This window comes from Hibiscus syriacus, unplaced genomic scaffold, assembly GCF_006381635.1.
Source record: "Hibiscus syriacus cultivar Baekdansim isolate YM2019G1 unplaced genomic scaffold, ASM638163v2 tig00005939_pilon, whole genome shotgun sequence".
In the NCBI taxonomy this organism is placed as follows: domain Eukaryota; kingdom Viridiplantae; phylum Streptophyta; class Magnoliopsida; order Malvales; family Malvaceae; genus Hibiscus; species Hibiscus syriacus.
Window position 1 is genome coordinate 3759 of NW_024062073.1, and position 72089 is coordinate 75847.

Below are 72089 nucleotides of genomic sequence, written 5' to 3' on the forward strand. Positions count from 1 at the left end.
TTATGAAGGCTTACAACTAGGGTAGCGGAGTAGTGCTGCCTTAGTTAGGTTTTTAACCGATTTGACTTTATTCCTTCTAGTAGCTTGTTATCGCTGACTTCTGGTTATCCTTCTCTTATATTTCCTCTTTTTAAATTTAGCTGGGACTTACGTTTCTGTCTATATGTAGAGATTTTTACGCAGGAATTTTTTGCAGGGATTACTTCCCAGTACAGACGCGCATAGAACTGCATATGAAGACTGTTCATTATGTATTTATTTATTTATTTATTTATGAATTGCATTTTATCTTTATTTTTAATTTTCTTAGTGCTGGAGGTCTTCCACGGAAGCTGCTCTCAACTTGGCGTTGGGGGCAGCCTACTACCCTACCTCCCCCTTACCCTATTGTATATGGGAATAGGGTTTTGTTGTTGTTGTTGTTATTGTTTTTGTTGTTTCTATTATAGTTGTTAACATGTAATACATTTTGATGTTGCTTAAAATAGGTTCAAAGAGATATCTAAACTTTTGAGTAATTCTTAGTTTGAAATCGGTGGGAAGATCAGTATCTCCATGCTTTCACCATTAACGCTGTACAAGGCTTACCTTGTTTACAAAGTGCATGACGCTTACGGGTTCAAAATCTATCTTGTACAGCTTAGTGTTGGATTTACTGGCGGTCAACGGAGTAAGACAACTACGTATTTAGACCCACAAAGAAGACGAAAACTACAGTGTTGGCAGATTAAAGTATACAAACTACCTACCCAGCGACGATGATCGGCTCCCAAATGCCAGAATAGACGGGTGGTTAGAGGTGGAGTTAGGGAGTTCTTCCATGAGGGATGCCTTGGATTTGGAAATGAGAGCTTTGGAGAATGACGACATTATCCGGAAAAGTGGTCTTATTCTCCAAGGGATCGAGATCAGGGCCATCACGCCTAATCTATATTAGACCGGACTCATGACCATAAATTTAAATTGCAGTCATGATTTTAATTGCATTATGTTTATTGCAATTTGCATACATAATGAGTGTTATTATGTGTATCGCAATCATGCCATAATTGCTTCGGATGACACCAAACCGTTATATAATGACCATGGGCATATTTAAGCCTAGGTCTACCTAGGCCATGGCCCAACCCATGCCCAATAAAATGGTAAATTACTTATTTAATCACCCACTTCTTAATTAGTTTTTTTTCAGTCACTCATTTATTATTTATTTTAAATCACACTTAATGTTATGTATTAGTCACTTGTTTTAAAAAATTAGCAGTGATGTTGACGTGCTATCATAAGATATTGGCATATAAAGATTGAAAAATAATTAGAAAAATGACATTGCTCACCTTATAAAATTCCACTCACTAGAATTTTTAAGGAACCTATATCTTCCGCCATAAGTCTTCAAACCAATTATGATGTATAGGTAAAACCTTTAACGGATCCACGTAACCCACCAGAGTGAAATCTAAGATTTGATTATCATATTTGTTCAACCTATGAACTTACGAATAACCATTATTATCTTATATCTAATATCACCGGCTAGGATCACTATAAGTGGCTCAACCACAAATTGAGAGAGAACTTTTTTTTAAAATGTTAGTAGACCCCAATTTAACATAATTAATAATAACAAATAAATAAATTTCAGAGAATGCACATGTCTAATTTTAAGATTTACTCCTAACTGTTAACATAATTATTAATAATAAATGAATAAATGACTAACTTGGAGTGTTCCATGTGACAATAACAAAAGAAATTGAAGAAGTTAGGAAAAGTTAAAGAGTACCATCTTTGCACGTGCATGTGCACGTTCTCCTATTTATTATCCACTAAAACCAAATTTCAGATCGAGAAAATGTCAAATTTTTTCAAAAATATGTTGCAAAAATTATATGCATTTTATACATATAAATTAATGATTAAATTGATTTCATGAATCAATTTAATTAAAAATATTTAAAATAATTTTATTTTAAAGGGTAACTAGTATTATTATAAAATTATTTTTATCTTTTATCTTTTTATATTTTTTAAATAAAATAATTTAAAATTATTATTTAAGAATTGAGTTGAAAACCAATGTGTTTATATAAAATCTCCTGCTACTTAATAATAATTATTTGTTAAAATGTTTTTAAATGTGTTTTTAACATAATATATATCCATAGTAACAAAATTTAGCATAAAAATGATAATTACTATGAAATAACTTCATATAGTCGATCACATTAAATACTTTCAGTGGTAAAAGAAATATTGTCTTTTCTAGATGTCCTAGTTCGAGTAACTGCATCCACATAGTATATGTGTATTGTCAATTGATTAAGAAAATTCTAAATAGATACTATCTTATAATCACCCTAGATTATTAAAAAAAACTCCATAAAGTTCTAATTCAAATCCTGTAAAAAAATAAAGTAATTTTTTGAGTGGGGGAAAACTTCGAATCCTAGATGTTATGAGTTCGAGTAATTGCATCTATATATATATATATATATATATATATATATATATATATATTGTCAGTTAATTAATAAAATTTTAAATAAATATTACCTCGTAGTCCACTCGATTATAAAAAAAACTTCATATAGTTCAAATTCAATTCCTCTATAAAAGAAAGCCTTTCGGCTGTCAACAGGGCATGAGCTTCAATTCTTCCCACCAAAATCTCGCGATTCCAACCCCATTGTTCAGCCTCCTCCAGAAGTTTTTGAAGCTGGAATTGTCGAATGGAGGACGTCACTTGTGGGTCAATTCCTTGGGGTTGCACCCAATTTCACTACTATGCAGAGGATGATAGAGAATCTGTGGAATAACCCAACAAAGGGGATTCGTGTCCAGGTGAGTTTTGCAGGTAGTAACTTATATCTATACACTTTTAATTTTGATTCTGCAAGAAACTGGGTTATAGAAAATGGTCCTGACACATTTTAAACAAGTCTCTAATCTTTCTCGTATTCCCTTATGGGTTCATCTGTATAATGTCCCGCTTGAATTATTTTCAAGAGAGGGTTTAAGTTATATTACTAGTGCAATAGGAATCCCTCTGTCGATGGATTCAATCACAGCCTCAAAGACACTATTAGAATTTGCTAAAATCTGTGTGGAGGTAGGAGTAAGGGGTGAAATTCCTAAAACTATTGATGTGATCCTTGCTAATGGCCAATCTACTAGTGTTTACGTTGAAGTACCTTGGTTTCCTTACAATTGTAAAAGATGCAATACTTTTGATCACAATGATAAATGATGCTTGGTTAAAGCTTCTGGTGTTTCTAATCCTTCTCAAGTTTGGAGAAATAAAGGAGATTCTCTTCCTGTAGCTCTTAACAACCTTCCTGCTACTAATGGTTCTTCTCAAAACACTTTTCAAACTGATCCTACAAAAGATTATGATTCTTCTAAGGAACCATTTAATCTCATTCCTCTTAATGAATCTTCAGCCACTGAAGATCCCTCTTCATCCTCCTCGGTTCTAGTAGGGGTTCTCACTACTCAAATTATTTATGACTCTTGTAAAGAACCACCATGTCTTTCTTTGTGCCACTCGGACACTATTGTTGTGAATGATCATTCTACATCCTTACTTGCACATCAGAGGTACCTTTACCTATCAATGATAATGGCTCTCCTGATGTAGGTCTTCTTTCTCATTCACCTTCTGTAATAGGTATGAAATCTGTTTCACTTCCTAAAAGAGGCAGAGAAAGACCTGTTAAGATTAAACCAAAGAATGCTCTCAAAGGATCCTCTAACAGATTTGAGGTCCTAAGTACTGTTGATGAAACCTTTTCCTCCATGGAGGATCTCAATAAAAAAAACCAAGGTTTGCTTCTCTGGGTGTAGCTTTACTGATCAAAGACCTCAAAAACAAAAAGAAAAAACATCTTATTAAAGCTAAAAGTCTTTCAGAAAGTGTAAATGGGGGTGATTTGGGCTCCTCTTCCCAATGATCATCAGTTTCTGGAATGTCAGAGGATTTAACAATCCTCAAAAACAAAATAAAGTTCTGCAAAAAGCTATTCTTTATAAAATTGATGTTCTATGTCTGATTGAGACTAGAGTTAAATCTGATAAGTTTGAAGACTTATTTAATTCTAAGTTTAGCAACTGGAATTGCTTCACTATATATGATTATGCATCCAATGGAAGAATTTGGTTTCTTTGGACTAAAGGCCTTAATATATATTTCTGCCATGCTACTGCCCAAAGTATCTATGTCAAAGGTCTTTCTCAGGGTCAACTTTTTTATATTATTGTAATCTATGGTAGCAATGATGGTTCCCAAAGAAGGCTTTTATGGCAACACTTAAAAGACCTTGATTCTAATTTTGGTTATTTTCCCTGGATCCTTGGAGGTGATTTTAACATTATCCTTCACTCTTCAGAAAGCTCTGACCATGACATTATTGGTTCATTTGTTTCCACTGATATGAAAGATTTCCAAGATACAATCCATGCCCTTCTCTTTTAGGATCACCATTTCTTTGGACCTACCTTCACTTGGAGCAATAAACAAAAAGAATCATTTCTTTAAAAACTCTTTTGTGGAATTTGTTAATTGTTAATTGTAATTGTAATTGGATCACAACTTTAAAATCTCTTTTGTGGAATTTGTAGCCCCTGGGCCCTTTGATCATTGCATGACCATTGTATGGCTTTACAAGGATTCTCCTGCTAATCACCCTAAACCCTTCAAATTTTTTAATTTCTGGACCAAACATCCAAATTTTCTTAATGAAGTTCATAACTCTTGGCAGCAACCTATCCATGGTAACCTTATGTTGTCTCTGTTTCTCAAGCTTAAAAGACTGAAAACTAGTTTGAAGACTTTAAACAAAGAATGTTTTAATAATATCTCCACAAGGGTCAAGCAAAAGAAAGTTGAACTTGAACAATTTCAACTCTCTACTCCACACAGAACTAGTTCCATTGACACTGAACTTAAAATTTGGATTGAATTGCCAGCCCTTGAAGCAGCAGAAAATCAGTTTTTAAAATAGAAAGCCAAAGTTCAATGGCTTAAGGAGGGTGATAAATGCACTAAATTCTTTCATTTTGTCATTGCTTCCAAGAACAAAAGAGATACAATAAGAGTCTTAAAGAATGAACAAGCCAGTAGACTTGAGTCTTTTGATGATAGTTCCTCTGAAATCATTCTTTACTTCAAAAATCTTTTAGGGAATGATGACCCTCAAGTCAGAGACAGTGGCCTTCAATCTTTTAAAAACCTTCTTCAGTATAATCTGCCTCCTGAAAATTCTGCAGAATTGGATAAAGACATCACTTCTAAGGAAATTAAAGAATCTATTTTTAGTCAAGGTAATAACTAGGCACCTGGTCCAGACAATTTTACCCCTTTCTTCTTTAAATTTTGTTGGCAAGTGGTTGGTGAGGATGTCATTAAAGCAGTTAAATATTCTTTGCCAATTCCTCTATTCTTCCAGCCTTTAACTCAACCATTATTGCCTTGGTCCCAAATATTTCCAATCCTAGAAAGGTTAAAGATTATAGACCAATATCTTACTGCACTATCATTTATAAATCTATTACCAAGATTTTGGTTAAAAGATTGACCACTATTCTGCCTAGAATCATTACTCTTGACCAAACTGCCTTTTTCAAAGGTAGAAATATCATTGACGACACTCTTCTTGCTCAAGAACTTGTCAAGGGCTATGGAAAGAAAAACATTTCTCCAAGATATGCCATTAAAATTGATCTCCAAAAAAGCTTTTGATTCTATTCATTGGGGTTCATTTCTCTATTCTTGAAGTCATAAATATGCCTTCTAAATTCTATGCTTGGATTAAAGTTTGTTTCACTCAAGCTAGATACTCTATCTCTCTTAATGGTTCTTTGATAGGTTATTTCAAAGGTGAAAGAGGCCTAAGACAAAGTGATCCCCTATCACCTATCCTCTTTGTTTTTGCTATGAACATCCTTTCTAATCTCTTTAACCCTGCTGCTGCCAAAGGCTTATTTGGATATCATCCAAAATGAAAAAAACTTGGACTCACTCATTTAACCTTTGCAGATGACCTCCTCATTTTCTGTAAAGGAAACTTAGAATCAGTCATTGGAGTTACCTCTGTCCTTAACAAATTCTATGAAATGTTAGGACTTCAGCTTAATGCAGCCAAATCTGATCTCTTTGCTGCTGGAATTTCCCCAAGGAACCTTCATAATATCATTAATTCTACTGGATTCAAGAATGGTCTTCTTCCAATGAGATACATTGGGGTTCCACTTGTCACCAAAAAACTAACTGCTAAAGATTGTACTCCTCTTATTGACAAAATCAGATTAAGAATTCATCAATGGTCTGGGAAACATCTTAGTTATGCAGGAAGACTTGAACTTGTCAAAACTGACCTCCAAAGTATAACTAATTTCTGGTGCAGACAATTTCTGCTTCCTTAAGCTGTTATCAACAAAATTAACCAGCTATGTTCTAGATTCTTATGGAAAGGCACCAACTCTGCTGCTAATGGTTCAAGAGTAAGTTGGGGCAACATTTGTTGTCCCAAATCTGAAGATGGGCTGGGACTTAAAGATTCAAAAACCTGGAATAAAGTCTGCATATCTCAGCTTATTCGTAACATTCTTACTGGTGAATGATCCTTATGGATTGCTTGGATTTATAACTATGTTATTAAATCAAGGGATTTCTTTCAGCTGCCTACCAATGCTACTTACAATTATTGTTTTAACAGGCTGTTAAACATGAAAGTTGAGGCCATCCCTATTCTCAATGCAGGAGCTACTAAAAGCAACGATATATGGGATGAGATTCGTACCAAAAAGGAAAAAGTTCCTTGGCATAAACTTATCTAGTTTCCCCTCCATGTTCCAAAATTCAGTATCATCACTTGGATGACAATTCTTCATAGACTTCCCACTCGGGAAAGACTCATTCGAATGGGGATAACCACTGAAGGTTCTTGTACCTTATACAACGAGGGCCTTGAAATAAGAAACCACATATTTGTTGATTGTGCTATGGTTTATTCTCTTTGGAATAGAATTCTGCATCTTTCACTCTTAACCAAGCCTCATATGCCTTGGGATATCAAGCTTGCTTGGGCTATTTCTTGTTGGAAAGGTAAATCTCTTCTTTCATCTATTTTGAAGATTGCTTGGAGCTCTTTCATCTATTTTGTTTGGGAAGAAAGAAATGGACGCCTATTCCAAGTAAGAGCTAGAACTATGGATGACTTGCTCATTGCTATTAAGGAGATTGTTGGTTCTCAACTTAGGAATAGAGAACTAAATAGGCTTGATTTTGTTAATATGCAACTTTGTACCAATTGGGGTATAGGCTAACCATTCTTTTGTTGTAATTAGCTTTCTTTGATCCTTGATTGTGTTGTAATGTACTTTCTCTTATTTGGATAATGAAAATTTTACTTATCCAAAAAAAAAAAGATTAAAAGGGTAGAGTTTGTGTGAGCACGAGTAGACCGACCACGTTGGTGAGTCACCTTCTCAATAAATTTTAGGGTAAATTACAAAATTAATAACTAACTTTATTATCTCTCCTATTTCACTCACTATACTTTGAATCATTTCAATTTCCTCACTTAATACATTAGGTTTTTTGTCTCGACCGTTAAATAGTTAACGGCTTTAAAATGGTCAGTTATATAGATGCAAAACGATGTCGTTTTGGTTAAAATTTTAGTTTTTTTAAAAATGATGTCGATTTTAACGTCATTAACTGTTTAATGTTGGAGTGATTAAAATAGGAGAAATATAGAGTAAAGTTCAGTGATAAAAACTCAATATATTAAGTTTAGTGAGTAAATTGAAAACTTTTAAAGTTCAGTGAGTAAAATAGGAGAGAGTAAAATTTGATGATGAAATTTGTAATTTGCTCAAAAATTTAACGACCATTTATATATTTAATTAGGGTTTTCAACCCAAGTTTTATCTATTTTCTTTGTATCGTTGCTAGTTAATTTTCTTTTTTATCGTTGTGATTGATGGCGACGCCGATGCTAACTTTAGTATTTGTCATCGACAATCGGTCTCATTATTTTCTTTTATTTTATAATATTGTATCTTTATTTTTTTAATAACTTTACCTTATCTCTATCTTTTTGCATGTTTGCGATAGTTTAACTGTTGTTTTCGTTTATTATTATTTTCAGGGGTGAAATACACATCGCCACGTCTGATTAAAATGTTTCTTATTTGTTATCATGTTGATCACCTTGCTTTAGTCCCTCGGATTAGATTTAGATATGCGATTTGTGTTCATGGATAATTTTCTCACGTTATTTGGTTTTGGTTTACGGTTTGTTGGTGGTCTTTCAATAACTTGATACATTTTGTGGTTTGTCTGTTGATGTAGTCAAATATGTTAGTGTCTACATTTTATTCGAATTTATTTAGTTAAATTTTTTAACATTTTCTTTGTATGGTCTTAAGTGATTAATTTATTGTGTTAATGATTGTAAGAAAATATTTTTATTATGCGTTTAGTTTACGATTATCTAACCTTCACTAAAATTTCTTTCAATATTTTTATTTTTAATAAAAGTAGTGATTTTTATTTTATAAAAGATAAATAAATTGAATGATCATTTATAATTTTTAAAAATTTAATAACTAAAATAATCATTTAAATACAATTAAGTGATTTAGGATATATTTTATCCTAATAAACAAAAGCTCCTTTTAGGGATTGATTGCCACGCCTCATCTTTCAATTTGTAATTAATTTATAAAAAAAAAAGTCAATGACTTAACCGCTAAGTTTAGCGCTTCCCCCTACCCTGTTTTCCTATGTTATATATATATATATAATTTACATATTCCAATCAATCCGTGGTTTCTGAAATGGAAGGAGAAGGGAAGGGAGAGGTTGGGTGTTGCAGTTTCAATCTGAATGCTCTCCCGCAAGATTGTATCGCCGTCATCATTTCCTTTACTTCGCCTCGAGATGCCTGTAGATTGTCACTTGTTTCAACCACCTTTAAATCGGTCGCCGATTCCGATGCTGTTTGGGAATCCTTCTTTCCGTCCAGATACCATGATTTGATCCCCTCGCCGCTCTCTTTCCCTTCCAAGAAACAGCTTTGTCTCAGCCTCTGTGAAAACCCTGTACTCATCCATGGTGGACGAATGGTAGTTTCATCCTTTCACTATCTACGCTTAATTCTTTTTAATTGTAACTAAGAATTCCGTTGCGTTGTTATGTGATTTAACTTCCTTTTGGGATGTACAAGTTAAAAATTTGGAGATTTGAAGGTTGAAATTTGGATGCATCATATTCGGAAAGCAAAATCATTGTGATTTTGATTTTTGCCTTCTAATTCTGATATCTGAAAGTGTATTGGGATAAAACATTATCAAATTTAAGTGATTGAATTAACAAGATATGAGATTTCAATTTGTATGTAAACTTATGTCTCATGCTTGTTCTTATTTCATCAAATTGGATTTAGTTTTTGATGAAGTCTTAGAAGAAATTTTGAGTGAATAATAATAAAATATGCCATGGCTTTGCTGCTTGAATATTTTTCTTAACAATGGTGGTTTGGATGAAACAGAGTTTGTCGCTGGAAAGATCGAGTGGGAAGAAATGTTACATGGTGTCTCCCAGGGAGCTCCACATCGTATGGAGCGACACACCATCTTATTGGACATGGATTTCTATACCCGAGTCCAGGTATCACTCCAATGCTTCTAGGAATGTTAATTTGGATACTTCATGTTTCTTCAATTGGACTCAGATATGCATGATTATATTTGGATTTAATACAAAAACTATATGAATTCGAATTCAAATATTACAAAAGTTACAAATATTTTATCCATTTGGTTGTTTCCTAGGATTCAAAGTTTCTAACATAACTTCAATTAGAGGTGTCAAACAAGTTGTTTGAATCGGGTTTGGGTTGAATTATTTCGGGTTGTATTAGTTCTTTGGTTCAGGTTGATTCAGGCCAAGATCCAATCTGGTTTGGATTTAGTTTGGGTCTATGGTAAGTCGGGTCGGGTCATTTTTTGGGTGTCAATTTGAATTGGATTACTTTTGATTTGTGTTATTTTCGATTTGGATTACTTTCAATTCGGATTATTTTCAGTTGGATCTGTATCGGTCCAATTAAAATTCGGGCCAGTTTCGGGTTAGGTAAAACGATTCAAATAATCGGATTCAAATCAAGTTTGTCATATCTAACTTTAATGGATGAGAGTTGCAGTACACTTTTACTCTTTCTAGCAATTCTTCTCTATTGTTGTTGTCAACATGTAAAACATTTTGATGTTAAAATAGGTTCAAAGAGATACCGGAGCTTCTGAGTGTTTGTTGGTTTGAGATCCGTGGGAAGATCAGTATCTCCATGCTTTCACCCTTGACGTTGTACAAGGCTTACCTTGTGTACAAAATGCACGACATTTACGGATTCGAATTCTACCCTGCACAACTTAGTGTTGGATTTGCCGGCGGTGAAGTTAGAGAGAGAGCTTCTTATTTGGACCCTGAAAGAGGACCGAGACTACATGATTGGCAGATTGAAGAAGACCAACTGCCTACACCCAGGTATGATGATCAACTCCCAAAGACTAGACCAGACGGGTGGCTGGAGGTGGAGCTGGGGGAGCTCTTCAATGAGGGATGCATTGATGAGGGGAATCTGGAAATGAGTGTTTTGGAGATCAAGGGAGGTCATTGGAAGGGTGGTCTCATTATCCAAGGGATTGAGATCAGGGCCATCACTCCTAATCTACCACTATGAGCTCTACCATTTGGACCAGGTTGCGGTTACGTTTTTAGTTGCAGGTTAAGAATTATGATTGAGACCCTTAATAACGATTTCAGAAGGCATCAAACCCGCTATACAACGACCACTATTCCGATAACATTATTTAAATCCATTCTCCTAAGTGGTAATTTTAAATTGGTCTTGGAAAGTCTTACTTTTGATCTTCTGATTAATGGGTGTTTACTGTTTAGTGTACGTTCCTTCTTTTTATTTCATTTTTCAAACAATGTCGTGTGTATTTTTTTGGAGGGTTAGAAAGCGAAAGCCCTATCCTGGGTCTCAGATAATTGTATTAAAGTTTGGCATGATAAAATTAGGGTGTTCAATCGGTCGGTTCCGTTAATCGACTAAACCAAATAAAATTTCGTTAACTGATTTTTTTAACCGTTAGTTGAATTGAATTTTTTTCGAAAATAATTAATCGAATTAAATAAAGTTCTGTTAATCGATCGGTTTAACTGAATTAACAGAAATTTGAAATAATATATATTATATATTAATTATTTAATATTTTTGGTTAATTTGGTCGATTAACTTGGTTAATTCAATCGATTAATTCGGTTAAAACTAAAATTTAAACACTTTTAAAGCTATAAATAATATATTAAATATTTAAAAGTTTTGGTTAATTAATCGAATTCGAACCAAATTAATTGATAACCAAATTTATTAATCGTGAACTGGTCAAATTTAAATTAACCGATCGATTAACTGAAAAAAATTTGGTTCGATCGATTTAATCGATTACTTGAAATGTTAATTAAGGTATTATTTAAAAATGTTGTCGATTTAAACAATGTAATACGCACATATATGTGTGTTTAGATCTAGATTACTATATTTTTATTCTCTTTTAATTTTCTTCTATTAAAATTTTAATAAAATTATTGACGTAATCATTTTTAAATAATACGATAACAATGTCGTTTTTAATATTTACATAATTAGCTAATTTAATCAGATTTTTTTTATAATTTAACAAGTTCAGAAATCGACTAATTTGGTAATTTTTGAAAAAGTACGATGAAAATATGATTTTGAAAATTACTTTTAGACTATCAGGCATAAGAATCTTAATTTTTACCAATGCTTTAAAACAAATGGTAAATTATACATTTAATATTTTAATTATCTTTTTTTTGTTTTATTTAGTCATTTAATTATTTTTTAAAATCATATTTATTGTTATAATTTAGTTATAATTTAGTTATTCATCACTACAAAATTAATAATGATATTGATGTGTCACCATAAGATAAAATCACATCATTATTGAGTTCTTTTAAAAAATATATATATCACTTCAATAGTTTTGTTAATTTTTCAAAGCTATAACAAATAACGCTTAAAGTATAATATCTTTTCTATTCAAGTATCTAAAGTAATTTTTTATCAAAATGAGTACTTAAAATTATCTTTTTGGTCAAAATAGGTAATTAAAATATTTTTTTTCTCAAAATAGAAATCTAAAATATTCAATTTTTTCATCCTAGTACCTAAAATATTTTTTAATCAATGTTACATGTCAGTTTTTTTACAACTTAGATGAAAAAGTTTAAATAATTTAGGTATCTATTTTGATATAGAATATTTTAGGTATCTATTTTGACTAAAAAGATAATTTTAAGTATTTATTTTGAAAAAAAAATATTTTAAGTATTTAAATAAAAAATAAAATATACTATAAGTATTTATTTATGATATAAGCGATCTTTTAACGATATATGACAAAATAAAATTATAATATTAAATATGATTTAAAAAATAATAATTAGATGATTGAAATTAAACAAAAATAATAATTTAAATACTAAAGAAAAGAATTTGGAGTCGAAAACAATTAAAGGGGTAAAGGGCGAGAAAAATTGAAAAATCACCATTTCAGAGTCTGAGTTATGGCCACAGCTCTGCCATCTACGACATGGCACGCAATAAAGCTTCAACCGCAGCCTCGTCTCCTTCACCGTCGGCGCCCCTTATTTGTCCGATCCTTTAGGAGGAGCGACTTCGACGCCTTCACTCGCCGCATGGCCTCCGGTGAGGCCTTGAAGGACGCCTGGAGAACCGCCAACGACGGCTTCGAGCAATTCGTTTTCGAAACTAAAAAGAACGCTGAACGCTTAGACCGCCAGTACTCCTTTTCCCGCCAACTATCCTCCGCCGTCCAATCTGCTACGGACCGTGCTCGTGAGATTGACCGGGAGTTCGAGATAAGACTACGTTGGCGGACATTTTCTATGGATTTTAGCAGAAATTGGCCTAGGGTTGGTGTTTTTTTAAATTTAATTTACTTTTTCTCTTGGAATTTATATACTTGCAATACTTATTGGGGGTTTTATTGATATGTTTGCAGTACAGGAAGCAGCTGAATGATTTGTTGGATACTCCGTTGGGAAGAAGTTCTGCTGTAAGCAACATTTGGCCTAGTTTCAGTTACATTGCGTTTCTAATTCTGAAATAATTTTTTCATACAGTAAAAGAAGTAAATTGCGATATGTTCTAACTGATTAAATGCTTAATTTTCTACGATGCGAAGTAAAATCTTGTATTTTACTATCTATGAAAGTTGAATCTTAGAGTTTTAGTTTTTCAAAAATATTACAATTTAGACTTCTAAATGCTCAATTGGGTTTTGAAAGAAGGAAACCAAAGAAGAAGAATAAAGAATTAGACAAAGCTAGCAAATGTTTTATATATATATATATGTATGTTGGTTGGACTCTTAATTTTTGTTGAAGTACCCATTTCTGATACATAGATAAGGGAATATAACCTTCAAGAATTCTCCAAATACATGAAAAACTTAAAAAATCTGACTGTACCCGCATGAGACACATGCCTGTCTTTGACATGCACCCTGGAGTCCTAGTAACATAGATGCTGACATAACTTATGTTCATGCATCCCCTGTTCCATGTCTGTTATGTTTATCTGGTTTAAAAACAATTATATTGTGAAAGAAGCTATTAACATTGGTAGCTGCAGGTGGTGGTTGTTAAATGTTAAATAATTGGTGAAGTTCAAAACTCTTGAGATGTGTAGTTAAATTGCAAATATCCAATCTTGTCTGTAACTAATTAAAAAGGATGGGACATTTACGTTGGTTAAGTAGCAGATATTCGACATCACTAGTCTTTGGTGTTTATAGCTGCCTGCACAGCAGTTAAGCTTCAACACCTATTTCAAGTTGCCTGTGATAGAAAATTTCATATGCCAAAGATGTTTGTTGCTTTCATTTTGGGGGTTCATGAGATAAGCCTATTATTTTATGTTGGGCCTATGTTTAAGGGTGAGTGTCATGTTATCTTTCTTGTCATGTCATGTCAGCTCTCTATCTGTTTGTGTAGTGGTCTTATATTAAAGTAATTGGCTATAGTCCCGATGCTTATGACTCTCATTCATCAATATCTTCTGCATTGGAATTAATCTTTCCAAGGTGTTTTCTTCAATGCAGAGAAAATTAGTCAAAATCCTTTGGATTATTTTTATTTTTATGGGAAGTTCTAAAATCTAAATACTTTTTTGCTTGGGTTTGCTAGCTTATTTCTTTCAGGATAATAGAAGTTCTTTTATCTGTTTGCAGACAATTTTCTTCCTTTGGTTTGCATTATCTGGTTGGATGTTTCGATGCATAATATTTGCCACATGGATTCTGCCGTTTGCTGGACCGCTTCTCATTGGGACTGTTGCCAATAATCTTGTTATAAAGGTATCACTTATTTCTGTAAGATGACTCATGTAATGCAGGACAAAGGGAGGACTTGTGTAGCTTGTTTAGTTTTGATTACCTTTTTTTTTTTACGTGTAAAGGTGATGCTAGGTGAGTTCTTTAACATGTGGATCTTTAGGATCCAAATTAAAGTTTTTCTTGGTTGTGATTCTTTAGGCTACTTTGTCTGTTACTCTGTAGCTGAACAAATATTTTACTTGCCATTCTGAATAACTGATGATTACAGTTGAAGCTGCTGTAATATGGTCCTTTAGTTGCAGAATGGTGATGATGAATGCTCGTGACTTCTTATGTCTCTTTCATTCTTGTTAACTATGAATTATAGACTACAATTTAGAAAAACTAGAAATTATAATTTTAAATGGAATAGTTAATGAAACAATGGTACTATGATAGAGTCCATCAAACATTGATATGTGTATAATAATTAAGCACATCCTTAATAGGCAGATCTTTATTCTATTAGCACATATTTATGTTGGTTTGGTTTCAGGGGGAGAAATAATTTGAAAAAAAAAAGAAAATGTAGATGGTAATTAGCCACTCTTTTACTCAGGATTCTAGATTCTTTAACCCTTTTATTAATCAAGTACTTTATAAAACTTTCTTTGCTGTCCTCATCTTTCTATTTGTTTGCTTTCTTTTCAGTGGATTAGATTGAAAAGTTCTTGAATGTTGTTTTTCAAGGTTTTGAATGTATTCATGTAGAAATATGGAGCTTTTAGGGTATAAGATTGTGTTTTGTTTAGCAGAATGTAGCATTATCTTAAAGAACTTTTGACTTGTATATGGTTTTGTAAGGAAATAAAAAGTATTACCTTCTATGTTGACGTGCTTTGGAAGGGCTTGTGTTCTGAAATTATTTTATTACCTTCTATTAACTTGTAAAACATTATTAAAATGGCTTACCAACCATTCCATGTTAAATTTGGACAGGGTGCTTGTCCAGCTTGTAAGAGAGAGTTTGTTGGCTATAAAAACCAAATAATCCGATGTGCGAGCTGCGGAAACATTGTATGGCAATCCGAAGGAGGCTTCTTTCGCAGGGATAGCAAGGGCTCCAATTCAAGAAAGTCGGAGCCAGAAATTATCGATGTCGAGTTTGAGGATAAGTGACAAGATGTTGTCAAATTATACAAGTGATGTTTCACTTTTTTATGGAGTCGAACGAGACTGGAATGCAGTTCTTGCTCATTTCGTCTGAGGTTTGGTTTCTTGAAAATCTCATGTAGCCATTAGCACCTGTACTGTATAGCATCTTTCTGGGTTGTAGTGTCTTTGTTTACAAGGAAACTTAGAGGATGGTAATAATTTGGTCATGGAAAATGTTCCATTTCATAAGCTATATAGGTTGTAGTTTTAAGTGTGAAATCCTAAGCTTATATTGGTTTGAAGTACGGGTGTTCATTTCCGGAGACAGGATATTATCCAATCCAAAATTTGGATATCCAAAATTTCAATTACTAAAATTATGATCCGTATCTGATCTTAAGAAATCGGTTATCTGGATTCGAACTTAATACGTGATATAACAAAATTTTCATATTTAAATTTTATATTTTGTGATTTTATAAAAATAGACATTTAGGGTCGTTTGATTTTAGAAAATATAAGTTAGTTTCATTTCCATTTTCTTAAAATTTAAAAAATAGAAAATGTTGAATAAAACTTGTTTGGCTGTAAATTTGAAAAGAGAAAATAACCTCAGTGACCAAAAATTCCATATAATATACGATTTTAACCAACTTTTTTCGGATTTGCCAAAATGACCAACAAAATCGCAATGCGATCGCTAATTCGCAACGCGATCTCCATTATCGCAAATTCGCGTTGCATTTTCGCAATGCGATAGTTGAAAATCGCGTTGCGATGGTCTACAGTATCGTTGCGATTTTCCCAATTCGCAATGCGAATAAGTAAATCGCAACGCGAATTGGGAAATTCGCAATGCGAATAAGTAAATCGCAACGCGAATTGGGAAAATCGCAATGCGATACTGACTATCGCAATGCGATAATAAAAAATCGCAACGAGATACTTACTTTCGCAACACGATACTGACTTTCGCAACGCGATTTACTTAGCGCCATTCGTATTAACGCGTATTTTTTTTTTCAAATTCCAAACACGTATTTTTTCTTAATAAATCGGAAAATGAACCGTCCACAGTAATCGCAACTCATAACCTCAAACCCAAAAACACAACACTCAGTCCCATCTCCATCTCTCACTCTCTACGGCGAAATCCGTCCCCATCTCCGAAGATTTCCGTCCCCATCGCCGGCGAAATCCCTCACAACCATTCACAGTCAAAAATCCCTCACAATCATTCAGAAATGGAAAATCAACCTCCGAAGGTTAGTTTTTTTATTTTTATTTTGAAATTTTTGCATTATTTTAGGTTTTTCATATTGAGATTGATGATAAGTTTACTGGTAATTTCAATAATAGATTAACTATTTCACTTAGATTTCTTATTAAATTCATTCGATTGCTGCCGATACTGCTAAACTGTTTAGCCTGTGAAGTTAGTATTTTTCTTTGCTTTGTCTTTTGGTTGAAGTAATGCAGAAGAAGAATAGTTTCGAGAATGAGAATCGCAACGCGGAAATGACTATCGCAACGAGATAATCGCAACGCGAAATAAAAATCGCAACGCGAAACCAAAATCGCATTGCGATTTTCATTTCGCGTTGCGATTTTCATTTCGAGTTGGGATTTTAATTTCGCGGTTGCGATTTTCATTTCGCGTTGCGATTGTCTGGTCGCGATAGTCATTTCGCGTTGCGATTCTCTCGTTGCGATAGTCATTTCCGCGTTGCGATTCTCATTATCTCGTTGCGATTTTCATTTCAACCAAAAGACAGAAACAGTGTTGCAAATTTTAGTTTCAAGAATAAACTACTATTTATGTTTATTGTTTTGTTTTTGGTATATCTTGACAGTGTAATTTTTGGTATATCTAACTTGGTATGTTTATTGTTTTTTTGTAGAAATTTTTTTCGGCTTCATTGACATTAAGGAATAAAGTTAGCCTAGCCACTACAATTGCTTCGAAGCTTTCACCTGCACAAAGAAAATTGTTTGAAGAAACCTGCTTCGGGCCATGGCTGAGAGTACAGCATCCGGGTGGAGATACTAGTTTGACCCATTTGTGGCTTCAGACCATGACTAGCGATCTACCCGACAGTATACAACGTGGTGAGGAAGAGATATGGTTTCATTTTCCACCGGCGTATACTTGTTTTGGGCGGAAGGAGTTCTGCTTAATCACTGGTCTACGATTCGGACACGATGATGTAGGCCGGTACACTCGTCATATCACCCGCCCATCATGGTTATCCAGGGTTTTTCCTGATGAGTCAATAGAGAAGCCGAACTTACACGTCGACGACATGAAGAAATTGTTTAATAAGAAAGATGGTTTTACTCGGATGAATGACGTCGATGTTGTCCGAGTATGCCTTCTACTACTTTTGTATGCCGGCTTTCTAGGCAGAGAGGCCAGACAACCTATTCCTCAGGAGCTAATATTATTGGTAGATGACCTAAATGCATGGAATCTGTTTCCGTGGGGTTCGTATATATGGAAAGCTACCTGGACTAAGTTGTCGTCTGCCTTTGATGACCGCAAAAGTTTGCGGGGCGATGGGTCGAAATACACTTTGTCAGGCTTTGTTTGGGCCTTTAAGGTAAGAATTTCTATATAATGTTTTCAAAATTATAATTAATTATTTAACAATTACTAATGTTTGTTATTATATTGTTTGTAGATTTGGATATTCGAGGCTTTCCCCAGCATGCGGACATATGCATTAAAATCCTCAGATGATATTCCTAGGGCTATTTCCTGGAAGAGGAAACGTATGTTGGATTGGGAAGACTTAATACCATATGCGACAATAAATAATGTAAGTTAACACAAATACTATCATATATAAACAAGTTATTAATAGTAGACGTTTAATTTTGTTTTAGTTTTTATATTATTAGGAGGCCAACACTCCATTAATGAGACTGACACCCACGGAGGCTGAGCTTGCCACTGATTGGTGGCAAGCTAGTCAGCGTTTTTTGATGGCACGAATGATGAGCAGCCTCCACTTCCTCCACTTCGAGAGCCATCACCTCACCCAGAGCCATCACCTGATCGACCCGACTATACACCTCTACAACGAGAGCCATCACCTATCCCGTCACATTATCGAGTCTCTTCTCCACCATCACCTCATGATAGGCGACCGACAAAGATGCCACGACTTCTATCTCCCTGTTCTCCACCTCCACGGGATGAGTCAAGGGAGTTACGTGATGAGGTCAATGCCTTGCGTGAGGAGATCGGTACTCTACGCGATAACGATGGTGCATGGCGTGTGGAGGTGTCTACTTTACGTGGTGAGGTTGCCGCTCTACGTGAGATGGTAGTATCGTTGCAGAATGAGGTTCATACTCTACGCAACGAGGTAAGTTTAAGATTTTCCATATTTAACTTGATGATAAATTTACTCGTAATTTCACTTAAATTAACCATTTCACTTAGATTGCTTAGTAAATTTATTCGGTTGCTGCCAAAACTGCTAAACTTTTTACTTTAACACTGTGAAGTTAGTATTTGTCTTTGTTTTGTCTTTTGGTTGAAAGTTTGAAATATATTTATCTTTGTTTTCACTGTTTAAATATCATGTCTGTTTATTTACTGATATTTGTATTTTTATTTAGCGGACCGATAAGGTGGATGCTTTACGTCAGGTTTTTCTTGCACGACAGAGTTCACGCATCAGACGGCGTGCACGTGCTATTAAGTCTCCGTATACCCCAATAGTGCGAAGACACCGCAAGAAGAAGCCCGACTCGCCTATCATCCCTCAAGAGTCCACTCCTATCGTTGAATAGGCCCCTATCATTCCTCGAGAGTCCCCTCCCACCGTTCAAGAGGCCACTGTCATCGTTGAAGAGGTTCCTCCCACCATTCAAGAGCCCGATTCACATGGCGTCATATGTAGGATTCTTGAGAAACCCTCTGACGTGCCGGACATGATGGATTCAAGTTGGCTCTCGTATGAGTTACCGGCCAGTACCATACCGGTATCTGAAGAGGAGAGGAAACAACTACCGGACACAATTCTGGATAACACCCTTTGGGCTAAGACTGCAGTTGATTTTTATCTACACGAGCGAAGCCAGGGGTGTTTCACTGACATATGCAATCTCAATGATGATATCTATTTGTTGCTTGATCGGTCTTGGTGGGGCGTATTATTAGGGGTCGAAGACAATGGCTATTTCGATGGAGGGGTAAGTCTTATATTTTTCTTATATTTTCATTTGATTAATTTGTTTAAAAATTAATGTAATTCACTAATATATGTATTTTTTTGTAAAACAGCATATCGATGCGTGGGTGTCACGTCTACTAATAATTAGGAAACTTAAGGAAAATAAAAGAAATACACGGTATACAATAATGCCGACGGCTTTTAACGCAGTTCACTTGAAGAATCAACGAGATGAATCATTTGCGTTGGGCAATGGACAAGCTAAACTTTATCCTGCATGGTGGGAGGTCGATAAGGTTAGTGTTTATTTTTTAAATTTTTTAAAGGTGTTCATAAATAAGTGCGCAAATAAATGAATTATTACTTATGATTGCAGGTGTTTATCCCTGTTTTGGAACGTAACCATTGGCTTCTCGTCGAGCTTCAGATCCCATCCCTTAAGGCAATAGTATATGACAGCATGATAAATTACATATCATTGGCTGATTTAAGAGATATTATTAAGGGATGGAGCTCTTATTTGGCTAAATACTTGGATGCGATAAATTATTGGACTCGTTCTGGAAACAAGAAGCCAAAGAAGCTCAATATTACAGTTAGCAGAGACGAGACCGCACCACAACAAACGAAAGGACCCAGAGGGGATTGTGGTCCTCTCGTATGCTTGGCGTTGGACCGTTTGATCACAGGAAGTATAAAGTATCTACCTCCCACCGATATAGATAGAGCTGCAGTAGGCTTGTGGTTTCGACATTATATGGCTAGATCGATATATACGAGACGCTGCCTACCTGCATCCGCGTTATAAAAATGTCCATAAACAATTGGTATGTTTATAGGCTTGTGGTTTGAAAATGTTTGGTTAAGTACCTAGAATTCAATAATTTGCTGTTTGTAGGTTTTAGATGTGTAGAAAGTGTTGTTTGAGCAAATGTTTGGTTTATGCAGGTTAATCTCAGAAGTGAGCTGCGTGAAAATGATGTATGGCTGCAAAAGTTGATTCAATAGTAGAAGTGTTATTTTCTCTAATAATTATTGCTTATTTTTTGATTGTTTAATTGATTTGTAAAAGGTGATTTGTAAAAGTTGATTTGTTTAATTGATGTTAACATAATTCTTATTTGTGCTTGTTTAATTGATTGAAATGTAATGGTTGATTTTGTTGATTTCAATATGCATTATGTTGAAGGCAAAAAGTACTATCGCAATGCGAAATGAAAATCGCAACGAGAGAATCGCAACGCGAAAATGAAAATCGCAACGCGAAATTAAATTCGCGTTGCGATTTTCATTTCGCATTGCGATTCCCTCGTTGCGATTTTCATTTCGCATTGCGATTCTCTCGTTGCGATTTTCATTTCGCATTGCGATAGTAATTTCCGCGTTGCGATGGACATTAAGATGATTGCCTATTAAGTGATAACAACTGGAACAGATCATAGCAATTTTCAAACTCAAGTTACTAATACATGCCTAACTGAAAATGTTAAAAGTTCACACATAAAATCTACATAATACAACGTTTGCATTTAAAAATCACCTAAGTTAACAGACCCAAAAGGTGAAGCCAGTTGTGATTGGGATTTTAAAGATGATTGCGATTTTGATTGCCTTTTTCTTGACACCATATGAGCTTTGGATTTTGATGATGATCCATATTTTGGTAGAGGAAAAGATGATTGTGATGGCACTGGTGATCCACATGTCAACCTTGTATGACCAATTTCCTTGCACCGACTACATGTCGATCTCTTCTTCTCTTCACCCTTAGACGGTATACGATCGTGACTTTTTGGTCGGCCAGGTAGCCTTCTGTCCATGGTTGGTGGCAAAACTGTTTGTAAGTCATCTGGTATGTCCCACTCAGAAGGATGTGAAATAGGGTAGACAATCTCGGCATAAGTCTGTCGATATACTTCTGTAGTGTAGCAATCCATAGCGTATGTGCTTGAATCATCTTGGTTTAGATGAAGAGCAACTTTTATAACATGGCCACATGGATAACCAGATGTTTGCCATTTCATACAACTACACGTCCTTGCATTTAGATCGACAAGCCCATTTAAGTTATTATCCAGTACTTCAAACAAAGTGTTTGAACATGGTTCAACTCTCCATGACGTTGACTTCACAACACGTTTCGTTATCTTTTTTTCAGTCCATGGTGTAACACGATGTTCCAATGTTCCTGTAAATTTAAATAAATAATACTTAGTAAAATATATCCCAATGTTCCTGTAAATTCAAAGAAATAATACCAGCATGGTTTCTTTTCTTGTAGTACCACTGTTGAATAGAGGCTCGAAAAAACTCCATTAACATAGTAATGGGTAATTTTCGGGAATGACGACTTAGAGCGTTAATTGATTCTGCACTATTAGACGTCATGAAACCATATCTTGCTCCAAGTTGATGTACTCTTGACCATCTTTCAAACCCGACATCTTCTAGTGTTTGAGCACACTGAGGCAAAACACGTCTTAAACAGTTTATATGCTTATTGAAATCCACTTCCCGATAAGCCTTTACAGTCTTCCAGTATGTCCATTTGTGCTTTTTTATACCAGCAGACCTTGATTTTAGATTTCTATACAAATGAACACCACAAAGTCCATGAAAAGCATCTGGGAAACACCTTCTAACAGCGTTGTCAATTGAGTTTGCCCTATCGGATATGATTGTCAGATTGCTAATAGGACCTATGCAATCCCTAAGATGCCCCATAAACCATGTCCATGAATCAGAGGTTTCAGATTTGCCAACCCCGTAAGCTATTGGCAATATCCCATTGTTAGCATCCATGGCTACTGCTAATAAGTTTACTCCAAGGTATCGACCTTTCAAATGTGCTCCGTCAACTATAATAACTGGGCGCATGCAAGTAATAAACGAACGAATCTACAAAATAATATACACAAGAAATATAATCATTTAAATTTTAAATGCATGTAACTAACAGAAATGAGTCAACAGAATTATATTGATTTACTAACCGCAGCACCAATGGCGATAAACAGCAACTCAAAGCGTCCATCTCTATCTGTTTTGATATGAGTTACCGACCCAGGATTTCTCAGCTTTAAATTATGACAATAAGCCGGCAGTTGGGCAAACGATGCTTCTGGCGACCCCCTCAACAATTCCAAGGCATAACATTTGGCTCTCCAAGCTTGAGAATATGATATACTAATCTTGAACCGAGCATTCATGTCAGTCATAATTTCATGTCCCCGATATACCCTGCCATTCAAAAACATTAACTCAGCCAGAAAACCACCCAACACTTTTTTGTTTGCCTGTCTATGGTGAGGAAAAACTTGGGTTCTTGAACATGTATGTTTATCAATAAAGGTCCTAACTTGAAACATTGCACAATCTTTTATCCTCTTTGCAATCATACGCCACGTACAGTTTTTTTCAATCGTACACCTTGTTTCGAAACGATCTTTGCTTGATTTGTTAACTTTTAGTTGATAGCCATCTTCCACACATTTCGTATACAAAGCTATCTTCAAGTCTTCCTTTGTATCAAAACAATCATCTTTCTTGATACGAATAACTTTTGTGTAACAATCAACTGCTTTCTTTGCCAACTCTTCTTCCGGTAACTGAAGTAATTCTGGCATATTCCAGTTATACTCCCGTGGCATTTTCTTTTCTTCGGGGACTTTTTCTTCTTCTTTTTCTTCTTCAGGATTATATGAATTACAGAATGGATGTTCAACATGTTCATTCACAGTCGTAACTTCCTCCTCATTATCATCAACAACATCTTCCTCGACAACGGGTGTTTCATCATCAAAATTCGGGTATTGACCAATATCAAAATCATTACACACAGGGTCTGTTTCTTCTTCTGAAACATCATCAAAATTCGTGTATTGACCAATATCAAAGTCTGGGTATTGACCAAGATCAAATTTCGAATATTGACTAGTACTCACAATTTTTTCTCTTGGCTCATCATCGTCTAATTGGTCAATACAAAAACCGGAATTTGGTGCTGAAAGTTGATTTGGATTTGGATTAGAGAAAGGCTATGGGTTTTGAGACCCACTTAGTTGATTACTACCCGCTACTGACCCAACAATACTACTTCTAGGTTCAACAACATACAATGTAACATCATCACTTGAAACATTAATGTAAGCAATGAATCGTTCAACATCTTCATTGTCGGTTAACAAATAAACTTTACCATTTCTCTGATAAGATAGCCTAAATCCACTTAGGGGCTCTAAATTCAATTTTTTTGAAACACGTAACATTAGGGTTTCATAAGTTAACTTCTTTAATGACAGTTTTAGTTGAAGATTCATGGGTAAAGGCATATATTGTAAAACACCATGAACATTCTCCCATGACCCTCCAAAACACAAATCTATCCAAACATGATCAACATTAGATGATTTCATGGTTGTAACTAAACAAACGAGATGCGAAACTAAGACCTGTTGCCGGATGGGGAAGGATGTCGTTGGATATTGGAACGGATGTCGCCGGAGAGAGTGATAGATGGAGATGGAATGAGTTGCGATTTAGGGATTTAGGTTATGAGTTGTTGCTGCTGCGTATATATACATACACAAAAAATTTGGCTTGCGAAACTAAAACCTGTTGCGAACTTTGAAACTCGCACTGCGATTCTGTATTATCTCGTTGCGAAAGGCAATCATTTGACCATCGCAATGCGAACTGCAAATCGCAACGATAGAATCGCAATGCGAAATGAAAAAGGCAACGAGGATTAACATGCATAAACTTTTAACAATTATTATTGAATTCTAGGTACTTAACCAAACATTTTCAAACCAAAAGGAGTATATATGCTAACAAAACTTGCATTATGTGTATTTTATGTGTGCACTTTTAACATTTTCAGTTAGGCATGTATTAGTAACTTGAGTTTGAACATTGCTATGATCTGTTCAGTTGTCATCACTTTTTAGACATTCATTTGACTATCGCAACGCGAAAATGGTTATCGCAACGAGAAAATCGCAATGCGAAATGAAAATCGCATTGCGATTTTCTCGTTGCGATAACCATTTCGCGTTGCGATAGTCTGTTTTGCCTTCAACATAAAGCAGATTGAAAATCAACAAATCAACTATTACATTTCAACACAAATTATGTACACATCAATTAAACAAATCAACATTTACAAATCATCTTTTACAAATCAATTAAACAATCAAAAAATAATAATAATTCTTATTTCTTCATCAATTATTGAATCAAGAATCAACAACTTTGTGACCCCGTACATCCATTTCACGCAGCTCACTTAAGGATTAACCTGCAGAAACCAAACATTTGCTCAAACAAGACTTCCTACACATCTAAAACCTACAAACAGCAAATTATTGAATTCTAGGTACTTAACCAAACATTTTCAAACCAAAAGGAGTATATATGTTAACAAAACTTGCATTATGTGTATTTTATGTGTGCACTTTTAACATTTTCAGTTAGGCATGTATTAGTAACTTGAGTTTGAACATTGCTATGATCTGTTCAGTTGTCATCACTTATTAGACATTCATTTGACTATCGCAACGTGAAAATGGCTATCGCAACGTGAAAATGGTTATCGCAACGAGAATATCGCAACGCGAAATGAAAATCGCATTGCGATTTTCTCGTTGCGATTTTCATTTCGCATTGCGATTTCATTTCGCATTGCGATTTTCTCGTTGCGATAGCCATTTCGCGTTGCGATAGTCTGTTTTGCCTTCAACATAAAGCAGATTGAAAATCAACAAATCAACTATTACATTTCAACACAAATTATGTACACATCAATTAAACAAATCAACATTTACAAATCATCTTTTACAAATCAATTAAACAATCAAAAATAATAATAATTCTTATTTCTTCATCAATTATTGAATCAATGAATCAACAACTTTGTGACCCCGTACATCCATTTCACGCAGCTCACTTAAGGATTAACCTGCAGAAACCAAACATTTGCTCAAACAAGACTTCCTACACATCTAAAACCTACAAACAGCAAATTATTGAATTCTAGGTACTTAACCAAACATTTTCAAACCAAAAGGAGTATATTTGTTAACAAAACTTGCATTTGACTTACCAATTAACAATGGACACTTTCATAACGCGGATGCAGGTAGGCAGCGTCTCGAATATATTGCTCTAGCCATATAATGCCGAAACCACAAGCCTACTGCAGCTCTATCTCTATCGGTGGGAGGTAAAAACTCTGTGCTTCCCGTCGTCAAACGCGCCAAGCAAAGGCATACGAGAGGACCACAATCCCCTCTGGCTCCCGGTGATTGCTGTGGCGCGGTCTCGTCTCTGACAACTGTGACATTGAACTTCTTTGGCTTCTTGTGTCCAGAATGACTCCAATACTTAATCCCATCCAAGAATTTAGCCAAATGAGAGCTCCATTCCTTGAAAATATCTCTCAAATCAGACAGTGATATGTAATTGATCATGCTGTCATACACTATTATCTTCAGGGATGGGAGCTGAAGTTGGACGAGAAGCCAGTGACGACGTTCCAAAACAGGGATAAACACCTGCGATCATAAGTAATAATTCATTTATTTGCGCACTTATTTATTAACACCTTTAAAAAATTTAAAAAATTAACACTAACCTTATCGACCTCCCACCATGCAGGATAAAGTTTAGCTTGTCCATTGCCCAACAAAAATGATTCATCTCGTTGATTCTTCAAGTGAACTGCGTGAAAAGCCGTCGGCATTATTGTATATAGCGAATTTTTTTATTTTTCCTAAGCTTCCTTATTATTAGTAGACGTAACACCCATGCATCGATATGCTGTTTTACAAAAAAATACATATATTAGTGAATTACATTAATTTTTAAACAAATTAATCAAAATCATATATAAGACAAATATAGTCTTACCTCCCCATCCAAATAGCCACTGTCTTCAACCCCTAATAGCACACCCCACCAAGACCGATCAAGCAACAAAAACATTTCATCGTTGAGTTTGCTGATGTCAGTGTAACACCCTTGGCTCCGCTCATGTAGATAAAAATCAACTGCGGTCTTAGCCCAAAGGGTATTATCCACAATTGTTTCCGGTAGTTGTCTCCTCTCCACTTCAGATACCGGAAGGGTACTAGCCGGTAACTCATACGAGAGCCAACTCTCATCCATCATGTCCGGAACCGGTGGGGGTTTCTCAATACTTCGATATATTACCCCATGTGAATCGGGCTCTGGAATGGTGGGAGGGACCTCTTCAACGATGACAGTGGCCTCTTGAACGGTGGGGGGGGGAATCTTGAGGGAGAATAGGGGCCTCTTGAACGATTGGAGGGGACTCTTGAGGGATGACCGGTGAGTCGGGCTTCTTCTTGCGGAGTCTTCGCACCATTGGGGTGAACGGAGACGTAATAGCACGTCCACGCCGTCTGATGCGTGAACTCCGTCGTGCAAGGAAAACCCGACGTAAAGCATCCACCTTATCGGGCCGCTAAAAAAATTAATACATAAATCAGTAAATAAACAGACATGATATTAAACAAAGACAAATATGTTTCAAACTAGCATTGTATTCACCCAAATCATTATTCTATCATAGTTCACAAAATGCTCAGATAACATTCCAGAAGTAAGCACTTATATAAACATTTAAAAGGACAACATATATAAACATTCCAGAAGAAGAATAGTTTACTTTCGCAACACGAAACTTAAAATCGCAACGCGAAATGACTATCGCAACGCGGAAATGGCTATCGCAATGCGAAATGAAAATCGCAACGACAAAATCGCAACGCGAAATGAAATCGCAACGACAAAATCGCAACGCGAAACACAAATCGCATTGCGATTTTCTTTTCGCGTTGCGATTTCATTTCGCGTTGCGATTTTGTCGTTGCGATTTTCATTTCGCATTGCGATAGCCATTTCCGCGTTGCGATAGTCATTTTCGTGTTGCGAAAGTAAACTATTCTTCTTCTGCAAATTGAAACTTGAATGGATTGCATTACTTCAACCAAAAGACAAAAACAAAACCAAAAACAAATACTAACAAAAACAGATTGGCAGCAACCGAATGAATTACGAGTATGAAAAATCTTAAACTTACCTCGTTGCGTAGAGTATGAACCTCATTCTACAACGATGCTACCATCTCACGTAGAGCGGCTACCTCACCGCGTAATGTAGACACCTCAACACGCCATGCACCATCGTCTTTGCGTAAAGTACCGACCTCCTCACGCAAGGCATTGACCTCATCACGTAACTCCCCTAACTCATCCCGTTGAGGTGGAGGTGGAGAACAGGGAGATAAACGTCGTGACATCTTTGCCGGTCGCCTATCTTGCGGTGATGGTGGAGAAGAGGCTCGATGATGTGAAAGAATAGGTGATGGCTGTCGTTGTGGAGGTGTATAGCCGGGTTGATCAGATGATGGCTCTAGGTGAGGTGATAGCTCTGGGCGAGGTGATGGCTCCCGAAGTGGAGGATGCTCATCAACCGTTCCATCAAAAAAACGCTTACTAGCTTGCCACCAATCAGTGGCAAGCTCAGCTTCCGTGGGTGTCAGCCTCTGTAGAGGAGTGTTGGCCTCCTAACAATATAAAAGCTTAAACAAAGTTAAATGTGTACTAGTAATAACTTGTTTATAAACATATGGTAGTATTTATGTTAACTTACATTATTTATTGTCGTATACCGTAGTAAATCTTCCCATTGCAAGGTTCGTTTCCTCTTCCAGGAAATAGCCCTGGGAATATTATTTGAAGTTTTTATTGCATATGTCTTCATGGCGGGAAAGGCCTCAAATATCCAAATCTACAAACAATATAATAACAAACATTAGTAATTGTTAAATAATTACTTATAATTTTGGAAACATTATATAAAAATTCTTACCTTAAAGGCCCAAATAAAGCCTATCAAAGTGTATTTGGAACCATCGCCATGCAAACTTTTTCGATCATCCAAGGCAGACGATAACTTATTCCATGTAGCTTTCCATAAATACGAGCCCCACGGAAACAGGTTCCACGCATTTAGGTCTTCTACCAATTTGATTAGATCATTTGGAATAGGTTGTCTGGCCTCTCTGCCTAAAAAGCCGGCATGCAAAAGAATTAGAAGGCATACTCGGACAACGTCGACGTCATCCATCCGAGTAAAACCATCTTTATTATTCAAAAATCTTGTCAGGTCTTCTACGTGTAGACTCGGCCTCTCCAGCTCAGGAAAAACCCGGGATAGCCATGATGGGCGGGTAATGTGTCTAGTGTACCGACCTATATCATCGTGTCCGAAGCGTAGACCGGTGATTAAGCAAAACTCCTCCCGCCCAAAACACGTATACGCCGGTGGAAAATCAAACCATATCTCTTCATCACGACGTTGTATAGTCTCTGGTAGATCTCTAGTCATGGTTTGAAGAAACAGGTGTGTCAACATCGCATCTCCACCGGGATGTTGTACTTTCAGCCATGGCCCGAAGCATGTATCCTCAAACATTTTCTTTGTGCAGGTGAAAGCTTCGACGCAATTGTTTTGGCCAGGCTGACTTTATTTCTCAAGGTCAATTGAGCCGAATAAAAGTTCTACAAAAACAATAAACATACTAAATTAGATATACCAAAAACTACACTGTGAAGATATACCAAAACATTAATAAACATAAATAGTAGTAGTTTATTCTTCAAACTTAAATATGCAACACTGTGAATTTCGTATTTGTCTTTGTTTTTGGTTGAAGTAATGCAATTCATTCAAGTTTCAATTTGCAGAAGAAGAATAGTTTCTGAAAATGAAAATCGCAACACGAAAATGACTATCGCAACGAGAGAATCGCAACGCGAAACTAAAATCGCGTTGCGATTTGCATTTCGCGTTGCGATTCTTGGTTGATTTAATAAGCAATCTAAGTGAAATGGTTAATCTATTATTGAAATTACCAGTAAACCTATCATCAATTTCAATATGAAAAACCTAATAATAATGCAAAAATTTCAAAAAGAAAATAATTAAAAAAACTAACCCTCGTTGGTTGATTTGGTTGATTTTCCATTTCTGATTGTGAGGGTGGCTCTGAGAGATTTAGATAGACGGATTTCGCCGGAGATGGGGACGGATTTCGTCGGAGATGGGTGAGAGAGTGAGAGATGGAGATGGGACTGAGTTGTGATTTTAGGTTTTAGGTTATGAGTTGCGATTACGGGATATACTGTGGACAGTTCAGTGTTCCAATATATTTATATTCATGTTTGGAATTTAAAAATAAAATACTTGGCCAGGATACTAATGGCGCTTTGAAAATCGCATTGCGATTATGTATTATCGCGTTGCGAAAGTCAGTATCGCGTTGCGAAAGTAAGTATCTCGTTGCGATTTTTTATTATCGCATTGCGATAGTCAGTATCGCATTGCGATTTTCCCAATTCGCGTTGCGATTTACTTATTCGCATTGCGAATTTCCCAATTCGCGTTGCGATTTACTTATTCGCATTGCGAATTGGGAAAATCGCAACGATACTGTAGACCATCGCAATGCGATTTTCAACTATCGCATTGCGAAAATGCAACGCGAATTTGCGATAATGGAGATCGCGTTGCGAATTAGCGATCGCATTGCGATTTTGTTGGTCATTTTGGCAAATCCGGAAAAAGTTGGTTAAAATCGTATATTATATGGGATTTTTGGTCACTGAGGTTATTTTCTCATTTGAAAATGATTTTTGGAAAATGAAAATATAAATAAGTAAAAAATATAAATATAAAAAAGATGTTTTCAGTAATTTCATTAAAATTGTTTTGAAAATTTGAAAAATAAGGAAATATGATATCTATAATTTTAACTTCACAAGTTTAAGTCATTCTAACAATATTTTTTTTGATTTAATGATATTTGAAACCCCCAAACTCTTTAAAAAATCAATATGGTCCTTAAACTTTTTTTTACACACAATGTAGTCCTTAAATTATTTTTAATAGTTTAATTTTATAGTATTTTTATATTTAATGTATTGAATGTCTTAATAATTGTTTATATTTTTTTATCTAAATATTTTTTATTTTTTTAAAAATTAAATAATTTCTCAAACTTTCTAAAATAATCAATTAAGTCCAACTACTATATCATCCTCTATTGAGTACTATCACAACAGTATTGTGAACTATCACAACAGTATTGTGAACTATCACATTAATATTGTAGATTGTCATAAAAGTTTGTGAACTGTCATATAACCATCGTGACAGTCAACGTTTGATTTTGCTATTTAAAGGGTTAGATTAATTTTTTTTTCTAAGTTTAAGGATCATATTTGGTACAAAAAATGTTTAGGGACTACAATAATTATTGTTTTCTCAAACGTTTGATGGTCTCAATCACCACTAAACATATTTTTTTTATGTTAATGATAGTTTTGTGTGCTTTTGCTTATAACAATATTTTTTGTATTTTTAAATTTAATTAATTACCAATATGCACTAATATCATATTTCTTATTATAAACTAAAATAAATTTTGTGTTATGGAATTTCTTATCAATTCTATTGCTTTATATTCACATAACTCACATGTTAAATTTATGTAATGAATTTTTTAATAATTATAGTTTAATTTAATTATTTAATAACTTTTTGTTTATTTCTATTTAAAAAAATTAGATACCACATACATTTTTACTATTTTAGTTTTGAATTCAAGTTTTTATTTATATTTAACCAAATATGTTTTATAATTTTCTAAAAATTGAAAATGAAAACTATTTTCTGAAAAGAATAGAAAATGAAAATAAAAAAATATTTTATAGAACCAAACGGACCCTTATGTTTTATATTTGAATGTGGATTAACAAGGAAATTACGTACCAAATATCATAGGAATTAAATAAAATAAAAAAAAAACAGGTATCAATATGAGAAAAATGTAAAAGTTCAAGGTCTAAAATGTGACTTATCTCATATTTTAGTACCCAAATTTAAACAAAAATAAAAATTGACACGTCTAATATGTCTCAAAATCTTAGATAATTTTTTAATTATATTAATTTTTAGGGCAAAGTACACAAATGGTCTCCTGATTATAGGATATTGCTTTAATAGTCCTCTAACTATAGAATGTTATTTTATTAAGTCCTTCGACTATTAAAAATTACAAAATGATCACTTGACTATTCAATATGTTCCAAACTCGTCGCTTTTCGTTAAAAAAATTGGATGTTGTCTAAGTTGGATATTAACATGATGATTGAGATATAACAATCGTTTGAGATTCTGTGATCAAATTTTATCATACCACAGTTAGTAGGTTAATGTTCAGCTGAGAATAGCGTCAATTTTTTTAAACAGAAAATGATGAGTCTGGAACATATAAATAGTCAGGTGATCACTTTGTAACTTTTAATAGTCGAGAGACTTAATAAGTAGTACCCTACAATCAAGAGACCATTTGTATACCAAACCCTAATTTTTATAAAATAAAATAGATATTATAAAATCTCAATAAAGTGAAATGTTTAAAATGATCAGTTCCATTGCAAATAGCCTGATGGTAAGCAGGAAAATGATTAAAATTCCAGGAGGATAAAGGCACCGACCAGCTAAAGAATGATTGAATTCAGATTTCTCTAATATGCAGTAATCATTATATACACAGATTCATTTGCTTTCTTAAAGGATGAATTGGAGCAATGTCCACATACACATATAATCTACTTGTACAATGCAAAGTAATTTTAGTTTTACACAAATATATATATATATATATATATATATATATATGCTTTGATCCCACCATCAACTTCAAGATTGGTACTCAAAAGAATGGAAGGAGGTTATTTGGTTGGAGCACTTATCCTGTTGGGTTTGGCCTCGGCCACGGATCCCAGCCCTCTTCAGGACTTTTGTGTGGCAATTAATGACGCCAAGAATGGTGGTAAATCCCTCTCTTCTCATTTCGAAATATGGCAAATCAAAGTGTTTTATTTCATCCCATTTATGCAGTTTTCGTTAACGGCAAGTTGTGCAAGGACCCGAAGCTTGCAACTCCCGAAGATTTCTTCTTCTCGGGCCTCAACATTCCAGGTAACACATCAAACCAAGTAGGATCAACCGTCACTCCGGCCGTTGTTCCGGGTCTCAACACTCTCGGTATATCTCTTGTTCGGATCGACTACGCGCCGTACCATGGCCTGAACCCCCCTCACACTCACCCCCGAGCCAGCGAGATCCTAGTCGTGGTCGAAGGCACACTCTACGCCGGGTTTGTCACGTCGAACCCCGATAATCGTCTCTTCGCCAAAGTGTTGTACCCCGGAGACGTGTTCGTGTTTCCGGTGGGTATGATTCACTTCCAGTTGAACGTGGGGAGTGGCAATGCTGTTGCATTTGCTGCCCTGAGTAGCCAAGACCCGGGGGTTATCACCATTGCTAATGCAGTGTTCGGGTCGGACCCGGGCATCAACCCTGATGCTGTTGCCAAGGCCTTTCAGCTGGATAAGAATATGGTTAGGCAACTTCAGTCCCGATTTTGGTCGGGTAACAACTGCAGGGTTTAATGTTAATTTCTACTTAATTATGTTTTAGGGTAAAGTACATAAATGGTCCCCAACTAAAAGATACTGTTTTATTAAGTCCGTCGCTATTAAAAGTTACAAAATTGTCCTCTGACTATAGAGTGTTGCTTTGTTGAGTCCATCGACTATTAAAAGTTACAAAATGACCGTCCGACTATTCATTATATTCCAAACTCGTCATTTTCTGTTAAAAATTTGATGGCATTTTTAGTTAAGCGTTAATATACTGATTGCGATACAATAAAATATGAATGATTATCATATCTCAATCATCATGTTAACGTCCAGCTCAGACGACCGTCAATTTTTTAATGCAAAAGGGAAAGTTTGAAGCATAATGAATAGTCAAGTGATCATTTTGTAACTTTCAATAGTCGATGAACTCAACAAAGTAATACACTGTAGTCAGGGGATATTTTTGTAACTTTCAATAGTCACTAGACTTAATAAAGCAATATTTTATAGTATGGAGACCATTTGTATAATTTACCCTAATCGTGTATTTGATTTCGACTGCTGATTCTTGTTTCTAAATTTAAAAGTCAACGATCTGGTTAAAACTTCGTATTGGTACCTTAAGGTTTGAGTTTGACCATAATATCCTCTCCCCAAATTTGTATCATAAATATTTTAGAGCATAATTTCGTTGACTTTTAAATTTTATAATATTAATATATTATGATAAATAAATTAAAAAACCATTTTTTTATAAATAATGAAATGATTCCAAAATGTTTTCTATTTTTTAAAATGAAAAAACTCTTAATTTTGAGTTCTCATTGATTTTTCGGTCATGATGTATCTTCTTTCGAATTTCAAAAGTGGGGAGGTAGATAAGGAGGAAGCGAGCTTTATATCTTGATTTTACATTGATCGAATGGTGAATATTATAGATTAGTGTGATCTGTGGTTTTATGATTTTTGGATTTAAAGTTGAGTTCTATAAGTTTTAAAGTGATTTTGGTGAAATCTAAATTGATATATTGGTAGGAGACAATAAGACGAGTTTGTCGATATCAAGAGTGATCAGAGAAGATGTCAAAGAATAGTAATTGTAGCACCAACATGACACAAAAATTAAACTGTAAAACTCTCATCATTGGAGGAAGAATATAAAATAAAAAAAGAGGAAAATAACGTGGATGACGCATAAATTTCATGTCAATAAAAAAAAGTCCACATCATAACATTTGTTTGTCATGTTACCATTCCATTTACTATTTAACACGAGTGACATTTACATTTTAATGACTAAAATAGGAGTAAAAAGAAAGATTACTCATTTTGATAAGAACACATTTAAAATCAATTTATGTTAATAATAAAATGGTAAATAATCAAAACTCTGCCGATAAATAATTACTTGTATTATAATGTTTAAGTATGTTGGTTAAGATAATTAGTATATAATAATACTTAAAATATTTTTAAAGAAAAATATAGGATAAACTACGAGATTGATAACTTTCATTTAAGTTTTATAATTTTTTCTTCAATGAATTAAAAAAATATAATATTTAGTCACTTTTATTTTTATTTAATTAAGATTTAATCATATTTAAATAATAATTAAGATTTAGTTACTTTTATTTTTATTTAATTAAGACTTAGTCATTTAGGGTTATCTGTCATTAGAACTTTAACATAACAATGATTAATGATATGGCATAGTGAGTATATAAAATTAAAAAGGATAAACTACACAAATGATCATTAATGTTTGGGTAAGTTTTCATATTTTTTATTGAAGTTTCAAAAATAACAAGTTGGTCCTTGAATAATGATTTTATATATAATTTATTCCAAAAGCTTTCTAAATTTTTTATCATTCGAAATATCATATTACTTCATGTCCAATAAAATTTACTATATATATATATATAATTGGAAAAAAATTTAAAAAAATGGAAAGTTTTATTTATTAGTATGGGGACCATTTGTATAATTTACCCTAAATTTTAATGACCTTGTCGTGTAATTGATTTCGATTGCTGATTCTTGTTTCTAAATTCAAAAGTCAACGATCTGGTTAAAATTTAGTATTGGTTCCTTAAGATTTAAGGTCTGAGTTTGACCATAATATCCTCTCCCCAAATTTGTATCATAAATATTTTAGAGCATAAAATTTAAAAAATATAATAATATTATAAATCTTAATCTTAATATTTTTTTAAAAAATTTGTATCATAATATATTAATATCATAAAATTTAAAAGTCAACGAAATTATGACTTAATATTTTTTATAAGGCTTAAATATACAAAAGGTGCCCAACATATGTCTGTTTTTCAGTTTAATGCCTAACGTTTATTTTGTTCTAATTTTGTGCCTAACATTTCATTCTGTGACTCAAAATGGGTCCAGTCGCAACGGACTGTTAAGTTTGACCGTTAACCTATTAAAAATGTCACCTGACATATTTTTTAATATTAAAAAATAATTTTTAAAAATAACAAATTATTTCGTTCCAGTTTGGTGCCTAACGTTTATTTCCCTCTCTTTCGCTTCTCCACCCAAGAACCCTAAATTGAATTCAAGAACCCATTGGTTTTTTTCCTTTGTTCCACTCCTTTGATCTTAACTCAACAATGATGACCCAACACTCAAAACCATGCACAATTTCTCCTAAATTTCTTCTTCTTCGTCTTCTGGGTTTTTGCCAACGAAATTATTCTTCAGCTTTTAATATTGTTGCAAAGAAATAAGGAAATGAAACCAAAGAAAAAAGAGTTGATAATCTTCAATCTTGTCTTTTACAACTGTTTCAAACTCATCCTAGTTCTCACATAACTAATTCATTCCACTTATTATCAAACCTTAGAATCCCGCCAATGAAATTAACAAACAAATGAAGAAGAGGGAAAGAATGGAAAGAAGAAATGAAGAAGAAATGGAAAGAAGAGATGCTATTAAAATGAAGAAGATGACATTTTTAATGTGTTAACGGAAATACATAACGATTGATCACAGCTGGACCCATTTTGAGTCACGGAATGAAACGTTAGGCATCAAACTGGAACGAAATAAATATTAGGCAGTAAACTGGAAAAATGGGCATAGGTTGGGCACCTTTTGTATATTTAAGCCTTTTTATAAATAATGAAATGACTCCAAAATGTTTTCTATTTTTCTAATGAAAAAACTCTTAATTTTGAATTCTAATTGATTTCTCGGTCATAAAGCATATTCTTTCAAATTTCAAAGGTAGGTAGGTGGATAAGGAGGAAACGAGTTTTATATTTTGATTTCACATTGATCAAATGGTGGATATTATAAATTAGAGTGATTTGTAGTTTTATGAGTTTTGAGCTTAACATGGAGTTCTATAAGTTTTAAAGTGATTTAGGTAAAATCTAAATTGATAGGTTGGTAGGAGACAATGAGACGAATTTATCGATATCTTGAGTAATCAGAGAAGATGCCGAAGAATAGTAATTATAGCATCAACGTGACATAATAATGAAACTGTGCCATTTTATCAATAATACAAATAGTAATTATTGAAAGAAGATTAAATTAAAAAAACAGTCCGGATGACTCGTAGATTTCATATCAATAAAAAACAGTCCACATTAGTGCATGTGACTGTCATGTCACCGTATTTCATTTATAATTTAACACTAGAGTAACCAAGTCGAAAGTTTAAAGAATAAATTGAAACATTTTACACTTTAATGATCAAAATAGGATTAAGAAGAAAATTGATCGATAAAATTTATAATTTACCCTTTTTTATTAGAACACATTTAAAATCAATTTATGTTAATAATAAAATGGTAAATAATTAAAACTCTGCTAATAATTAATTAATTGTGTTATAATGTTTAAGTATGTTGGTTGAGATAATTAGTATATAATGACTTTAAATATTTTTTTTAAATAAAAATATAGGATAAACTACAAGATTGATCACTTCGTTTAAGTTTTATAAATTTTCCCCCTGAATTCCGGAAACATAATATTTAGTCACTTTTATTTTTATTTAATTAAGATTTGGTCACTTTTGGTTTTATTTGATTAAGATATGATCACTGATGGTTAACTGTCATTAACTTTAACGGAATGCTGATGTGGCACAGTGTGTTTATAAAATTAAAAAGGGTAAACTACACAAATGATCACCAATGTTTGAGTAAGTTTTTGTTTTCCCCATTGAAGTTTAAAAAACCAAATTGGTCCTTGAATAATGATTTTATATCTAATTTATTCCAAAAACTTTCTAATTTTTTTATCATTCTAAATATTGGATTACTTCATGTAAAAAAAAAGTTAATTTCTAAGTTTTATTTTTAAAATTTAAAAAGTATATATATAAAAATTGGAAAAAAATTGGAAAATTAGAAAGCTTTTGGGGTAAATTAGATACTCAATGACATATTTGATGTTTTAGTGATCGATTTTTTACTTTTGAAATTTAATGAGGAAATTGAAAACTTACTCAAACATTAGCGACCATTTGCGTAGTTTACCCTGTTTAATTTTATAAATTTACTATGTCGCATCAACAATCCGTTAAAGTTATAATGGTAGTTAACCCTCAGTAACTACATCTTAATTAAATAAAAACGGAAGTGACTAAATCTTACTTAAATAAAAACAAAAGTGACCAAATATTATGCTTTCTAAATTCATTGAGGACAAGTTTACAAAACTTAAACGAAAGTGGTCAATCTTGTAATTTACCCAAAAATATAATTTATTATTAAGTTAAAGTTGAACAATATTATTATGAAGGTATGATTTCAAGGTGGAAGAAGTTATCATTCCATAGATCTTACGTATCTGTATTATCTCATTTACTTGGATATTCAACATAATCTTATCACACTGATTAAGTTAAAGTTTATATGAATTGTTGTTGTTTTCTTTTGTAAAATTAGCTCAATTTTCCATATAAAAATTACAGAATTTTAATCGATCAAATACTCATTTGTGTAACTTATATTTCAGGTTATGCTACTATTACGTTATCATTTTGTCTTGTTATTCTAACGATATTATTTTAGAACACATAATACTTTAAAATCATGTTAGCTTAATAAAAAAACGATACTACTCTACAAGCATATAAGTGTCCAAGCTTGGAGTTTCTCACTAATTATGTCCCCTAATGTATGTTTAAATCTTGGCAATTACGCGTTTAGTACTTAAATTATCGATTTTGATTTATTTTAGTATCTAAACTTTTAATTTTTTTAAAAATCATATCTAAAGGTTAGTTTTTGTTTCATTTTAGTACACCCATTCAAAATATAACGTTAAGTTTTGAAAAAAATTTGAAAGTCTAAGTACTAAAAGGGACCAAAATTGATAGCTTAGGTACTAAACACGTTAAGCTTTTAACGACGAGTACTAAATGAAACAAAAACTAAACATCATGTATGGTTTTAAAAAAATGAATACTAAAATAGATCAAAACTAACAGTTTAAGTACTAAATACATAATTTACCCTTAAATCTTTGTGAAATCTGAAAAATCTTGTGTTGCAATGAACCAAAGCATGTTCTTCCTATATTTACTGCTAATTCCATATGCTTCAACAGTTGTGATAGCTTTTTCATCCCACTATTAATCAAGTGTTGACTAGTTGCATCCATCAAATTGAGACCCCAAGATGATTCTTCACCTACCGATTAAACATTTCCATAGGTTTCATTTACTCAATATCTTAGGAATTTGTAAGCGAAAAGAAAATATCAACATAAAATAAGACATGCACAAAATATAAGATTTAATGTATTCAGTCTTACCTATTTCTGTGAATGAGAAGAATAATATACTATAAATGTAAGTATAAATACATGTATATCCTAAAATCCGGTATCTATCCCAAAGCTCGAAGTATCTCAAATTACTCTTCCAATGTCCCTATAAAACTCATCTCCGCAACATAAATCTCAAAAGTTGCATAAATCGCAAAAGATTACATCTCTACAAAATGATTATCCACCGTAGTTCTAAATACTAGGCTTATATATACATTCAAATGCTTGGTCACAAAGAACACTTGTTCCATAAGAATTTTTACCTAAAATAAATATTTACTCACTAAATAAATTTATATAGTAAACAATATCCATTCACAATAAGTACACCAAAATCTAACCTAATTATCAATGTTATTAAAACCGGACCGGATCGGCCGGTTTGACCGGTTGAATTGTGAACCGGTGGCCTGTCCGGTCCGGTTAACTCCCAAAACCGGATGAGCACAGAACCGGAAGAACCGGCTGAAAACCGATAAAACCGGGGTGAACCGGCTGAAAACCGACAAAACCGGTTTGAACCGCCGGTTCACTTCTTTTCTTTAAAAAAAATTAAACCAAACGACGTCGTTTTTTAACGAGCCGAGTCAAATTCGAGTATATATATGAGCTCGACTCGAACTCGAAAACTTTAAAAGTAAGCTCAACTCGACTCAAAAACTTACGAGCTAAAAATTATCAAGTTCAACTCGAACTCGAAATATAATATTAAAACTTGAAATCGAAAAGGCTCGAACTCAAAAAAAAAAATTTAGAAGTTCGATTGAAGCCTAAAATTTGAGCTCAATTGAAGCGAAAGAATAGTTCGCTTTGTGCTCACCAAAAGGCTCCATGATTTTGAATGTCAAATTACCTCTATTATTTATAGAAGTAAGTTGGGATGCTCTTCTATGTTTCTTAGTCATGTGGGATTGTTTTGTTCTCATATTTTCTCTTTAAACTTTTGGGATGCTCTTCTATGTTTCTTAGCCATGTGGGATTATTTTTTTTAAAACAATTAAACCAAATGACATCATTTGTTATGATTTTTTAAGCCCCAATTTTATTTTTTAAATTATAGTTATATAATTATATTTATTATTTAATATGTTTTACCTTAAATATTATGTTGTAGTTTATTTGAATTATTTTGTTTCACTTGATTTTATGGTTTTTAATTTATATATGTTATGACTTGTGATATTTTTATGCCTTTTAATATTGTAAACTTTAAAAAGTGTTACATATATATATTAATATTGCTTTGAATATTATGTAAAATTAAAAAAAAGTATTATTTTATATAAAATCCGGTTCAATCGCGGTTGAACCCGGTTGAACCAGTGAACTAGTGAACTAGTATCTTCACCGGTTCACTGTCCGGTCCGGTTTTAAAAACATTGCTAATTATAATTTAGGTCGAGATATAACTCAATAAATTTAAATTCAAACGAGTAAGATGGTAAGAATTATAATTTGGCCCAATACTCAAAACCCAAAATTAAGTCCAAGAAATCAACATACAATCTCTGTTATTGAGTTATACTCGCCTGGAATATTGGGCCAAAAATACAGTCAAAATGAACATAAATTCAAACAAATTGTAAGCCCATACATGGAGAGGCAAACCCAAAGCCCAAGATTGAGCCTCCCTCCTTTCCTGCTAAGGGGAATCATAAAACGAAGATTCTGTCACCCATTTTCTGGTTGAAGAAAACTAGTACTGGATGGCTCAATTGGTGAGTGCATCACCAGCATCAACAATCCGCTTTCATCCAAAACAAAATTATGGAAATTCCAGGACCAGGATGGCATTCAATCCCATCAACAAAACACCTTCCTTAAACAACAGGAAGCTTCCCATTTTGCTGTTTGACATCATGGACACCATCGTTCGCGACCCTTTTTACCAAGATGTCCCTGCCTTCTTCGGGTAACTATTTCTCTCTCTCTCTCTCTCTCTCTCTCTCTCTCTCTCTCTTAATTCTTCTCTAGTATTGTTCTCCATATAAAATCAAATGTTAATTCGATGGTCAGAATGTCTTTGAAGGAACTAATCGAATGCGAGCATCCAACTTCATGGATGGAGTTTGAAAATGGGGTGATTGATGAGGTACACACCCAGATTTATTATGTGGGGAAGTTCAGTTACATTTATCTAGATATTATTTGAGTGAAATAGTCTTATGATTACCGTGTTGGAAGATCTTTTAAACTGTTTGGTATCTTACAAGATTAAAATATTTCTTGAAACAATTTCACTCGTCAAATTTTAGGATTGATTTCCATTTCAAAGCAATTTAAACTATGTCAGGTGTTGATCCTTTGGATTGTTGTACATAGAGATGTAATCGAGTTGAGTAGAGTCCTGTCCACAGTGAAAGGCATGACCTCAAGCTGTTTTGTGTACTATAGAGGCTTGAAACAATCCATGAGCTTGAATGAGTTTCATTTCACGAATTCTTGCTCGACTTTATTAGGCTGAGACATTTAAATAACATGTAATGTTATTGTATTTGTATCATACATATATAAAGACACATATATGCACTAAAACACAAAAATTATTTATTATAGTACATACATATTATAATACATGTATTTCACTAAAAATATAATTTTTAAACACTTTATTAGCTTTTCCGCGCTTGAGCATGAACTTGACTGGCAGTGGATAGTCAAGCACAGCAAGTTGATTAGCTTACATCCAATTTGGACACACTGTAACAGTTCTGGTTTTCCTGCTCATCATTGTTACATCTCCTTCATAAATGTCGTTTTGCCTCTAGACACAAAATGAACTAGCCCTTATTGGCCAAAGAAAAAACTAGCCCTTTGTTATCCTTTTACTTATCTCTGATACACTGCCAGCTTTCTGAAAACTGAAAGTAGTAGCTGAAATAATATCTGATTCTGAAATAACTAATTTTTTCTGCATGTATCAATAAATGAAGCTTGTGTGTACAGCCGAAACATGACAACCCAGTTTGTTGCTTTTAGACTATCACTACATGCATCGATTAGTTATTTGTATTCTTTATTTCCTGGTAGCCTTATTAGTTTCATACCAATGTTAACCATAACCATGTTCCTTTATTATATTGAGCCATATAGTTTCTCCTTTGACTGAAACCTTCTGGCACTTGTAAATTTCCAGTCGACCAGAAATATACCATTAGAGGATTCATTTATCAGGAACTTTTGGATTTATGTTTTAGCACTGTGCTTTCTGCAACATATATTATCATTATAATTTGGGACTGAAAACATGAAAAATTCCATGCCTTTAGTCTGTTTTTTTACCCCCCCCCTTTCCTCACTCATTACTTATAGATCTCTTAATTGCAGTATCACCTCATCTTTGAAGACATTGTTTTTCTCCTGATTTAATTGCATTTTTGTTTACCTACTGGTCTGGAGTGTGAGGAAAAGTTATCTTATTTCCTTTCAGGAGGAGCTAGAAGCAAAATTCTTTAAAGATAGAAGGCCTTTTGATTTGCAAGGTTGGTTTTGCATTTGTTCTCTTTACTTTCAGTCATTTTTTAGGCTGCTTGACATCTTCAATAGCCATATGCAAATTGTGCTTGATTATAGTATAAATTCTCAAGTAAATCTGAAATTAAATATTCTGAATTGATTGGCGCAGACATGTGTTTCATCGTGTTTTTTTCTTCTTTTTTATTGCATATGACATAGAGATTCCTTTTTTCTGTTATCTTTTAGTACCAAGGTGCTAACTTTGATGGTACTAATTAGGAAATCTACCTTGCTACGTATAGAAACTTTTATTGCTCATTGTAAAGAAAAAGGTTTAAAAAATTTCACTCATATTAACAAGGTGGGCTTTGGAGATAAGCGTGCTAATTAAGAAGTATGTTCAATTACTTTCTGGAATGTAGAAGAAATTGACTTTACGGTTAATGGCTTGGTGATACCAAGCTAAGAGAGCATCGGAGTTTTGATGCTAGAGAAGGTACAGAAGAAATGTTGTGTTTTCTGAAAAGTAAGCATGACAAATATAGTTCTTGGGACTATTCTAGGGCTGTCTATCGTGACTGTGAACAAAAGAACTAAACCATCATGGTTTTGTGGTCCTGAGTCTGCTATACTCTTCAAAGAGGATTTAGGCCATTCAATATGATTGTTTATGTTGATATGATGCATGGATATCTAACTAGATGGATGAATGGATTTTATGGATCATGCCTCAATTGAGTGAGACAGAGAGCTAAAGAGAGTTTCCATTTGTTCAACTGTATCTGCACCTGTGTTTGTGTTTCATAGGCATGTGCATCCAGAAACTTTGTCAAATTTTCCTCCAATGAAATTAGGATTTACATTTAATTAGCTTGTCCTTTTTAGCATTTTAGCTCTGAGCAAAAGGGAAAAAATTCTTTGATATAATATAGTTTAATTTAACCACCCACAAAGACATGTGGAAAACTATGGCATCATGCAGAAAGTGACCAAAATTAATTTAGTTTTTATGCACTTTTGTTATCGTAAAAATTTCATTTTTGCACCAAAATTAATTTAGCTTGCGCTGTATAAAGTGACTGTCAACATGTACGTGGTGTTGTGTGCTATTTTCAGTTTTAGTTGGTTATATTGGTTAGATATGTTGCATAATTATAATGGGATTGAATGAAAGCAGAGATTACATTTGATCTTGAGAGAGTGAAAAAGAAAGTTTATTCATAAAGACAGAGCAAGTTTTGATTAACTTCTACAAAATGGCAGATACTGGTGACCTTCTAGTCTCCGATAATTTGAAAGATCAATGCTAATGTTGTTCTGATCATAACGAATATAGTATTCACCATTACATCTAATAGATCTGTGGTTTGTGCTACATATTTACAAGTAATATTAAGAGAAAAATAATAAAATAATTATATGTAAAACTCAGGATTGTGCTTTTATTTGTTTTACCCATGAGAGTTGGACATGGAAGGTGGGATCAGATATGCTATTACAGGTGTATTTCGAGTCAGGTTTAGAGAAACATTTTGCATTTGTTGGATACAAGAGGCAACTTGGTGGCATTCCAATAGATCTTCAAAAGTGGTTTCTTCTTTGTATTTCATTTGTTATATGTCTGCCTATGTTGGCCTTCCTAATTGTCTTTAGGTGTTAATTTCACTAACTTAATTTTCAGGCCTCAAAAATTGTATGAGAAGAGGATATACCTACATAGAAGGAGTTGAAGAGTTACTTCAAGCCTTGAAGCAAAACAATTATGAAATGCATGCTTTTACAAATTACCCCATCTGGTAGGATGCAACAGCTCTTGTGGTTCCTTCTGATTCAGTAGTTTATTAATTGAATATTTACATGTGTGTGTTTCTTCAGGTAAAAAATAATTGAGGAAAAGTTAAACATTTCAAAGTATTTGTCATGGACATTTTGTTCATGCATGTATGGTATGTTCAAGGACCTAATCTCTTCCTGGTTAAAATATAATTCTCGCAGAAGGATCTTTGATTTCAACCGAATGGAGAATTTCAGTTATATGTTTTTTTAGTTTCTAGAACCTAAATCCATTCCCTCATTTCACATTATAGCCTCTAAACAGTAATGCAGAAGGATGATTTCTTGCACTATTTTTTGGTAGAGAATATACCGTAGCCTGAGTGGTGTTGGAAGGGGGAATTTTGTGAGTGCTAAGGATTGAACTGGCCTAGCTGGAATCTATTTCCTAGCCAAGGTGGGTCAGCCATTAGGGCTAAACCTGGGCTCCTCCCTCCTGAATCTCCTTTTCTCTGAAGTCATGATAGAATACCTAAGCAAATGATCAACTTCATATTGATTAACATTGCTGATATAGTCCTCCTGGATGATTAGTAGTTTATCAGCACGATACGTTATGCACTATGACAGTTCTGCATAAAAGGAGTCTACAGCTAGTTTTATTTTAACAGAAAGTATAAGGTGCTTAGTACTTTCTAGTTTGTGTTATTCTAAATATGGTTTATTCTTTCCATTATTCTTTTACATCTAACATAGGTTCACTTTGTTCTGTTTCTGTTGTGCTTCTAATGTTACACATGAAGTCAAAGAAGGAGAGGAACATTATTGGCATCAATTATTTTCGTATTATCGGGAGATCAGTTTATTGTTATTTTATTAGAAGTATGGGGAAATTATGTTTGAGTATCTTATGTCATTAGGAGTTTATTTAGAGTTCTTGTTTTAGTTGCCTTAGTTGAATCTTTTATTCAAACAAGTAAACCTATGTGACATCTGTGTAAAGAGACTGGTTGGCATTTGGCAGCAATAAAATTAAGTCAGAATTTATTTTAATTTTACATGATTTAAGATGCTCTCTATCAGAATTCCCCTCGACAATTTCTAAGGTTTCAGTCTCCCTTTGACGAGCTAATTTATTGTTCCCAAACACAAGATTGTAACCTTCTAACTGATTTGAGTCTTTCTACTGAGTTGATCATATGAATGTCTCATGGCCATGAAAATGATTGTATGCACAAAGAGCATCCCAGATATGGATGTCAAATTCCCACTTGCCAGTTGGTTACACTCTGTTCCCATTTTGCTTACCTCATTGAGCATGAAATAACAGTTATTGTTGCCTGGAACCCTTTTTTTTGTTATAATTGTAAATCCAAAATACCTCTTTTTTTCTTTTTAACTTCCTAAGAAATGGTTAAACTCCTTGTTTCTGGTTCATTATTACTGCTTGCAGAAGCAAACAAGCAGTTATGTTGCTTCTGACTTCACATTCAAAGCGAAATGGCACAAAACATATATCCGTCATAATATTTAGCTTTTTTTTTCAAATTTCATAAGTGTTTCAATGTTATTTCACTCTGCACAGCTATCAGTGATTATGTTCTTGAGCAAATCAGCAAATATGTATATTGAGAGAATGTTACATGCTTTCTGCTATGGTGAATGAGTCTGTCTTTCGTGCATCCAGGGAAGAGGAAGCCTGATCCCGATTTCTATTTGGCTGTCGTAGAACATCTTCAAGTTGATCCAGCAAGCTGTATATTCACTGATGACAGGTATCATCCTTGCCTACTTTCCACTGAGGAAGCTCTTGTAATTGGATCTTAAAGCAAATAGTAGTAGAGGGTACAAACCCTGGTTTCGAGGGTTAAATAAGAGAAAACTAGATGCTGCACCTTGTGTTAAAACCTAGATGCATGTGCATGACATGAACTAATATGGATGCATGTGCATAACTTGCAACCGATATGGATGCATGAGTTTGGAAACCGCATGCCCTCATGTGTCTCTATGGTTTGGATGGAAGTTTCCTGTGAGGGTGTCTGCACGATCATTCTTTTCTCCTGTTTTGAAAATCATATTTAAAATAAATAAATAAATAATTGTAGAAAATATATTATTGACGTGCAATACACGTTTACTATTGTTTGTGGCCTAATTTCTATGTGCAACATTATTGGGGGTTCATGTGAAGGCCTTGCGTGCCTTTAACTAGCCAAAGGGAGATAAACCATTTCACATCCTTTAAGTCCCAAATTCTAAACATGAGTGAAACCCTTTTTGATTGAAGTGCAGTGTAATCCAGAGTCATTGTATTATCTTCAGTCATCGCAGGCTTTGCTTTGAAGTAAACTTTTATCTCTCTACTTACTACTTATTTTAGACCAACAAATTTTATATAACTCCTTTCACTGGCTTGGTATGCATATATATTATTCAGAGACTTGTACATTGGCCTTTTTTGCTTATCAACATGTTGCGCAGGATAAAAAACGTGGAGGCTGCCGTAGGAATCGGCATTACTGGTCTTCAATTTAAGAGCTCGGAATTACTATGCCGGGATCTCTTACAATTGGGGGTTGAATAAAGCTCTAATATTTTTTCCAGAGGTTAATCATTTCAGTTCAGAAATGACATAAAAAGAACTTCCATTAACTTTACTACAATTGCATATTGTTATTCTATTGGCTCGTCCAGTAATGCATTACAGTGACTATAATTTCTCCAAGATTAATTCTTATTACAGAAACATTCTAGGACATATATATTTACAATGCTCACTTTCAAAACTCAAAATAATAAAAAAAAAAAATTCCAAAAATAATTTAGTAAAGTCTTTTCTTTTCTTTTTTTCCTCTTACACAATTTATACAATGTTTTCTCATCTAATCTCCATTATTTTTAATTATGATTGGACAGAGGTCTCCTTATAAATTCTCTTTCTCATCATCCTTGCTCTTTTGTACCCTACTTTTGACTTCACCTTCTCTAACTTTCCTTTAGCTCCCTCTATATCAGCTTCAGTAGCTTTCTCTCTTTTCTCATCAGATAGCAAAGCCAGTCTTGCAAATTTCTTTGGCCTCACCAATCCAAGCCTTTCGGTTATATCCTTGAATGCCGGTACGAGACTGCGTCTAATGAAACATCCTTTCATCAGTTGCATCGAGTTGAGCTCCGGGAGTGACAGGGCATCCTTCAATTCGAGGTCCAAGCAGAACGGCGAGTCCTTCAACCACATCCTAAGGGAGTGAGCCTTGGCTATGAGGAGGCCACTGCGTGTTTTGCACGGAAGAAATGGGGAACCCATCTCCCAAAGGCATGCCTTCATTGTGCTGTTAAGGGAAACCATGTTGTACTCCGCTGTCCCGGTTATTAGAACCACCGATTTCGGAGACTCTGGATACCCTTGTAGTGAAGCATCCTTCCATATGACAAAAAAAATGCTAAGTTCAACATATGATGGTGATAACAAAAACCCGAGCAGAGAACAGGAAATGCATATAAGCGGGATCGAGAAACAGTACAAAAAGCATTAAACTAAATCAATCTCCTTAATGTCCTTGATCTTTCTGAAATAAACTCAAATGAAGATGACCCTCACGTTTCAACCCTAGCACTAGTTTTCTGTTCATGGTACCATTTAGAATCATTTACAGGCTGATAATCAATAAACTCTACATTTTTAAGTTAATGTCGCATTCAACAGTTAAAAACTTCAAGAAAGTATCCATTATCAAATATAGTAGCTAACTGAAGAAGATAAAAATATACAATGCAGTACTTCGACTTTCATTTTGCGAATCAATTCACCCATGTAAAACGGGGATCTGCACTATGTGGCAGCTATTGTACACATTCAAAAGTTTTCATCTTACTAGGCATTTTTGGTGACAGACACATTAGAAACTCTACAAACCCTGTTATAAATGTTGGATGAATCAAAGCAAAGGTAGCATCAAAGCAAAGGTATCATATTGCAACTTATTTTACATGAGTTTTCATTTCATTTTTTTTAGGACTAAATATGACATTATACACATACACACCTTATTATAAATAGGTATAGCTTGATGCAACTACACTACACCTGGTGGTTTTCAAAATTTCAAAAGGAAACTAAAATAAAGGTTCAGAGAACTCACCTTCATATGATCAAGCCACAGAGTGAGAGCAACAAGAGAAGAACCAGCAGATAACTTTCTAAAATCAGCACCCCAATCTTTATCAGCTACCCTGAATCAGAGATGCTATAATGATAAGGGAAATAAATACAAATATCATAATAATCATAGTCTGATCTTGCATTCAGTTTCTATCTATGATTATACATATGCTTAAAATTGTCCTCTTTAAAACAGTCCACTTTCCAAAGGGAGTGTTGTTCTCTCTAGAGGTCCTGGGTTCAAGTAGTTCCATCTGCAGAGTGTGTGTGTGTTGCTAATGGTTAAGAAAGATTCTGAACATATATCATCTTGTAATTACCCCAGACTATTTTAAAAAAAATAGCCCAATCCACATTTGCACCGAAGTTCCTTCGAAGTTTAAGTCCTTCCATATGGATGGATTGCATTGATACAAAACATTTGAGATCAACACTAACTGACATCAAGATAAATTGGAGATTTAATTCCACGGATGGCAAAGACAGAATACCAAATCTAGGCCCTACAGGGGTATTTGGTTGTTGGAATCAGAGCATTCAAACAATATATAGTCATAGAGAAGCCTAGAAATAACATCAAATCTGGGGTTTTCCAGGCAACTTAACTATAAAGGAAAAAGGTCAATGACAACAACTTCAAACATAATATTATCATAACAGCAAGCATATCTGACTAATTTTCCGAAGTAGGCAAGAAAAAAACTTGATTTGACTAAACTGCAGCTGCAAACTTGAAGATCTAATAAAAAAATTTATATTCCATCGAATTTCTAGCATAATCAGAAATCAGGCTACACTTTAATCGAGAAACTTAAGAAAACAAGAATGCAATAAGTTGGTAACATTTAAATGAAATAGTACATATTATAAATACAAGAATCATTCCGAAAACCGTCTTTGCTTGGACTAGCTTTAAGAACTTTATTGATGTCAGAATATAATTAAAAAAAAGTTATGAATAAAGGCGATGAAAACTGACCCTATCACTGCAAGAATATACCTGAAAACATCATGTCGAAAAATGTTCTTCTTGACTGCCAATTGGAAAAGCCATGAGGCAGTGGCCCGCTGCTCAAATGCCCATAATAGATCCTCCAAGGCATTGACCAAGTTAAAGGCTGCGTTGTCCGTTACAGGTTCTAGCTTCTCAAGACAACTTTCCAGCTCTGAAAATAGCAACTTGGATTTTTCTGTCAGAAGCCTAGATTACAACAATTATAATCAATAATTGTAAGCAAAAAAACTAAGGGGAAGATAATGTTTTCAAGACCATTGTCTTGTTCGTAAAATTAAAAACATATACCTGATAGGAAGATCAAATCCGACATCTTTAATTGCATTTAAGAGGATTATGGCTTCACTTGTGTGCTGGGACAAACTTGCAGGCCTGATAAAGCACGTCCATATTCTATGGTCTATTTCCAATCCCTCCGTCTTCATCTCCATAAGATTTTGAATTCCGACATTATAATCCCCGTTCTGAAGATAAGCATTAATGACTGAACTGTATGGTAGCGTAGTCATATTCAATCCCGTTTCTTTCAAATTAGTAAGAACTTTTCTGCTTGCTCTGGCTGTCCAGAGCTTCCATAAGAAACCATAAGCAAGTGCATTGTAGCAATTGTGGGTTCCACTCCTGCTTCTTTCATCATACTTAACAGGCTTTCAGCTTTGGAATGGTTTCCAGAATTTCTATATATTTTCATCATAGTATGATAGAAAGAGCGGTCCAATTTATAGCCTTTTGAAAGCAACTCTTTCAATAATGCCTCAGCTTGTTCTGGCAGTTGCTGCTTGCTAAATGCGGAAATCAGACTTTTAAAGGTGTCTAATTTCGGTTCTAAACCCACTTTCCTCATTTCATACATCAGAGACAATCCCTCTTCAGTTCTACGATCTCTACAGTACATTATAATCAAAGTGTTGTACGTTTCTTCATCTGGTTCGAGTCCAGCTTCTATAATCTTCTGATATATTTGAGCTGTCATTTTGTAATCCTCAATTCCCGAGTACAACTTTAGCATAGAATTCCAAATTGAAAGATCAGGCTTAAATCCCGCTTCTTCCATTTCAGATACCATGGCTTCAACATCCCTCACTCGTTTCCCCTTGCAGAACAGTCGAATCATAATCCTTTAAAGATGCATTGTAGGAAAATACCCTGCAGCTTTCATTCCACTATATATCTTCACCTCAAAGAGGTTTCCAACTTGTGCAAATGCATCAAGCATCAGAAGAATATAACATATCTTGCAATTCCTGGATTACCACATAAATCTCAGTCAATCTTCCATCGACAATTAATGCTTCCAAAAGACCATTAATGGATTCTAATGTTGGCGAAGGACCATCTCTCATCATTGTATTAAAAACAGCTCTAGCTCGTTCATAGCAACCAGTTGCAGCATAAAATTGTATTAAGGCATTCCAGATCTTACGATCCACAGTAGATCTCTGTCTAACATTCCCCACCACACTTTCAGCTTTTTGCCACATCTTCACTTTTCCATACGCTGCGATAACATCAACATAAATAACAGGATTGTTGAGCAAAAAACCTTTTGATTCAGCTTGATTAATCAAACAATGTGCTGTCTCAGGGAAGTCCATTTTACAATTTACCCTAATCATTCATTTCAGAACACATTCAGAAGGTTCAACAACACAGAATCTCATTTCGGTAAAAATCTGAGAAGCTTCAGCTAGAAGTTCATTTTCTTCACAGCATCTAATAAGGGATTCATACATGGTAGAACTCCTGCTAAACAAACCAGATTCTCTAGCATTACCATACTCCTTCAAGGCAGCATCTATCTGGCAAGCCTCACAGAGAACGACAACTAGAGCTTCCGTTATAAGTTTATTAGGCCCTTGAAAGCGTTCTTTCAGGAACTCAAGTAATCCACATGCTTCTTTGTGCCTGCCAGATGAACTGTATGAACTCAAAATAGACAACAAATTCTCCTCATCTAGTGCATCACCATTACTTATGCCTAATATCAGCATCTGTGCGGCCAGATCATAGCATTCACCCTTGACAAGGAAAGAAGAAATAGTCTGAGGATTCATACCACAAATTTCTTTCATGTCTCCGACCACCATTTTAATTTCTTCTACTTTGCTTTTCTTTCTTAGTGCCTGAAGCATTACCTCGTAAAGAATATGATCAGGCGTGAAACCATCACGAACCATTTCCCTGTACATCACCCATGCCTTTGTTATCTCATTACATCTGAAGAGGATATACAACATGACAGAGTAAGCCAGGAAATCTGGTCTAATCCCCAACCTGCGCATGCAATTGAATGTCTCCTCAGCCTCCACGGCCATTCCAGCCTTGGCATACCCACAAATCAAAGCACTATAAGTCCGCACGGTAGGTTTAAAACCTGCATCCAACATCTCAGACATCAAATTGGAAGCCTCCTTTATCTTATTTGCTTTCCCTAGGGAATTAATAAAGACTGTATATGTTACCACGTCTGGATTCCGCCCCGACAATTTCATGTCCTTGTAAAGCTGCAATCCCAATTCATGCTGGCCCTGCTTCCCATACATGTGAATAATTGTATTATAGGTCATCTCATCTCTACCGAACCCCATCTCAACCATTTCATCACAAATCTGTTTTACCTTGTCCACATTTCCTTCTCTTGCAAAAGCATATAGCAATGAATTATATGTGACAGCGTCCGGGAAAAACCCTTTAGACTCCAAATCCCTAAACAGCTGCTCAGCTTTATATGCCATCCTACATCTCCCACACACAAATCATAGCATTATAAGTCCATAAATCAGGTTGACAATTACAGCTATCCATATCATCAAAAACCTTCATTGCCTCCTCCAAGTTCGATTCCCTGGAACAAGCACTAAAAAGAGTATTATACGTTATTATATCCGGCCTAAGACCAGAGCTCCTCACCTCATTCAAAAGCTCGATAGCTAAATCAGGCAACATAGCTCCCGCTTTCAACCTAGCGTTTATCAAAGTATTGAAGCTCACGAGGTCAGGCTCACACCATCGCTCGCGCATCAAATTGAGCAGTTCCTGGACTTTCTGAAACCTTCCGCTTCGTGCATAAACACCCATCATGGCATTATAAACCTGGAACGTGTTCCCAACGGCAGGCTCGGCCCTGGTAAAGATTTCAACAGCTAAAATCTCCTGATTGGCCCTCCCAAGCACAGCCAAGATAGTAGCAAGCATCCTGGCATTAGGGGAATACCATTGCTTCAAATTTAACCACTCATAAACTTCCAGTGCACGCTGCCAGTTCTCCTGGCCAACATATTTCACCAGGAAGAAAAAATCGGTCGGCGTCATCTAAGCTTTTCGATCATCCAAAACATCAGCAACAAACTGGTCTTGTCCCAACCCCAAAATCCTGTCGGTCAAAAGCTTCACTCTTTCCCTCCAATCTCTGGCCCTTTTCAATGCAAGTTTAGTCATCTTTTTAACCCTAGTCTTACTTACTCTCCCCAAATTCTCCTGGGTCTCATCGTTCACTTCCAAAGTTTCAGTCTTTGAGGATTCCAAAGCAATTCAGGTTCCTTAACTACAGGGGTAAGTTGAGGAGAAGTGACTGGAAAATGGGTATGAGTAGAAGGGTGGGTTTCAGCTAATTGCAGTTGAAGGTGAGGCCATCTCTCCGATGGGGAGGCTCTGCTATATCTAAATTTGTTGTTGTTGCTATCGCTGTCATTTGGGTGTTCATTTGGTAAAGAAGAAGTGCAGGAGATAGAGGAGCTTCTGTTTACTTTTGAAGTGGGAGATGCAAAGGTGATGACAAGTCCTCCATTGCAAGACACGGCCATGGTCAAATGACTTCTTGTCTTCTAAAAGTTCAAGTCGATTGCTGCGGAAGAAAACCAGATTAAAAAAAAAAGATTGTTTTTTTCTGCTCTGTCGAATTTGGCCGGGTACGGAGTTGCTTGCCAAAGGTTTAGGTCCATACAACATCCCATCGGCACAACCGGCCTCCGATGACTTGGGCTCACACAGCCCATAAATGAAATCCAAAATGGATTTGTAACATCACAAAATTAAACAAGGGTATACTGCATATGTAGTACCTAACTAAACTATTAATTTTAGTCCATTTTAATATCTAAATTTTTAATTTTTTCAAAATTTAACGTTAAATTTTAGATGAGAGTACTAAAATGAAACAAAAATTAAATTTTAGAGTTTTTTTTTTAGTACAGAGAACACAAACTTAGCTAGAAGCCATTATGTACTTGAGCAGCATCAATGATAATTTCTGCGACGGGCCAGGTATTCCACAGCTCCAATCGGAGCACCACAGCTGAGGGCAGCCGAGCAATCAGCCGCTCCATTCTGTTCACGACCAATGTGCCGAACTTGCAAAGGCCAGTCACGTGCGCTAAGCTCGTGTAAAGCGTCCACCAACGAGTTCCCTCGAAGTGCATCAGACGATTTAGTCAAGATTCTTGATACCTCAAGGTTGTCTGTTTTCAAACTCTGTCCTCCAATAGCCGAGCTCCCAAGCATAATTGAGAATATCATGCATAGCCCAAAGCTCTGTGCAACAAGGACGAAGCATCTACCCAAGCTTCGGGAAAAACCAAATAACCAATTACCGTCAGAGTTACGCAGTAAACCCCCTGCTGCCGCCATATTATCACCATCCGAGTTCGCCTTAATCCATCCAACTGAAGGTCGTACCCACACCCTAGGGGAGTTGCTAGCCACCGTAACAATACTCACAGCTGATTCATTTACCCGGATTATTTCTTCTACAAATCGGTCACATCTGGCGAGGAAGTCTTCTTTTCCGCTGTGGTTCGGATCAAAAATCACCTTGCATCGATCTTTCCAAAGCGGCCGGCAGTAAACACTAAACCGAATATGCCAGTTTATGTTATTGAAAGCAAACATACCTTTGGAGCTGAGGTTAAGCTCAAGCCAAACATCAAATGGAATTGAAAAGAAAGCTTCCAATTTGTCTGCTCTAAGAATCTTAGGCCAAACTGATCTTGCCAACCTACAATGCCGTAGAACGTGATCCAAATTTTCAGCACCTCTGTTACAAATCATGCATTCATCCATAGTGGTCAAGTAACGCCTACACTGTTCCGAATAAGTAAGCAAACGGTCATGTAAGACAAGCCAAATGAAAGCCTGCAGTCTATGTGGCACTTCCAAATTCCACTGCTTTTGGTTTCCTTCCCCACCGGGATGACTTAAATACCCATATGTCGATTTGGAAGAAACCTTGCGATCTGGTTCCCATCTCCATCCAAGTACATCCGAACCCAAATGTGCCTAGGGAGGCCGGACAGTGGCAACGCGTTGTAGAATATGTACCGGTAAGACCTCCGAGAGCACCGCCCAATTCCAATCCCCTGATGGGGGAACCATTTCACTTACCGGCATAGGAGACGGGCTGCCAGAGCCAACATGGGAGAACACTAGTCGGTTTTCATTTTCCAGCCAATGATCATACCAAAAATCAGTACCCGTTCCGTCGTAAATATCCCTCAAGATACTTTCGGTAAGATCATGCCAAACAAGGTTTAAACCCGCCACAATCTAGAGGCTTTTCTACGCTGAATACTGAGTGGAAAAGGCTCCTCTCACTTATACTTAGCACAGATTGGCATGAAGAACCTTCATATACAAACCACCATTTTCCTTTTGATTCTGCATTGTTTCCAATTTAACAAGTGGAAGTCCCACACTCTCATTATTGGATCCCCATACAAATCTCCGAATTAACCTCTCCATCTCCTCACATAAGCCTATAGGAATCCAAGTAGCCTGCATTACATAAACTGGAATGGCCTGTAAAACTGCCTTAGCTAGGGATATACGCCCGACTAAGGAGAGAGTTTTCACAGCCTAACCGGAGAGGCGTTGATTCAATCTGGCAAGTAAATAATGATAAGTAGCCTTGGTAGTTCTACCGTGAAGTAACGGAACACTAAGGTACCTACCCAAATCCTTCACCTCTTCAAAGCCGAAATTATTAGCAATATCAGTTCGCCAATGTGAAGAAAAATTCTTCGAGAAGAAGATTTGTGTTTTTGCCACACTTATCCGATTGTCAGATTCCGCGCAAAAGTCATCAAACACTTCCTTAATAGTGACCTGACAACCAGGGAAAAAGCTTGCTTGGGTGGGAGCCACCCACTTTGGCAGATAAGGTTTTATTCGACACACCAAAAACTTGGTAACGATCTTATATAATACGTTACATAAGCTAATGGGCCGAAATTGGCTTATAAACTCCGCCTTTTTAATCTTCGGGATAAGCACCAACAAAGTCTGGTTCATCCTATCATCCAGAATTTCATCGTCAAAAAAATCTTTAACAAACTGAACAACAGAATTACCCACGACGTCCCAATTCTTTTGGGGGAAAAGCCACATGGAGATCATCAACCCCGGAGCTTTCAAAGGAGTCATACTAAAAACAGTTTGTCGAACCTCATCAATTGTAACATCTGCTAAAAGTGGCCGCAACTCATTCTCACTAAATTGGTAGAAATTGTTCTCATGACCATACTCGCTCGAAATGTAAGGCTCTGAAGTGAATAAACATGGTCTTTCAAAACATTCTGGTTGCTACACCAAATACCATTCGACATTTTTAACATAGATACCCGATTGTGGTTGCGACGAGATATCGTAGAAACGTGAAAAAAAATCTTGTATTCTTGTCTCCCTTAGATAACCGCTCGTTTCTCGATTTATGATGCCAAAGACTTTCCTCTTGTGCTAAGACCAGATTTAGTTCATTTCAAATTTGTCTCAAGCTCCAATTGTTAAAAGTTAGTTTTAAAGTTTGGCAACCAACTTTGAAAAATGTTTTCAAAGTTTGGTAAATGTTTCTTTGAAAAATGTTTTTCAAAGTTTGGTAGATGTTTGTTGAAAATAAGAATGGGTAAATTCACTTTAGTCATTGCACTTTAGGGTATTTTCAAAGATTAGTCCCTAAGTTTCAACTATAAATACCCTAGCTCATTTAGCTTCAAAATAATCCCAAATTATTTCTTTCTCCCAATACTAGAGAGCTTTCTTGTGAGTAGTGAGTGTTTTGTAAACACCTGTAAATTTTCTCTCTAGTAAAAGATCTGCAGCAGTCCGAAGACGTAAGCAAAATTGACTGAACTTCGTTATCAATTTCAGGTATTATTTTTCCGCTTTTATTTCGCATTCTCACTAATCTGGTTATAGGGAAATTAGTCGTACTCTGTTAATTTCCCAACAACTGGTATCAGAGCTTTTGGTTGTGAATTTTGTCAATTTTTTGTGAGGTTAATATTCACATGAATAGTGAATTTCGTGAATAGTGAAATTTTGTCGGCGATACAAATTTGTCGACGGAGGTTTTCTAATACACGGCGGTTCGCGAAAATTGTCAGAACGATCCAAAGAAGCCAGATTCGAGTGGGAGCGATGGCTGCATACGAAGGGAATGTGAAAATTGAAAAGTTCGATGGTGCGGACTTTGGCTTTTAGAAGATGCAGATTGGAGATTTTCTGTACCAGAAAAATTTATATCTACCTCTCTCAGGAAAGCAACCAGAGTGCATGAAGAATGAAGATTGGGCTCTTCTCGACAGACAAGCCCTCGGAGTTATCCGACTGACGTTATCCTGATGTTGCTTTCAACATAGCAAAGGAAAAGACCACGGCGGGTCTTATGGCGGCTCTTTCCAGTATGTATGAGAAGCCATCGGCCTCAAACAAAGTTCATTTGATGAGGCGATTGTTCAATTTGCGGATGGCGGAAGGGAAATCGGTGGCTCAACACCTAAATGAACTCAACACAATCACAACCCATTTGAGTTCCGTGGAAATTGAATTCGATGATGAAGTTCGAGCTTTAATTCTCTTATCGTCTCTACTAGACAGTTGGAATGCTACTGTTACAGCAGTCAACAGCTCATCGAGAAATAGCAAATTAAAATTCGACGATGTTCAGGATCTGGTATTGAGTGAAGAAATTCGACGGAGAGAATCGAGTGAAGCATCAACCTCATCAGCCTTGCACACGGAGTCCAGAGGGAGAACTTCAGAAAGAAATTCAAATCGTGGCAGATCCAAATCCAGAACGGGAAAATCAAGAACGGGAAAGAAATATTTTACCTGTTATAACTGCGGCAAGAAGGGCCACTTTAAAAAGGATTGCCGAGCACCGAAGAAAAATATTGGCGCATAAGAATCTGCCAACGTGACAGGGGATACAGGTGATGCCATGATTCTAAGCGTCAACAGTCCATTTGAATCATGGATCTTGGATTCAGGAGCATCTTTCCACTCCACCCCTTGCCGAGAAATCATGGAGAACTATGTCAGTGGTGATTTTGGGAGGGTTCATCTAGCTGATGATGAAACCTTGAAGATTGTCGAAAAAGGAGACATTCGATTAAAGCTGCCAAACCAGACCACCTAGAAGCTAACATGAGTGAGACATATTCCTGGCCTCAAAAGAAATTTGATTTCTGTAGGACAGCTTGATGGAGAAGGATATAGTACAACCTTTTCAGGCTGTGAAGGGAAGATTATCAAAGGAGCACTCGTCATTGCTCGTGGTAAGAAAACTGGTACTCTCTATATAACCTCAAATTTAGAGAATATCATTGCAGTAGCAGATGCTGATAGAAAATCAAACCTATGGCACCAAAGGCTTGGCCATATGAGCGAGAAAGGGATGAAGACACTTTTTCCAAAGGGGAAGTTGCCGGATCTAAAGAATGTAGATGTCGGACTATGCGAGGATTTCATCTTTCGCAAACAAAAGAAAGTCAACAACAAATTAAAATTCGACGATGTTCGGGATATGGTATTGAGTGAAGAAATTTGACGGAGAGAATCGGGTGAAGCATCAACCTCCTCAGCCTTGCACACGGAGTCCAGAGGGAGAACTTCAGAAAGAAATTCAAATCGTGGCAGATCCAAATCCAGAACGGGAAAATCAAGAACGGGAAAGAAAGATTTTACCTGTTATAACTGTGGCAAGAATGGCCACTTTAAAAAGGATTGTCGAGCATCGAAGAAAAATATCGGCGCATAGGAATCTGCCAACGTGACAGAGGATACAGGTGATGCCATAATTCTAAGCGTCAACAGTCCGATTGAATCATGGATCTTGGATTCAGGAGCATCTTTCCACTCCACCCCATGCTGAGAAATCATGGAGAACTATGTCAGTGGTGATTTTGGGAGGGTTCATCTAGCTGATGATGAAACCTTGAAGATTGTCGGAAAAGGAGATATCCGATTAAAGCTACCAAACCAGACCACCTGGAAGCTGACAGGAGTGAGACATATTCCTGGCCTCAAAAGGAATTTGATTTCTGTAGGACAGCTTGATGGAGAAGGATATAGTATAACCTTTTCAGGCTGTGAATGGAAGATTACCAAAGGAGCACTCGTCATTGCTTGTGGTAAGAAAACTGGTACTCTCTGTATAACCTCAAATTTAGAGAACATCATTGCAGTAGCAGATGCTGATGGAAAATCAAACCTATGGCACCAAAGGCTTGGCCATATGAGTGATAAAGGGATGAAGACACTTTTGTCAAAGAAAAAGTTGTCGTATCTAAAGAATGTAGATGTCGGACTATGCGAGGATTACATCTTTGGCAAACAAAAGAAAGTCAACAGCAAATTAAAATTCGACGATGTTCAGGATCTGGTATTGAGTGAAGAAATTCGACGGAGAGAATCGGGTGAAGCATCAACCTCCTCAGCCTTGCACATGGAGTCCAGAGGGAGAACTTCAGAAAGAAATTCAAATCGTGGTAGATCCAAATCCAGAACGGGAAAGAAATATTTTACCTGTTATAACTACGGCAAGAAGGGCCACTTTAAAAATGATTGCCGAGCATCGAAGAAAAATATCGGCGTACAGGAATCTACCAACGTGACAGAGGATACAGGTGATGGCATGATTCTAAGCGTCAACAGTCCGATTGAATCATAGATCTTGGATTCAGGAGCATCTTTCCACTCCACCCCATACCGAGATATCATGGAGAACTATGTCAGTGGTGATTTTGGGAGGGTTCATCTAGCTGATGATGAAACCTTGAAGATCGTCGGAAAAGGAGACATCCGATTAAAGCTGCCAAACCAGACCACCTAGAAGCTGAAAGGAGTGAGACATATTCCTGTCCTCAAAAGGAATTTGATTTCTGTAGAGAGCTTGATGGAGAAGGATATAGTACAACATTTTCAGGCTGTGAATGGAAGATTACCAAAGGAGCACTCGTCATTGCTCGTGGTAAGAAAACTGGTACACTCTATATAACCTCAAATTTAGAGAATATCATTGCAGTAGAAGATGCTGATGGAAAATCAAACCTATGGCACCAAAGGCTTGGCCATATGAGCGAGAAAGGGATGAAGACATTTTTGTCAAAGGGGAAGTTGCCGGATCTAAAGAATGTAGATGTAGGACTATGCGAGGATTGCATCTTTGGCAAACAAAAAAAAGTCAATAGCAAATTAAAATTCGACGATGTTCGGGATATGGTATTGAGTGAAGAAATTCGAAGGAGAGAATCGGGTGAAGCATCAACCTCCTCAGCCTTGCACACGGAGTCCAGAGGGAGAACTTCAGAAAGAAATTCAAATCGTGGCAGATCCAAATCCAGAACGGAAAAATCAAGAACGAGAAAGAAATATTTTACCTGTTATAACTGCGGCAAGAAGGGCCACTTTAAAAAGGATTATCGAGCACCGAAGAAAAATATTGGCGCACAGGAATTTGCCAACGTGACAGATGATACAGGTGATGCCATGATTCTAAGCGTCAACAGTCTGATTGAATCATGGATCTTGGATTCAGGAGCATCTTTCCACTCCACCCCATGCCGAGAAATCATGTAGAACTATGTCAGTGGTGATTTTGGGAGGGTTCATCTAGCTGATGATGAAACCTTGAAGATTGTCGAAAAAGGAGACATCCGATTAAAGCTGCCAAACCAGTCCACCTGGATGCTGACAGGAGTGAGACATATTCCTGGCCTCAAAAGGAATTTGATTTCTATAGGACAGCTTGATGGAGAAGGATATAGTACAACCTTTTCAGGCTGTGAATGGAAGATTACCAAAGGAGCACTCGTCATTGGTCGTGGTAAGAAAACTGGTACTCTCTATATAACCTCAAATTTAGAGAATATCATTGCAGTAGCAGACGCTGATGGAAAATCAAACCTATGGCACCAAAGGCTTGGCCATATGAGTGAGAAAGTGATAAAGACACTTTTGTCAAAGAAAAAGTTGTCGTATCTAAAGAATGTAGATGTCGGACTATGCGAGGATTGCAACTTTGGCAAACAAAAGAAAGTCAACAACAAATTAAAATTCGACGATGTTCGGGATATGGTATTGAGTGAAGAAATTCGACGGAGAGAATCAGGTGAAGCATCAACCTCCTCAGCCTTGCACATGGAGTCCAGACGGAGAACTTCAGAAAGAAATTCAAATCGTGGCAGATCCAAATCCAGAACGGGAAAATCAAGAACGGGAAAGAAATATTTTACCTGTTATAACTGCGGCAAGAAGGGCCACTTTAAAAATGATTGCCGAGCATCGAAGAAAAATATCGACGCACAGGAATCTGCCAACGTGACAGAGGATACAGGTGATGCCATGATTCTAAGCGTCAACAGTCCGATTGAATCATAGATCTTGGATTCAGGAGCATCTTTCCACTCCACCCCATACTGAGAAATCATGGAGAACTATGTCAGTGGTGATTTTGGGAGGGTTCATCTAGCTGATGATGAAACCTTGAAGATCGTCGGAAAAGGAGACATCTGATTAAAGCTGCATAACCAGACCACCTGGAAACTGACAGGAGTGAGATATATTCCTGGCCTCAAAAGGAATTTGATTTCTGTAGACAGCTTGATGGAGAAGGATATAGTACAACATTTTCAGGCTGTGAATGGAAGATTACCAAAGGAGCACTCGTCATTGCTCGTGGTAAGAAAATTGGTACTCTCTAAATAACCTCAAATTTAGAGAATATCATTGCAGTAGAAGATGCTGATGGAAAATCAAACCAATGGCACCAAAGGGTTGGCCATATGAGCGAGAAAGGGATGAAGACACTTTTGTCAAAAGGGAAGTTGCCGGATCTAAAGAATGTGGATGTCGGACTATGCGAGGATTGTATCTTTGGCAAACAAAAGAAAGTCAACAACAAATTAAAATTCGACGATGTTCGGGATCTGGTATTGAGTGATGAAATTCGATGGAGAGAATCGGGTGAAGCATCAACCTCCTCAGCCTTGCACACGGAGTCCAGAGGGAGAACTTCATAAAGAAATTCAAATCGTGGCAGATCCAAATCCAGAACGGGAAAATCAAGAACGGGAAAGAAAGATTTTACCTGTTATAACTGCGGCAAGAAGGGCCACTTTAAAAAGGATTACCGAGCACCGAAGAAAAATATCGGCGCACAGGAATCTGCCAACGTGACAGAGGATACAGGTGATGCCATGATTCTAAGTGTCAACAGTCCGATTGAATCATGGATCTTGGATTCAGGAGCATCTTTCCACTCCACCCCATGCCGAGAAATCATGGAGAACTATGTCAGTGGTGATTTTGGGAGGGTTCATCTAGCTGATGATGAAACCTTGAAGATCGTCGGAAAAGGAGACATCCGATTAAAGCTGCCAAACCAGACCACCTGGAAGCTGACAGGAGTGAGACATATTCCTGGCCTCAAAAGGAATTTGATTTCTGTAGGACAGCTTGATGGAGAAGGATATAGTACAACCTTTTCAAGCTGTGAATTGAAGATTACCAAATGAGCACTCGGCATTGCTCGTGGTAAGAAAACTGGTACTCTCTATATAACCTCAAATTTAGAGAATATCATTGCAGTAGCAGATGCTAATGGAAAATTAAACCTATGGCACCAAAGGCTTGGCCATATGAGTGAGAAAGTGATGAAGACGCTTTTGTCAAAGAGGAAGTTGTCGTATCTAAAGAATGTAGATGTCAGACTATGCGAGGATTGCATCTTTGGCAAACAAAAGAAAGTCAACAGCAAATTAAAATTCGACGATGTTCGGGATCTGGTATTAAGTAAAGAAATTCGACGGAGAGAATCGGGTGAAGCATCAACCTCCTCAGCCTTGCACACGGAGTCCAGAGGGAGAACTTCATAAAGAAATTCAAATCGTGGCAGATCCAAATCCAGAACGGGAAAATCAAGAACGGGAAAGAAAGATTTTACCTGTTATAACTGCGGCAAGAAGGGCCACTTTAAAAATGATTGCCGAGCATCGAAGAAAAATATCGGCGCACAGGAATCTGCCAACGTGACAGATGATACAGGTGATGCCATGATTCTAAGCGTCAACAGTCCGATTGAATCATAGATCTTGGATTCAGGAGCATCTTTCCACTCCACCCTATGCCGAGAAATCATGGAGAACTATGTCAGTGGTGATTTTGGGAGGGTTCATCTAGCTGATGATGAAACCTTGAAGATCGTCGGAAAAGGAGACATCCGATTAAAGCTGCCAAACCAGACCACCTGGAAGCTGACAGGAGTGAGACTTATTCCTGGCCTCAAAAGGAATTTGATTTCTGTAGACAGCTTGATGGAGAAAGATATAGTACAACATCTTTTAGCTGTGAATGGAAGATTACCAAAGGAGCACTCGTCATTGCTCGTGGTAAGAAAACTGGTACTCTCTATATAACCTCAAATTTAGAGAATATCATTGCAGTAGCAGATGCTGATAGAAAATCAAACCTATGGCACCAAAGGCTTGGCCATATGAGCGAGAAAGGGATGAATACACTTTTGTAAAAGGGAAAGTTACCGGATCTAAAGAATGTAGATGTCGGACTATGCGAGGATTGCATCTTTGGCAAATAAAAGAAAGTCAATAGCAAATTAAAATTCGACGATGTTCGGGATCTGGTATTGAGTGAAGAAATTCGACGGAGAGAATCGAGTGAAGCATCAACCTCCTCAGCCTTGCACATGGAGTCCAGAGGGAGAACTTCAGAAAGAAATTCAAATCGTGGCAGATCCAAATCCAGAACGAGAAAATCAAGAACATGAAAGAAAGATTTTACCTGTTATAACTGTGGCAAGAAGGGCCACTTTAAAAAGGATTGCCGAGTACCGAAGAAAAATATCAGCGCCCAGGAATCTGCCAATGTGACAGAGGATATAGGTGATGCCATGATTCTAAGCGTCAACAGTCCGATTGCATAATGGATCTTGGATTCATGAGCATCTTTCCACTCCACCCCATGCCGAGAAATCATGGAAAACTATGTCAGTGGTGATTTTGGGAGGGTTCATCTAGCTGATGTTGAAACCTTGAAGATCTTCGGAAAAGGAGACATCAGATTAAAGCTGCCAAACCAGACCACCTGGAAGCTGACAGGAGTGAGACATATTCCTAGCCTCAAAAGGAATTTGATTTATGTAGGACAACTTGATGGAGAATGATATAATCAACCTTTTCAGGCTGTGAATGGAAGATTACCAAAGGAGCACTCGTCATTGCTCGTGGTAAGAAAACTGGTACTCTCTATATAATATCAAATTTAGAGAATATCATTGCAGTAGCAGATGCTGATGGAAAATCAAACCTATGGCATCAAAGGCTTGGCCATATGAGCGAGAAATGGATGAAGACACTTTTGTCAAATGGGAAGTTGCCGGATCTAAAGAATGTAGATGTCGGACTATGCGAGGATTGCATCTTTGGCAAAAAAAAGAAAGTCAACAGCAAATTAAAATTCGACGATAATCGGGATCTGGTATTGAGTGAAGAAATTCGACGGAGAGAATCGGGTAAAGCATCAACCTCCTCAGCCTTGCATACGGAGTCCAGAGGGAGAACTTCATAAAGAAATTCAAATCGTGGCAGATCCAAATACAGAACGAGAAAATCAAGAACGGGAAAGAAAGATTTTACCTGTTATAACTGCGGCAAGAAAGGCCACTTTAAAAAGGATTGCCGAGCACCGAAGAAAAATATCAGCGCACAGGAATCTATCAACGTGACAGAGGATACAGGTGATGCCATGATTCTAAGCATCAACAGTCCGATTGAATAATGGATCTTGGATTCGGGAGCATCTTTCCACTCCACCCCATGCTGAGAAATCATGGAGAACTGTGTCAGTGGTGATTTTGGGAGGGTTCATCTAGTTAATGATGAAACCTTGAAGATCTTCGGAAAAGGAGACATCCGATTAAAGCTTACAAACCAGACCACCTAGAAGCTGACAGGAGTGAGACATATTCCTAGCCTCAAAAGGAATTTGATTTCTGTAGGACAGCTTGATGGAGAAGGATATAGTACAACCTTTTCAGGCTGTGAATGGAAGATTAGCAAAGGATTACTCGTCATTGCTTGTGGTAAGAAAACTGGTACTCTATATATAATCTCAAATTTAGAGAATATCATTGCAGTAGCAGATGCTGATGGAAAATCAAACCTATGGCACCAAAGGCTTGGCCATATGAGCGAGAAAGGGATGAAGACACTTTTGTCAAAGGAGAAGTTGCCGGATCTAAAGAATGTAGATGTCGGACTATGCGAGGATTGCATCTTTGGCAAACAAAAGAAAGTCAGCTTTGCAAAGATTGGTAAGACACCCAAGGCTGAAAAGTTAGAGTTGGTTCATACTGATGTATGGGGACCATCTCCAGTTCCATCTCTTGCAGGCTCATTATATTATGTCACCTTCATCAATGATTCTACAAGGAAGGTGTGGGTTTATTTTCTGAAGAAAAAATCAGAAGTCTTTGATATCTTCATAAAATGGAAGGTCATGGTGGAAAATGAGACTGGTCTGAAAGTCAAGCGGTTGAGGTATGATAATGGAGGAGAGTACAAAAATTGTAGATTCAGAGAATTTTGCGCAAACAATGGGATCAAGATGGAGACAACAGTTCCCATGACACCGCAACAGAATGGCGTAGTAGAGCGCATGAACAGAACTCTGAATGAACATGCCAGAAGCATGAGGATACATGTCGGATTGCCCAAATTTCTATGGGCTGAAGCTATCAACATTGCAGCTTACCTGATCAACCGTGGGCCCTCAGTTCCTTTGGATGACAGAATACCAGAGGAAGTTTGGAGCAAGAAAGAAATAAACCTTTCACACTTAAGAGTGTTTGTTGTATTTCTTATGTACACATAAACTTTGCTGAAAGAAGTAAACTTGATGCCAAGTCCAACAAATGTGCCTTTATTGGTTATGGTGGTGATGAGTTTGGCTACCGGTTTTGGGACTATGAAAATCGGAAGATCATCAGAAACAGAGATATCATTTTCAATGAGAATGTGATGTACAAAGACAAGTCAACTGTAGAATCAAGCAGCTCCAATACCAAAGTTGAAACAAAGGAATTTGCTGAGTTCGAGGAGATTTCTGGAAATGATGTTCAGATCAGTCCTGAAGCAGTTCAAGAAGAACCAGGAACACCGGAACTAAGACGCTCCTCTAGAATTCCTAAACCAACCCAACGTTATTCGCCTTCTTTGCAATACTTGTTGCTGACTGACAATGGTGAACCAGAGTGCTATGATGAAGCAATGCAGGTGGAGGATTCAATCAAGTGGGAGTCTTCCATCAAAGATGAGATGGACTAACTTATGTCAAATCAAACGTGAGAATTAGCTGAATTACCACCAGGCAAGAAAGCGCTCCACAAAAGGTGGATTTACAAGATCAATGAAGAGCACGATGGGAGCAAACACTACAAAGCAAGATTGGTTGTTAAAGGTTTTCAGCAAAAGGAATAAAATTTACATCTTGAGCAGTTAGATGTAAAGACAGCTTTCCTTCATGGTGATTTGGAGGAAGAAATCTATATGAGGCAGCCAGAAGGCTTCATAGAGGCAGGCAAGAAAAACTTGGTATGCAGGTTGAAGAAGAGCTTGTATTATTTAAAACAAGCTCCTAGACAGTGGTACAAGAAGTTCGATAGCTTCATGGGTAGCAGTGGTTTTACCAGATGCCAAGCATATCATTGTTGCTACATCAAGAGGTTTGACAATAGCTTCATTATTTTATTGTTGTACGTTGATGACATGCTCGTTGCAGGCTCAAACATGCAAGAGATTATACACTTGAAGAAAAAATTATCAAAGCAGTTTGCTATGAAGGATCTGGGTATTGCAAAGTAAATTATTGGGATGAGGATCAAGAGAGACACAAAGTCGGGGACTTTGATGTTATCACAGGCTGAGTACATCAACAAAGTACTCTCCAGGATCAACATGCAAGATGCTAAACCAATAAGTACACCTTTAGGTGTTCATTTTAGACTCTCCAATGAACAGTCACCAAAGACGGAGGAAGAACGTGCACACATGGTAAAGGTGTCGTATGCCTCAGTAATTGGAAGTCTGATGTATGCCATGGTATATACCAGTCCAGATATTGCTCATGCAGTGGGAGCTGTTAGCAGGTACATGAATAATCCGGGCAAGGTACACTAGGAAACAGTCAAATGGATCCTCAGATATCTGCGAGGTACCACAAACAAATCACTTTGTTTCAAAGGTGGAGATACGATATTGACAGGCTATGTAGATGTTGACTTAGCCGGAAATATTGACATCAGAAGGAGCACTACATGGTATGTCTATACTCTAGGAGGAACTCCAGTGAGTTGGGTTTCTCAACTACAGAAGATAGTTGCTATCTCCACAACTGAAGCAGAATATGTCGTTGTTACGGAAGCTAGCAAGGAGATGATTTGGCTCCAAAGTTTCTTGGAAAAGTTAGGCAAGAAACAAGAAAACAATGTCTTGTATTGCGACAGTCAAAGTGTTATCCATCTAGCAAAGAATCTGTCTTTTCATTCCAGGACGAAGCACATACAATTGAGATATCATTTTATCCGATCTCTTCTGGAATATGGGATTTTGAAACTTGAAAATATTAGTGGAGCTCAAAATCCGGCAGACATGTTGACAAAGACGGTGACTACGGACAAACTTAAGTTGTGTTCAACTTCAGTTGGCATGCTAGAATAACAAGACCAGAAATACTGCTGCATTGATCGAGGTGTGAAGACAGATTAAAATCAGTCTTCAAGTGGGAGATTGTTAAAAGTTAGTTTCAAAGTTTGGCAACCAACTTTGAAAAATATTTTTCAAAGTTTGGTAAATGTTTCTTTGAAAAATGTTTTTCAAAGTTTGGTAAAGTTTGGTAGATGTTTGTTGAAAATAGGAATGGCTAAATTCACTTTAGTCATTGCACTTTAGGGTATTTTCAAAGATTAGTCCCTAAGTTTCAACTATAAATACCCTAGCTCATTTAGCTTCAAAATCATCCCAAAATCCCAAATCATTTCTTTCTCCCAATACTATAGAGTTTTCTTGTGAGTAGTGAGTGTTTTGTAAACACCTGTAAATTTTCTCTCTAGTAAAAGATATGCAGCAGTCCGGAGTCGTAAGCAAAATTGGTTGAAATCCGTTATCAATTTCGGGTATTATTTTTTCGCTTTTATTTCGCATTCTTACTAATCTGGTTATAGGGAAATTACTCGTACTCTGTTAATTTCCCAACACTAATAAATAAGGGTCATCGGACCTTTCCAAACCTTTTTCGATTCCTCCTATACGTATAACTGCAAGTTTTGCTTCTACCAATTTGCTCAAAGACTTCCATATTCCAAGCCCCACTCATAGTTTGAAAAGAAGAGATATTGTCATGTATGTTTCTACCATGCCCCCACGAATGAAGTAGAAGGTTGGGAAAATCAGGATGATCATGTAGCAAGATATCGATAAGGGCGATTATGAACTCTTCTCTGAAAATCTCCAGTGTCAAGAAAAATAGGTCGATGGTCTGACCCCAAATTTTGTATATGTAACACCTCAGAGCGCTCAAAGAAGTCAAACCACTTCGAATTGCACAAACATCTGTCCAACCTTTATGTAAATTCCCACGGTTCCAGGTGAAGGACTATTATATCCCATATCGATCAACCCTGATATAAATATGAAGTCACAAAACTTCTGAGATACCCCACACCTTCTAATGGACCCCCTTGACGTTCTGAGCAGCTACAAATGGCATTGAAATCGCCTCCCAAAATCCACGACCAACCTACGTTCAGTACAAGGGCTTGCAATTGATGCCAAAGACGATTCCTAATACATGGATCTAGGCTAGCGTAAACAAAAGTGATGAAAAAGTTACGTTGCCTTTGTGAACTATTACACATCCCATGGATAAATTTTCTAGAGACAGCAAGAAAACTTAGTTGTATCGTATCTCTCCATTGTTAGATTTGTCTAGAAATTAAGTTGACAAGTTGGAAATTTCATCTTGGTTGGTGGCCAAACTTTGAACATGTGTATTTCATATTTGGTGGCTAACTTGTACACATTGGAAAATTCTTTGGTATGTGGCCAAACTTTGAACATATTGTTCTTAAAACTCAACTATAAATAGGCCTAAGTATTTCCATTAGAAATCATCCCAAAAATAAGTTCTCTCTTCCTCATTCTCTCACTTTGGGAATTCTAAAGAATTCTATTTGTTGTAATATTTGCGATATAGTGAAGTTATCATCCGGTGTGGTGCCCGAGAAGTAGACGATATTCTCGTTGAACCTCGTAAATTTTGTATGTTCTCTCCTTTATTGTTTTTATTCGGTTCTTTTTCATTGTGTTTCAATATTCAATAGTTTGACAGGTTTATCTGCTGTGCAACATTTGGTGGTTTTGATCTTGACATTTTAGGTCAATTTTGAAACTACGTTCGTGTGGGAAATAACCCGTTTCCCCCAACAATTGGTATCAGAGCTTCGGTTGAGGTTATCTTGGTGGTTCCGTTGCTGAAAAGATACAGTTCGTGATATTGAATATTGTTCGTTAGAATTAAAATGCCAAAATACGGATCAGTTGAGACATCAAGCTCTTCTTCTGGACCGGTGAGGAGGGTGATGTCAAATACAAATTTCTCGGTAGAGTTGTTCGATGGATCCGGTCATTTTGGCATGTGGCAAGGTGAGGTGTTAGACGCTTTATTCTAACAAGGTCTAGACATCGCCATTGAGAAATATAAGCCTGAATATATGGAGGAGAAAGAATGGGGAACAATCAATCGTTTGGCGTGCAGCACGATTCGATCTTGTCTTTCCAGGGAGCAGAAGTATAGCTACAAGTACGAGATTTCTGCAAGTAAGATGTGGAAAGCTTTGGAGGAAAAATTCCTGAAGAAAAGCTCTCAGAATCGTCTCCACATGAAGAAAAGATTATTCAGATTTGATTATCAACCAGACACTAGTATGAATGAACACATCACTGCGTTTAATGAGCTAGTGGAAGACTTATTGGGCATGGATGAAACCTTCAAAGATGAAGATTTGGCTTTGATGTTGTTGTCATCTCTTCCAGATAAATTTGAGCACCTTGAGACAACGTTACTTCATGGTAAGGATAATGTTATCCTTAAAGATGGAACTGCTACTTTGTATAGTTATGAACTCAGGAAGAAAACAAAAAAGGAGAATAAGTACGAAGCAGCGGAGGCCATGGTGGCAAGAGGTCGCTCGAAAAGTCAAAAGCCAAAGTAGAGAGGGAGATCAAAGTCGAAGTCCAGACTGGGAAAAGATGAATGTGCCTTTTGTCATGAGAAAGGCCATTGGAAGAAAGATTATCCGAAACTGAAGAAGAAAGGAAAAGCTGCTCCAGATGCATGTGTTACAGAGCATGATGCACATTACTCTGACATATCATTAGTTGCTTCATCAACAACATTCCATTCCGATGAGTGGACATTAGATTCGGGTTGCACCTATCATATGTCCCCTAATCGGGAGTGGTTCTCCGATTTAGTGGAACTAAATGCAGGAGTTGTTTATATGGGCAATGACAATGCCTGTAAAACTATTGGGATAGGTTCAATTCGATTGAAGAATCAAGATGGATCAACTAGAGTTCTGACGGATGTCTGATACGTGCCCAGTTTGAAGAAAAATCTCATCTCGTTGGGAGCCCTGGAATCCAAAGGCTCAGTAGTCACTATGAGAGATTGAGTTTTAAAAGTCACATATGGCACACTTGTGATGATGAAGGGCATCAGGAAAAATAATTTGTATTACTACCAAGGTAGTACAATTATTGGAGCAGTTGCAGCAGCTTCCGGAGGTGATGATTTGGACGCAACCCAGTTGTGGCATATGCGGTTGGGACATGCTAGAGAGAAATCCTTGTAAATTTTGGCAAATAAAGGATTGTTGAAAGGTGCAAAGGCTTGCAAATTTAACTTTTGCGAGCATTGTGTTCTGGGAAAGCAGAAAAGAGTGAAATTGGCACCACTATACATAATACAAAAGGTATTATAGATTATATTCACTTAAATGTATGGGGTCGTTCAAAGACATCGTCTTTGGGAGGAAACCATTATTTTGTAACTTTTGTAGATGACTTTTCTAGAAGAGTTTGGGTGTATCCGATGAAGTCTAAAGATGAAGTGCTTCAAATTTTCCTGAAATGGAAAAATATGATCGAGAACTAGACTGGTAGAAAGATCAAACGTCTTAGGACGGACAATGAAGGGGAATATAAAAGTGATCCATTCTTTGACGTTTTCCATGAGTATGGTATTGTTCGACACTTCACTGTTAGACATACACCACAACATAATGGGGTAGCAGAGCGTATGAATCGAACACTATTGGAGAAAGTTCGATGTATGTTGTCTAATGCTGGGTTAGGCAAGGCATTTTGGGCTGAGGCTGTGACATATGCTGGCCATCTCATCAATCGTCTGCTGTCATCAACGATAGGAGGAAAAATACCATTGGAGGTATGGTCTGGAAAACCTGCTACTGATTATGATTCCTTACATGTATTTGGATCCACTGCTTATTATAATGTGAAGGAATCCAAGCTTGATCCGAGAGCAAAAAAGGCTCTCTTTATGGGAATCACCCATGGAGTGAAGGGATTCCGCCTTTGGTGTTTAGACACCAAGAAGATAATTTGTAGCAGAGATGTTACCTTTGATGAATCTGCCCTAGTAAAGAAGGTAACAAGTGAAACTGTCCAGACAAGTAATACTCCGCAGCAGGTGGAGCATACTCCAAAACAAGTGGAGTTTCAGCAGACGATGATCCCAGAAGTTGATGCAGCTGATTCTTCAACTCTAATAGAAGAATCAGAAGATGAAGATGTTCAAACCCAAGAACCATTGGAGACACCAAAACCACTTGCAGTTACAAGGCCAAAGAGAGAAATTCGTAGACCTGCTCGATTTGTTGATATGGTGGCCTATGCTCTTCCAGTTGTTGATGATGATATCCCTATCACTTACCAAGAAGCAATACAAAGCTTGGAAAGTGATAAGTGGAAAAGTGCCATGGATGAAGAAATGCAATCTCTCCAAAAGAACAACACTTGAAAACTGGCACAATTGCCAAAAGGTAAAAGAGCCATTGGATGCAAGTGGGTATTTGTAAAGAAAGATGGATCTCATAGCAAGAAAGATGTTCGCTACAAGGCACGGTTGGTAGCTAAAGGCTACGCTCAAAAGGAGGAAATCGACTACAATGAAGTATTTTCCCCTGTTGTGAAGCATTCCTCCAT

At 36.1% G+C, this 72089-nt stretch overlaps 3 protein-coding genes and 2 pseudogenes across 3 annotated transcripts; 4 read left to right on the top strand and 1 right to left on the bottom strand.

Moving 5' to 3' along the window:
• Positions 1–8809: 8809 nt before the first annotated feature.
• LOC120200326 (putative F-box protein PP2-B12) lies at positions 8810–10887 on the top strand. The gene is made up of 3 exons (XM_039201198.1): positions 8810–9132; positions 9558–9676; positions 10286–10887. Exons 1-3 carry the CDS (start codon positions 8845–8847, stop codon positions 10746–10748), a joined length of 870 nt encoding a protein of 289 aa, XP_039057129.1. The 5' UTR covers positions 8810–8844; the 3' UTR covers positions 10749–10887.
• A 1750-nt stretch (positions 10888–12637) lies between these two features.
• On the top strand, positions 12638–15796 carry LOC120200343. The gene is made up of 4 exons (XM_039201211.1): positions 12638–13039; positions 13129–13182; positions 14359–14484; positions 15442–15796. The coding sequence occupies exons 1-4, from the start codon at positions 12671–12673 to the stop codon at positions 15619–15621; spliced, it is 729 nt and encodes a 242-aa protein (XP_039057142.1). The 5' UTR covers positions 12638–12670; the 3' UTR covers positions 15622–15796.
• A 16798-nt stretch (positions 15797–32594) lies between these two features.
• LOC120200297 (germin-like protein subfamily 1 member 13) lies at positions 32595–33328 on the top strand. Its single transcript, XM_039201177.1, has 2 exons — positions 32595–32706; positions 32775–33328. The coding sequence occupies exons 1-2, from the start codon at positions 32595–32597 to the stop codon at positions 33326–33328; spliced, it is 666 nt and encodes a 221-aa protein (XP_039057108.1).
• Positions 33329–40818: 7490 nt separating this feature from the next.
• LOC120200345 lies at positions 40819–46928 on the top strand (annotated as a pseudogene).
• Positions 46929–47223: 295 nt separating this feature from the next.
• LOC120200344 lies at positions 47224–53351 on the bottom strand (annotated as a pseudogene).
• Between the last annotated feature and the right edge of the window lie 18738 nt (positions 53352–72089).

What these genes read in the sequence shown, in the direction of transcription:
- LOC120200297 (XM_039201177.1), top strand. Translation starts at nt 32,595, where the DNA reads ATGGAAGGAGGTTATTTGGTTGGAGCACTTATCCTGTTGGGTTTGGCC. An exon ending in TAATGACGCCAAGAATGGTG is followed by an intron (nt 32,707 to 32,774) that starts GTAAATCCCTCT and finishes CCATTTATGCAG; the next exon opens with TTTTCGTTAACGGCAAGTTG.
- LOC120200326 (XM_039201198.1), top strand. Translation starts at nt 8,845, where the DNA reads ATGGAAGGAGAAGGGAAGGGAGAGGTTGGGTGTTGCAGTTTCAATCTG. An exon ending in TCATCCATGGTGGACGAATG is followed by an intron (nt 9,133 to 9,557) that starts GTAGTTTCATCC and finishes TGGATGAAACAG; the next exon opens with AGTTTGTCGCTGGAAAGATC. An exon ending in ATTTCTATACCCGAGTCCAG is followed by an intron (nt 9,677 to 10,285) that starts GTATCACTCCAA and finishes ATGTTAAAATAG; the next exon opens with GTTCAAAGAGATACCGGAGC.
- LOC120200343 (XM_039201211.1), top strand. Translation starts at nt 12,671, where the DNA reads ATGGCCACAGCTCTGCCATCTACGACATGGCACGCAATAAAGCTTCAA. An exon ending in CGTTGGGAAGAAGTTCTGCT is followed by an intron (nt 13,183 to 14,358) that starts GTAAGCAACATT and finishes ATCTGTTTGCAG; the next exon opens with ACAATTTTCTTCCTTTGGTT. An exon ending in CCAATAATCTTGTTATAAAG is followed by an intron (nt 14,485 to 15,441) that starts GTATCACTTATT and finishes AAATTTGGACAG; the next exon opens with GGTGCTTGTCCAGCTTGTAA.